This window comes from Salvelinus sp. IW2-2015, unplaced genomic scaffold (assembly GCF_002910315.2).
Source record: "Salvelinus sp. IW2-2015 unplaced genomic scaffold, ASM291031v2 Un_scaffold1069, whole genome shotgun sequence".
Taxonomy (NCBI): Eukaryota; Metazoa; Chordata; class Actinopteri; order Salmoniformes; family Salmonidae; genus Salvelinus; species Salvelinus sp. IW2-2015.
The window spans coordinates 12,075-84,163 of NW_019942715.1; the positions used below are offsets into that span (position 1 = coordinate 12,075).

A 72,089-nucleotide genomic window follows, 5' to 3' on the forward strand; every position below is an offset into this window, starting at 1 on the left:
ACCTGCCAATTATAGTGGCCTACTCTAAGAATAATGTAGCAAATTCACACAACATAGCTGGTTCGGCACATCTTCACGTCCAACTCTGTAAACCCTGGTTCAACCCTACAACAGAAGACGAGACAAGACAAAACTAGAAAGTTGTATAACATAAGGTGAATGCACCAACTTGTAAGTCGCTCTGGATAAGAGCGTCTGCTAAATGACTTAAATGTAAATGTAAATTCTATATCTACTATCTTTATTGGCATGTATTATTTTAGCCTTTGGATTTCCTTGGTTTGCTGTGCCTTTCATTTGTGTGTCTCCTAATTATAGTCTCCTCCCCTTTGGCTGGTCTCCATGGGGATCAGCACACCCCTAATTGACACACCTGAGCCTAATGTCCTTAATGAGCCATGTGCCCTGTTCAAAAAGGAGCTCCCAGCTCACTTCAGCACTCTGCTGATGTTGAGAACAACCTCTACTACTGAGGCTGCCGCTGCCACCTGACCGCCATGCTACCACTAGAAGACCGCAACAGAGCCATGCTGTCACCTAGAGGGGCGATGTAGGACATAGCTGAAATGAATGAGTGCTACAGTGCACAAAGCCCAGACGGTCATTCTTGAACTGAGTGAGTGGAGATTAAGTACTACAGAGAGAATGCTAGCCCCTCCCTCCTGCTCTGGTCTTTGTCCCAGTGGCAAGGCAACATGTACTAACGATGGACTGATGCAATGAGCTATTGGACCGGCAATCTACCCTCTAAAAAATATATATAGATGGACATCCAATGGATGGACAACGCACAGCGGCAGCGCCCATTTTGTTATACCTTGGCAGCAGCCAGGATTTAATCATAGGCCTGAGTATCTTTGTTTGTGTGGGCCGTTTGAAAATTTGTAGACCTCAAGTAAAGATAATCTAAACTCTTATCAAACAATGTGTGTTGACCTGGGATCGTACTTATCTTATTCTGTCATAGCTTCAAGAGCTTTGTCCAAGTATTAGCGGACTCCACTAATAAAATAATGGGTGATCTGACCAGAGGTCCAAGATCTTAAGAACAGTTTAGAGTTTTCCCAGGAAGAGGTGCATGTGCTGAAAGAGACTTGAGGCAAGATAAAGTCCACCTGAGATGACATCAGCACTGTCTGTGACTCATTATTACAGATGACTGGGAAAACTGACTTGTCTAGTGGGACAATCCAGGAAGAGTAACATTGTTACCAGAGTCTCCACAGGTCTGGAAAATCTGTAACCAGCCCAGGTGAAAAGACCCAGGTCGATAGTTGTCAGGTTCAAGGACAAGATGACTGTTTTGGAGAGGGGCAAGAACTTGAGAGGAACCAACATCTTCCTCAACGAAGACCTTATCCCAGCTATGAAAGCTGCCAGAGAGTGTGAGAACATTGCTTACATCTGCAATGACAAGTTCATCGCCCACCTTCCATCTCAAAAGACTGGGAGGAGTGAGAGCGCCAAACTTCTGGGTGGGTAGCTTTAGCACATCACACACACCAACTGACACTCACAAGTCCCTGATTGTTTAGCTTATAGTCAGTCAGTGTTGTTTTTTTCACTTTTTTTTGTGAGCTACCTAGGAAAGGGCTAAGAATAGCGTATATTAATATATGTAGCCTTAGAAATAAGGTTCACGAAATCAATAACTTGCTAACATCGGATAACATTCATGCAATGGCCATCTCTGAAACTCACTTAAATAATTCCTTTGATATAGCAGTAGCAATACAAGGACATAACATCTACAGAAAAGACAGGAATGCTTATGGGGGAGGTCTTGCTGTATATGGAGACATATTCCTTTCAAGCTTAGAGGACCTTATGTCATGTTGAAGTGTTCTGGTTGCAAGTTCACCTGCCTCATTTAACGCCTTTTGTTTTGGGGTGCTGCTATAGGCCGCCAAGTGCTAAGTCAGTATTTGGATCAGTTCCTATAACATTGTGGCAATAACAAGAAAAGCCAAAGTGCCAAAGGGTGGGCCTGAAGTAATTTTATAAGAGATCATACAAAATGCTTTATCAGGACTCCTTTGTTGAAGATGTAAAACATTAATGTCGGTCTAATGTGTATGAGGAAGTGAATCCAGATGCAGCACTGGAGGTATTTGTAAGCCAAGATAAATAAATGGAAAAGTACCTTAAATGATATCAAGGGCAGAAACCCCAATTAATCTCCGATGTTCATTGAAGTTGACTGTTCATTTTATAACAAAACCTTTCGATATTGCCAATTATTTCAATGACTACTTCACTAGTAAAGTAGAAAAACTCGAGTGAAATGACATTTGAAAAGTGAACCCTCATAACGAAAGAGAAGGATTGCTGTTTTGAATTTGGTCAAGTCCATGTGGGAGAGGTGGTAAGCTATTGTTATCCATCAATAATAAGCCGCCAGGAAGAGACAACCTTGATGGGAAACTATTGAGAATGGTAGCAGACTGTATCGGCCCCCCCCCCCCCCCCCCCGCCCCCCCCCCCCCCCATATGCTATATCTCCAAAATGAGTGTATATCCACAAATGTGGATGGAAGCTAAACTAATTCCACTACCTAAAGACTTCCCAATCAGTTTTCTGCCTGTTCTTCGTAAACTGATGCAGAGAATGTGTATTATCAACTGGAGCATAACATGGAAAAGCCCCAAGAGTTTGCTTTTTCCCTTTATAAAACAAACAAGTGAACGTGTGGCTGCAGCCTGATGTCCCAGTCACCATCCCTCTGGAGAGAGAGCGAGAGGAGATCCCTCATGAATCCAGTACATCAAGGGATGTTTAATTCTACTATTAATGAATCACTCACTAGTCTTATAATTTGATAGTAATGGAGTTAATCGGTTCCTCTCTGTCCTCACCTCTTCGCACCGCCCTCCTTTGACCTAAACTTTCTGGCCAATGTTAGCATGGCTCAAGACTAACCTTTTTCATCACCATCCCGATATATGTATATCTATATTTTGATATGCCAGGTTGGGTCTACTCTAGGACCTATAGGTCATTCATAGGGATTTAAAAGCGTAGTAAGAGAGGCCTAAATGGGCTGTCAACTGAGCCAGAAATTCTAATGAAAATGAATGCCTCTACAAAGAACATTGGAATCATATTTAAGTCTGTTTAGCATAAATGTAGCATACATCATTTATCCTAAATGTAGAAGTGCAGCCTAGGTTGTGTATTGGCTACAGCCTCATGTCCACACTGATGCTGACATGAGGGAGGCAACAAAATGTAGCCAAATATTGAGACTTTTAATTACAAAAATATAGGCTAAATGCCAGTTATGTTTGACAACTGTAATGTAGGATAATTAACATCTAAAGTCTTGATTCTGCTGACATAGGCCTACTTGAGGCACAATTCATTCCAATCAAATGGTCATGAGCGGAGAGAAAGGATGGTGCGTGTTTTGCCCTGCACACATCACCCACCTTCCAATCTGAGCGGTGGCAGTCCGCATTCACAATCCTGGTCATATTAGCAACCCATGTTGCTTGTTACATCTGTAGATCTCTCCTCTTCATAACTGACATTTTAATCTGTGTCACATGAAACCGCTCGCATGTGCAGTGCGCTTTTTCACAGTATGTTTCGACCGGAAGCTGTGCCTCCTCTTGACAACTCTTCGCTCCAAAGATTTGCGCTGTTTGGGCGTAGGTATTCAAATGAGTAAATACATTTTAGAAAATGTAAAAAAAACTTTATTAGCTAGCTACATCAGGCCACTGTATGCAGTGGTGTGTATTCATGGATGCCAAGGAAAGCCATGCTTCCCCCTAAAATTGACCAAGAAAAATTGTTTATCTTTTGTCTCTCTGTTTCTCATCATTTTCCTTCAATTCGCAAGAGGCTGATTTATCTCACTGGAGAAAGTATCCGAGCGAGCGAAACAGCACCCCTCTGTTTCTGTGTAGGCCATCTATCTGATGCATCTGGTCAAAAAGAGTATTTGGCCTCTTTTTGAAAACTTATTAAATAATATCCAATCAGTGTTGAGCTAAACAGAGTAAGCTCAACTGTGAATGGTCCTGGAGCACCAAAAAAAAAAAAGTGTCAAGGAAAGCCAGTTTGGATTTGGCTTCACTCCAATCACATCACACTGGGAGCAACACGTCATTGACAGAAACAACTTGAATTGTTGCATCTCGTTATGTTGTCCTCCGGGTGGCTAGCTAGCTAGCTAAAATTGTCCCTTTCCTAAATTAGCCATGGATGGAGATAAAGATTTGGACTTCTGGTTTTACTCAATTCTCCGTACAGGCCAATGATTATAAAGGCGATTCTGAAAAATGCATACATTGTGCCCCTGACCTAAGAGGATGGAAGTTCAATACGTAGCTCGATGTAGAAGGCTAATGTTAACTAGCTAATGTTGCCCATGAAAGGAAGTTAGGCTAGCAACCAAGCATTTTAGCCACGTAGCCTAGGACAACAAAAAATGTAATTCTGTACTGTATGACAGTCATAGACATTTCGTCGACATGAAAGATAGGAGGATGGCATTGTAGTAGGGTGAGTCAACATGTGTTTTCTACTCCTACAAACGCACAAACAAACAAATCAGAACCATGGACAGCCATATCATATTCAGTTTACATTGATTGGACTAAATCGTTTTTAGTATATTTTAGTTGTCACTGTAAGCATAGGTGATTTGCTCAAGTTGAAATTGTGCTGGAATAGTGGAGGAAGCTCCTGTTTTCTTTGCAACTAGTGGTAACTCTCCGTGGTTCTAAATCAAAAGTTGTTTAGAGTCCGAAAATGTCAAACATTAGCTTGCTTGACCATGATGTAGATCATGTAACTGTTTGTTACATGCCAAATGCTTTATGGACTTCACTGTACAGATGTTGCTCTCTGGTTTTGTGATGGAACAAAGGTGTGGTTGAATCTATTCTGCCACTGTCTTATTGTCTTGGCCTTATGCCTATATATCACGGTCGCAAGGAATCTGAACTAACAGGTTATAAAGCAAACAATGCAATTATCACAACACATACAGTTGGGTTGGAGTCATTAAAACTGGTTTTTCAACCACTCAACAAATTTATTGGTAACAAACTATAGTTTTGGCAAGTCAGTTAGGACATCTACTTTGTGCATGACAGTATGCTACACCAATGTTAGTTTCCATTCATACAAACTGGCAGAACAATTTCTCAGCACTGGGTGCGATCTCCTGATGCTCAGACCACTATTCACAATGCTCGAGCAAGCCGTGAGAATACTTGATGATGGAATGAGGTCGGTTGGTTTACACTGCAGCCTTCCCCAAACCATAACCCTTTAGGTGCGGTACTGCTTCCAGCTGCCCCTTGGGGCAATTATACATTTGAGATATTTATTAACATCCTCCTGCTGCAGGATTATTTTCCTCCTGCGATTAAATTTGTCATATTAAGATTCAACAACTGTACCCTGCTTAACATGTTCCTTATGGAAATGCTCCCACTATTTGGAGTTAATCGAGGTGAAAGAGAACAACATTTTAGTCAAATGCAAACTCTGCAGAGGCAGCATTGATGTCTTCGTCCAGAAACACGAAATCAAACCTGAAAAGCATCTGGTAGCCATAAAAATCCTGAAATCCGTGAAAGAGGATAAATCTATACAGATTATGATAATTAACAAAGGTGCATAAATACTATTTATACATAAATATATGTGTTCTAACGAAATGTCCATACAAACAATCGAAATGTCTGACAAATGCAATTCAAAGCGGCAATGACTTTAACATACTGTGGCATACAGCAGGTCGGCCACCAGGGGGTGACTTGTCGAGGCCTGGTGAGACGGCGTCTACATCACAAGGCGATGGCTCCCTCTGCTGGACGTGCCAGGTCTCGACGGGCTCTCCGGCCAGGACTAATTGGGGCTGATTGTGTTTGGTGAGTAATCAAGGGGCTGATTGCTCACCAGCTGGACGAGTCCCATAAAGCTGCCAGAAGGGCAGCACATGGGAGAGGGGGACTGGGGGGGAAAGAGGTTACTCCCGTAAAGTCGTGTTCAATCACAGAGATAACGGAGGGAGCTCAGTTTTGTTCTCCCCAGGATACAGCAAGACCCGGAGCCCAGAAGACAGTGTCCCAGAGGATGATTTTGTTTTCGTTTGTTATTGACATAAACACCCTTGAAAACGAGCTAATCCAACTCTGTGTCTGATCTGTAAAAACGTTTTGACCAAACCCCCTGGTCTGCCACAATACATTGCTAAAGAATGTGAGAGTAGGGTAACTCCCCTAGCAGGTCTTGAACACAGGCCACAGGCCACCAGCACCAATGACGAAGAACCTAAACACTGTTCCAATAAAGGATATCTCTAGGAATAGGGGATGTGCTTATTGAGCCACTATGGTTAGACCCTGATCAGAAGAAACCCTAACATGCTGACCAGACCGGACACGTCGCGTGTGAGAGCGTCGCAAAATAAATTTAGAAATCCATGTTATTCAATTATTGCCCCCACACTGCTTGCGCGTGCCAACGAGCGTCTGCGATGCCAAGGGCTAAAATAGAAGTCGTTCCTATTTCTGACGCAGATCGCGCTGAAAGTCATCTCCTCATTGGTTTATAGAAGCAGGTACCCACGTGCCATCTCCTCATTGGTTATACCCACGTGGGTGATTGAACGACGAACTGTTTTGCCGGTAGTCGTGGTAATGCAATGAAAGTTTAGATGCGATCACCATATAAGTTAAACGATGAAAAAGCCTGGAAGAAGGAGAGATGACTAGAAACGATTCGGTTAGCTGTTTTATGTGTAGATTAATTGTCGGAGTAGAGGTCCTTGTGCATTTCAGGTAAAATAACAACTCAATGTTTATATCCCAGGACAAATTAGCTAGCAACAGCAAGCTAGCTAAATAGGACAAATTAACGTTAGCTAGCAAGTGCAAGCTAACTAGCTAAATTGCCATACATGTTTAATGCTTTTCGACCTGTCCCCAAATGAATGTCATTGGTTCAGAGTTTGTTTTGATATTTTAACCTGCGTGTCGTGATCGCGTTTGGTGTGGGGGGGCAAAATAAATGTATGCACGATAGCGCACGATGGCGCACGCGCGCAGCCGGTTTGGGTTCNAACCTGCGTGTCGTGATCGCGTTTGGTGTGGGGGGGCAAAATAAATGTATGCACGATAGCGCACGATGGCGCACGCGCGCAGCCGGTTTGGGTTCAGTGTAAACCCTCCTCCCTATAGGCACTTGTGTCGATCTGAAACAACTTAATAGGTGTAAGCAATAGGGTGAAATTAACTTCAAGAAAATCTAAGCTCTAAAGCTAGCTAGCACGACAGTGCATACAATGTGGTGTGTAATTGACTCAAAGGGAGAGAAAGACAATAGTTGAACACGTTTGAACAAATTCATTCATTCCAAAATTAAGGAAAAGCTAGAGAGAAATGTATAGAGAGATTTCTTCCGTTTTTTTCAGTTTCACTTACTTAGCTAGCAAATGCAGCTAGCTAGTTTAGCCTACTGAAACACCCTGCTCAAACAGAGGGATGCTATCTTAGCTAGCTGGCTATGACTATCCAACACAACACTGGAACTCTTCCAAGTTAAGGTAAGCATTTGGTTTTACTAATCGCTGTTACATTGAACTGGGTGAATGGAATATGAATGACAGTCATCCAATATGCTGTATAGAAATAAGGCCATACTCATGAAAAGAAAATCATCCTCTCTCATCTAAAACAGCACTGACCGCCACTGGTTAAAAGTATACTCAAGAAAATATTTTATTGATCATAGTGATTCAGAAGTATTATTAAAACCGGTTAATATGCCCCACCAACATTAGACAACTATACAGAAAGCCCTTCAATTACTGAAATAAGTAAATCAAATCATTGATTAGAGAATAGTCAGATTAACTGATACCTTGACACGGACCTGGTGGCATAGCAGGAAGATCGAAGTACCGTGAACCAAGAGTTCAAATCCCGGATGAGGACATATTGAATAATAATTACTGTATAAATGAACATGCACAATGTAGACATGTATGTCAAAGTGTGTAAAATATGCAAGTTGAAAACAATGTATGTTAAAAGTGCTGTGTGAGTATCCCAAACATTACCAACAGACTTGGAGCTATGACTGGATCAGTGGCCCACCAATCAGGGCCATGATTGGCTCGGTAACAAGATGTGATGTGTAATACATTTTTCTTGGACACAAACATTCTTGCAATGTTCCCATGAAACATGTCTAAAACAAAAAATCTCACATTTATTTAACCAGCTAGGCCAGTTGAGAACAAGTTCTCATCTACAACTGCGACCTGGCCAAGATAAAGCATAGCAGCGCGACAAAAACAACAACACAGAGTTATATATAAACAAAAGTACAGTCAATAAAAGAAAAGAAATAGGAAGATCTATGTACAGTGTGTGCAAATGTAGAAGAGTAGGGAGGTAGGCAATAAATAGGCCATAGAGGCAAAAATAATTACAATTTAGCATTAATACTGGAGTGATATATGTGCAGATGATGATGTGCAAGTAGAGATACTGGGGTGCAAAAGAGCAAGAGAGTAAGTAATAATATGGGGATGAGGTGGTCGGGTGTGTGCTATTTACAGATGGGCTGTGTACAGGTACAGTGATCGGTAAGATGCTGTGACAGCTGATGCTTAAAGTTAGAGAGGAAGATATAAGACTCCAGCTTCAGAGATTTTTGCAATTTGTTCCAGCCATTGGCAGCAGAGAACTGGAAGGAAAGGCGGCCAAAGCAGGTGTTGGCTTTGGGGATGACCAGTGAAATATACCTGCTGGAGCACGTGCTACGGGTGGGTGTTGCTATGGTGACCAGTGAGCTAAGACGGGTCTTTACCTAGCAAAGACTTATAGATGGCACTGTGATAGACTACATCCAGTTTGCTGAGTAGAGTATTTGGGGTTATTTGTAAATTACAAGTCAAGGATCGGTAGGGTAGTCAGTTTTACGAAGGTAAGTTTGGCAGCATTAGTGAAGGAGGTTTTGTTGCGAAATAGGAAGCCGTTTCTAGATTTAATTTTGGATTGGAGATGCTTAATGTGAGTCTGGAAGCAGAGTTTACAGTCTAACCAGAAACCTAGGTATTTGTAGTTGTCCACATATTCTAGGTTAGAACTGTCCAGAGTAGTGATGCTAGTCGGGTGGGAGGGTGCGTGCGGGCAGCAATCGGTTGAAGAGCACGCACATAGTTTTACTAGCATTTAAAAGCAGTTGGAGGCCACGGAAGGAGAGTTGTATGGCGTTGAAGCTCATTTGTAGGTTTGTTAGCACAGTGTCCAAAGAAGGGCCAGATGTATACAGAATGGTGTTGTCTGCGTAGAGGTGGATCAAAGAATCACCATCAGCAAGAGCGACATCATTGATATATATAGAGAAAAGAGTCGGCCTGAGAATTGAACCCTGCGGCACCCCCATAGAGACTGCCAGAGGTCTGGACAACAGGCCCTCCGATTTGCCACACTGAACTATATCTGAGAAGTAGTTGGTGAACTAGTCGAGGCAGTCATTTGAGAAGCCGAGGCGATTGAGTCTGCCGATTAATAATGCGGTGATTGACGGAGTCGAAAGCCTTGGCTAGGTCGATGAAGACGGCTGCACAGTACTGTCTTTTATCGATGGCGGTTATGATATCGTTTAGGACCTTGAGCGTGGTTGAGGTGCACCCATGACCAGCTCAGAAACCAGATTGCATAGTGGAGAAGGTACAGTGGGATTCGAAATGGTCAGTGATCTGTTTATTAACTTGGCATTCGAAGATCTTAGAAAGGCATGGCAGGATGGACATACAGTTGAAGTCGGAAGTTTACATAAACTTAGGTTGGCGTCATTAAAACTTGTTTTTCAACCACTCCACAAATTTCTTGTTAATAACTTCTTATGGCTGCAGGGGCAGTATTGAGTAGCTTGGATGAAAATGTGCCCAGAGGTGCCCAGAGGTGCCCAGAGTAAACTGCCTCCTCCTCAGTTCCAGTTGCTAATATAGGCATATTATTATTACTATTGGATATAAAACACTCTGAAGTTTCTAAAACTGTTTGAATGATGTCTGTGAGTATAACAGAACTCATATGGCAGGCAAAAACCTGAGAAAGAAATCCAACCACGAAGTGGGAAATCTGAGGTTTGTAGGTTTTCAACTCATCGCCTATCGAATACATAGTGGGTTATGGGTCAGTTTGCACTTCCTACGGCTTCCACTAGATGTCAACAGTCTKTAGAACCTTGTCTGATGCTTCTACTGTAAAGTGGGGCCGAAGGAGACGGGTATGAGTAAGGTCTGCCATGAGCTGACCATGCTCTGACCATGCGCGTTCACATGAGAGGGAGCTCTGTTCCATCGCACTTCTGAAGACAATGGAAATCTCCGGTTGGAACATTATTGAAGATTTATGTTAAAAACATCCTAACGATTGATTCAATACATCGTTTGACATGTTTCTACTAACTGTTATGGAACTTTTTTACATTTCGTCTGCTTTTAGTGAACTTCTGCGAAATCCAAAGTCACGTCTGCGCTTCGTGACTTTGGATTTGTTTACCAAACACGCTAACAAAAGTAGCTATTTGGACATAAATGATGGACATTACCGAACAAAACAAACATTTCTTGTGGGAGTCCAGGGAGTGCATTCCGATGAAGATCAGCAAAGGTAAGTGAAGATGTATAATGCTATTTAAGACTTTTGTTAACTCCACAATTTGTCGGGTAACTGTATGGCTTCCTTTTGTGCCTGAACGCTGTTCTCAGATTATTGAATATTGTGCTTTTGCCGTAAAGCTTTTTTAAAAATCTGACACAGCGGTTGCGTTAAGAACAAGTGCATCTTTAATTCTATGTAAAACATGTATCTTTCATCAAAGTTTATGATGAGTATTTCTGTTATTTGATGTGGCTCTCTGCAATTTCTCYSGATATTTTGGAGGCATTTCTGAACATGGCGCCAATGTAAACTGAGGTTTTTGGATATAAATATGAACTTTATCGAACAAAACATATATGTATTGTGTAACATGAAGTCCTATGAGTGTCATCTGATGAAGATCATCAAAGGTTAGTGATTAATTTTATCTCTATTTCTGCTTTTTGTGACTCCTATCTTTGGCTAATAAGTAATAATATGCATATATTAGCATCTGGGACAGAGTAGGAGGCAGTTCACTCTGGGCACGCTATTCATCCAAAGTGAAATTGCTGCCCCCTATCCCTAAAAAGTTAAAGGTGAAATAAAAAATAAAAAAATAAAAAAATATTTGGTGGGATTTTGTAAGAAGCTCTCAGTCTCATGTCAAAAATAGACATTCATCCATGTTTCTCAAACGTAAAATATATAAGTTGTTCCAAACGTCAAATTTCGAAGTGTTTAGGGTACATTTATGCATCAACTCCAAATGTTTAAGGTAAGGGTTAATGTTTGGGATAGGCTTAAAAAAATAAAAAATAAAAAATGATATCGCTGGATTCAAATATCCAACCTTTGGCACCAGAGGCAGATGTTTACAACTGTCCTCTATCCCCAACCACAACGCCCTAGCAAAACCAAAACCTACTTGAAGATAACAGTGCTCACTGTTGCCCCTAATGGCTGGTTTCCACATCATCTCCCGACGTCCTCAGACCATCCATATGGATGGACGTTGAATACTGGCTAGTATCACGGGTGACCTGGCTGGACGTTGATGGAATATTCTCCTAACCCACAGAACTGGACACATTAATGTTCTTGCAATGTTCCCATGAAACGTGTCTAGAACATTAATATGTTGTATTCTGAGAACATGTCAAACATGTTCTGTGTATGTTTGCTGGGACGTTGATGGAGTATTCTCCTAACCCACAGAAAACTGGAGGGTTTTTTCCCAGAGTTCCCAGTTGTCTTGAAGGCAGCAATAATAAGAGCTAGAGACAACCTCCAAGGTGCCCGACCGTTGTTTACAACGTAATCTACTCACGGTCGCATATACTAATTCGTGGCTGCTGCCATCTTTGCTACTTCCGATTTTACTGGGACTACTTTGTCTGTGCACTAGTACAGGAACAGCACTAGCATTAGCCCGAGCAGCAACTTCATCACAAGCATGAGCACATGAAGCTTTTAGGCATTCTGCCAGTGTTGCCAGGGATGTGGATGCACCTCAGGAGACCTAGCAGTTGTATGATATTTTCTATTCAACACAATGCAATCACAACAATACATATGACTTGTTACAAAATGAAAAGTATTCAAGCTGTGTCACAATTAATCGGTCAAACAATCAGTAAAGTTTACAAAATTTACACAAATTCAAAATGGTACAGTGCCTTCAGAAAGTATTCATACCCCTTGACTTATTCCACATTTTGTTGTGTTACAGCCTGAATTCAAAATTGATTCAATGTATTTATTTTGTTCACCCATCTACACACAATACCCCATCATGACAAAGTGAAAGCATATTTGTTTAATTTTTAAAAAATGTATTAAATTAAATACATAAAGATCTAATTAACATAAGTATTCAATCCCCCTGAGTCAATACATGTTAGAATCACCTTTGGCAGCTATTACAGCTGTTAGTCTTTCTGGGTATGTCTCTAAGAGCTTTGCACACCTAGATTGTACAATATTTTCCCATTTATTCTTTTAAAATGTCTTCAATCTCTGTCAAATTGGTTGTTGATCGTTTGCCAGACAACCATTTTCAAGTCTTGCAATAGATTTTCAAACAAACTTAATTCAAAAATGTATCTCGGCCACTCAGGAACATTCACTGTCTTCTTGGTAAGCAACTCCAGTGTAGATTTGGCCTTGTGTTTTAGGTTACTGTCCTGCTGAAAGGCACATTAATCTCCCAGTGTCTGGTGGAAAGCAGACTGAACCAGGTTTTCCTCTAGGATTTTGCCTGTGCTTAGCTCCATTCCGTAAATGTTTTATCCTGAAAAACTCCCCTGTCCTTAACAATTACAAGCATACCCATAACATGATGCAGCCACCACTATGCTTGAAAATATGGAGAGTGGTACTCAGTAATGAGTTATATTGGATTTTCCCCAAATATAACACTTTGTATTCAGGACAAAAAGTGAATTGCTTTGACACATTTTTTGCAGTATTACTTTAGTGCCTTATTGCAAAGAGGATGCATGTTATAAAATATTAGAATTGTGTACAGGCTTTCCTCTCTTCACTCTGTCAATTAGGTTACTATTGTGGAGAAATTACAATGTTACAATGTAATCCTTAGTTTTCTCCTATCACAGATATTAAACAATGTAAGTGTCATGAAGTCACCATTGGCCTCATGGTGAAATCGCTGAGCGGTTTCCTTCCTCTCCATCAACTGAGTTAGAAAGGTCACCTGTATCTTTGCAGTGACTGGGTGTATTGATACACCCTCTAATGTGTAATTAAACACTTCTGCGAGCAGGCCTTTCTAATCGACCTGGCCCGGGTACCCTGGAAGGATATTGACCTCATCCCGTCAGTTGAGGATGCCTGGTCATTCTTTAAATGTTACTTCCTCACCATATTAGACAAGCATGCTCCGTTCAAAAAATGCAGAACCAAGAACAGATATAGCCCTTGGTTCACTCCAGACCTGACTGCCCTCGACCAGCACAAAAACATCCTGTGGCGAACTGCAATAGCATCGAAGAGCCCCCGCGATATGCAACTGCTCAGGGAAGTCAGGAACCAATACACGCAGTCAGTCAGGAAAGCAAAGGCCAGCTTTTTCAAGCAGAAATTTGCATCCTGTAGCTCTAACTCCAAAAAGTTCTGGGATACTGTAAAGTCCATGGAGAACAAGAGCACCTCCTCCCAGCTGCCCACTGCACTGAGGCTAGGTAACACGGTCACCACCGATAAATCCGTGATAATCGAAGACTTCAACAAGCATTTCTCAATGGCTGGCCATGCCTTCCTCCTGGCGACTCCAACCTTGGCCAACAGCCCAGCGCTCGCGTATCGCCCAGCCTCCCCAGCTTCTCCTTTACCCAATCCAGATAGCAGATGTTCTGAAAGAGTGGAAAACCTGGACCCATACAAATCAGCTGGGCTTGTGACAATCTGGACCCTATTTCTGAAACTGTCCGCCGCCATTGTCGCCCCCTATCACCAGCCTGTTCAACCTCTCCTTCGTATCATCTGAGATCCCCAAGGTTGGAAAGCTGCGCGGTCCCCCCTCTTCAAAGGGGAGAGCACCCTGGACCCAAACTGTTACAGACCTATCATCATCCTGCCCTGCTATCAAGGTCTTCGACGCAAGTCAACAAACAGATCACTGACCATCTCGAATCCCACCGTACCTTCTCCGCTGTGAATCCGGTTTCCGAGCCGGTCATGGGTGCACCTCAGCCACGCTCAAGGTACTAAACGATATCATAACCGCCATGCATAAAAGACATTACTGTGCAGCCGTCTTCATCGACCTGGCCAAGGCTTTCGACTCTGTCAATCACCAATTCTTATCGGCAGACTCAGTAGCCTCGGTTTTCTAATGACTGCCTTGCCTGGTTCACCAACTCTTTGCAGACAGAGTTCAGTGTGTCAAATCGGAGGCATGTTGTCCGGTCCTCTGGCAGTCTCTATGGGGTACGCGTTCAATTCTCGGCCGACTCTTTTCTCTGTATACATCAATGATGTTGCTCTTGCTGCGGGCGTTCCCTGATCCACCTCTACGCGAGACACCATTCTATATACTTCCGGCCCTTCCTTGGACACTGTCTATCTAACTCCAAACGAGCTTCATTGCCATCAACATCCTTCGTGGTCCCAATGCTCTTAAACGCTAGTAAAACCAATGCATGCTTTTCAACCGTTCGCTGCCTGCACCGCACCGCACCGCGTAGCATCACCATGGACGTTCAGACTAATATGTGGACATCTATAAGTACCTAGGTGTTGCTTAGACTGCAACTCTCCCCCGACTCTCCAATCTCCAATCCAAATCAAAGCAAGAATCGGCTTTCTATTCCGCAACGTTTTCACGCCGAAGACTACACCTAGTAAAACTGACTATCCTACGATCCTCACTTCGGCGATGTCATCTACAAAATAGTTCTTCCTACTCAGCAAACTGGATGCGTTTATCACAGTGCCATTCGTTTTGTTACTAAAAGCCTTATGACCCCACTGCGACGTATGCGCCTAGTCGGCTGGCCCTCGCTACAGTGTCGTCGTCGACACCACTGGCTCCAGGTCATCTACCAGGCTATGCTAGGGTGCCGCCTATATCTAGTTCACTGGTACGATGGCTACACCCACCCGCAACACGCGCTCCAGCAGGTGTATCTCACTGTCATCCCTAAAGCCAAAACCTCTTGCTTGCCTTTCCTTCCCAGTTTCTCTGCTGCCTGCGACTGGAACGAATTGCCAAATCTCTGAGTTGGGAGACTTTTATCTCCCTCACAACTTTAAAATCTGCTATCCGAGCACGACCGATGCTGCAGCTGTACATGTCCATCTGTAAACTACCCACCCATTTACTACCTCACCCCATACTGCTTTTATTTATTTACTTTTCTGCTCTTTTGCCACCAGTATCTCTTCTTGCACATGCATCTTGATGATTTTTCACTCCAGTGTTAATCTGCTAATTGTAATTATTCGATTTATTGCCTACCTCTGCCTTTTGCACACTTATATAGATTCTCTTTTTTTTTTCTACCATGTTATTGACTTGTTTATTGTTTACTCATGTGTAACTCTGTGTTGTCTGTTCCTGGCTATGCTTTATGTTGCCAGGTCGCAGTTGCAAATGAGAACTTGTTCTCAACTAGCCTACCTGGTTAAATAAAGGTGAAATAAAAAATAAAAAATAATAATAACTTCACCATGCTCAAAGGGATATTCAATGTTTTTTTATTTTATGTATCTACCAATAGGTGCCCTTCTTTGCGAGGTCTTTGGTCTGTGTGAGTAAATCTGTGTTTGAAATTCACTGCTCGACTGAGGGACCTTACAAATCATTTTATGTGTGGGGTAATGAGGTAATCATTAAAAAATCATGTTAAACACTATTGTTGCACATAGAGTGAGACCATGCAACTTATTATGCGACTTGTTAAGCAAATGTTTACTCCTGAACTTTAGGCTTGCTATAACAAAGGATTTTAATACTTATTGACTCAAGACATTTCAGTTTTTGTTTATAATTGATTTGTAAAAATGCCTAAATACATAATTCCACTTTGACATTATGGGGTATTGTGCATAGGCCAGTGACAAAAAAAATCGTACTTTAATCCATTGTAAACTAACAAAATGTGGAAAAAGACAAGGGGTGTGAAATACTTTCTGAAGGCATTGTATTTGCTAATCTAATCCTATTTATTTGTATTCTTTTGTATATGTTATCTGTAAATAGTTCAATAAAGTTTTCAATTTGTACTATCAACTTATTTTTTGTTCTAGACAAATGCCATCAAGCCTTCCAGTGGTGTCAGGTTACATACTGACAGCTGCTGGTCTTATCAGTTCACCTCCGCTTTATAAGAGGATTTATTTCGACATTTAACATTGCAACCCTGAGAGATTGGTGGAGGAGGAACTCCGCTTTACACGACTACAGGATATGATTAGAGATTGGTCGCAGAGTTACAAAGCAATCATAGAGACTGAAACACACAGGAGGACCTCAGGTAAGTGGCATGAGAACACAAACGGTAAATGACACTCACGCCAACAGTCACACCTAGATCCAATTTACTGACTGTAAATCGCTCTGGATAAAAACATCTGCTAAATTACTCAAATGTAAAAATGAACACAAAGCAGTGGGTATTTTTTTCGAATGAGCTCCTGCACTAAACAAGATCTAATTTTGTCGGTCCGTACTGGACCAAATACGCAACATCTGGGTCGAGCATTCCTAGGCATTAGCCAAGCATGATGGTGGAAAATGAAGTTTCATAAAGAAAGTACATATATTTTCCCTTTTTTTCTGCTTTCTCACCATTAAATCAGTTAAGGAGGAAATCCACACCTTTTGTAGCCTGAATGGAGAATGTTTTACGTATGAACCGGTCCACAGGGGATACAAGTGTATAGCTGGCTGCATGCAGTCCATTTGGATGGTAAGATGAAACGGCTCAATATCGCCATCTGCCGGACTTTGGACTACAGTCAAGTCAAGTGGGAACTTTTTATACGGAACTAAACATCACGGAACGGAACGTTGTTCACGGAATGGTTTCAGTGCGGCACAATAATGGCATCTGTGGAAAAGGCACATGTGGAGATCTCAGCTGGGATATTAGGTAAGCTTTAATAGTTTTTCTTAGAATTGTTCAAAAGAAGTATAGCCAGCTAGCTAGATGATTAACCTTGTATCGTTGGTCTCTCCCAGACTCAACAGACTGGACTCAAGCTGGTAGCTAGGCTAGCTAACATAGCATTGGCACTCTAGCATGATCAGATAATCTATGGCTGTACGTTAGGTATCTAAAAAGTTACATTAAACCCTATGGAGTCTTAAGTAGGCATATCAACGTACTAGCTAGCTATGGTACTTGCTTTTAGTTGTCTTCACTCTGCATTTGAAATATCAAATGGCATTAACGTTCGCTTTACACGCGAAAGGTCCACGTTTTTGGGGGGCTCCCGAGTGGCGCAGCGGTCTAAGGCATTGCATCTCATTGCTTGAGTCGTCACTACAGACACCCTGTTTCGAATCCAGGCTGTATCACAACCGGCCGTGATTGGGAGTCCCATAGGGTGGCCCAGCGTCTTCCTGGTTTGGCCGGTGTAGGCCGCCATTGTAAATAAGAATGTGTTTTTAACAGACTTGCTTAGTTAATAAAGTGAAATAATAAACAAAAATCTAAAAAGTAGCTAGCCTATGTGACGTAACTAACTTAGATAATTGGTTAGCAAGCTGTCTGTGTAAGTTAAACATTTCATCGAATCAATAGTTCATGCCCAGCCTTAGATTGTAGCTAGTGTTTATAGAGAAGCATGAACAATGATAGCATCAGGTGTTAACTGTCCGTTAGGTTAAGCTAGATATGAAATGGCAGAGCTAAATTGTTTTGAATTTGCAACCGATTAAGCCTAGCCATTATTTGTGTAAGTCAATATGTTAAATGCCTAATTTTCGCACGTCAGAAGAGGATTCTGAGCCCCAGGAGGACCACAGTGCTGAGAGTGATGATTCTGACAGAGGGAGCGATGGAGGGGGGTCAGAGGATGGAGGGAGCGATGGAGAGGGGTCAGAGGACGGAGGGAGCGATGCCGGAGAAGACGATGGAGAGAGTGATGGGGAACAGGCTAAGGATGGAGGGAGCGAAGGAGAGAAAGACGAGGGCGAAGGCAACAGGGAAGCAGGTGATGTCGACGCCAACCCCAATGCTGGATGGGCGGAGGCCATGGCCAAGATTCTGCAGAAGAAAACGCCAGCGCGCAAACCCAGCATCCTGCTGAAGAACAAAGAGCTGGACAAGATAAGGGAGAAGGCGAAGAAGGAGAGTCTGGAGAAGAAGAAACAGGTACTGTTTATTTTCATGTCTGTGTGGATGTACCTGTATGTCAATCTCTCACTAATGTAAACGGTATTAAACTGGTTATTGAAGTCAGATGATAGCCTGATAACAGAAATGGCCTTAGACCAGTTCACCTGGTGTTAAATTCCACCCATGGCATTTATTCAGTACAGCTTGCATGTATGTATGTGCTTAAAAACTTTTTCCTTGGCCACCAGACTGATAAAAGGCAAGCTTGGGAGATGATGTGTCGAGAGAAACCAGATGTTGTAAAAGGCCGAGAGAATGAGAGGAACATGCAGAGAGTTGCTACCAGGTACAAACACACTTGTGCCGCTTACAGGCCTACAGTGCCTTCGGAAAGTATTCACACCGTGTGACTTTTTCCAAATTTTGCCGTGTTAAAGCCTGAATTTAGATGGATTCAATTTCGATTTTTGGTCACTGGCCTACACACAATACCCCATTATGTCAAAGTGGAATTATGTATTTTTATTTTATTTTATTTTTTACAAATTAATGAAAAGCTGAAATGTCTTGAATCAATAAGTACAGTGCATTCAGAAAGTATTCAGACACCTTGACCTTTCCCACATTTTGTTACTTTCCAGTCTTATTCTAAAAATGAGTACATTGGGGGTTTTTTTGTGTGATTTTTTTTGCAAAAGTATTAAAAGGAAAACACAGAAATACCAGATATACTTTGTTGATTCACCTTTGGCAGCGATTACAGCCTTGAGTCTTCTTGGGTATGATGCTACAAGCTTAGCCATGCCTATATTTGGGGAGTTTCTCCAATTCTTCTATGCAGATCCTCTCAAGCTCTGTCAGGTTAGATGAGGAACGTCGCTGCACAGCTATTTTGAAGTCACTCTAGAGATGTTCAATCGGGTTCAAGTGCGGGCTCTGGCTGGGCCACCCATGGACATTCAGAGACTTGTCCCGAAGCCACTCCTGCATTGTCTTGGCTGTGTGCTTAGGGTCGTTGTCCTGTTGGAAGATGAACCTTCGCCTCAGTCTGAGGTCCTGAGCACTCTGGTGCAGGTTTTCATCAAGGATCTCTCTGTACATTTCTCTGTTAATCTTTCCCTCAATCCTGACTAGTCTCCCAGTCCCTGCTGCTGAAAAATATTAGTGAATATTTCTAAACCCGTTTCCACTTTATTATGGGGGTTTGTGTGTAGATGGGTGAGGGTGGAAAAAAACACTTTAAACCATTTTGAATTCAAACTGTAACACAACAAAAGGTGGAATTCAACAGCATATCTCTTAATGATGATACAATGCCTGCCAGGTGAGGATGGGGATAACAAAATTATTAGATCAGGGAAAAATCCCATGCATTTATGATTTAGTGCTAAATATAAGCGTCGCAAAAAATATTACAATTAATCTTACAGTGAATTGGCCTTAAATTCTACCAGAATGACAGTGTGCTGTGTGTACCCCTCTCCACAGGGGGGTGGTACAGCTGTTTAACGCCGTGAGGATGCACCAGAAAACGGTGGATGAGAAGGTGAAGGAGGCGGGCGGCTCGGAGAGGAAGAAGGCCAAGCTCCTCTCCTCTGTCTCCAAGAAAGACTTCATCAATGTGCTGCGTGGCACAGAGGGAGGCAGCGGGGTTGTCAAGACCGAGAGACAGATGGTGAGTTTCATCCCCGATACCTCTCTCTCCCACTGTGTTGTTTTCCCAGAGTTGGTCTTAAGGCAGGTGCTAAATCAGCCCCCCGCCTTAAAGATTTATTGCAGCTAAAGTGTCAATTGCAGCCAGTTGTAGTTGTGCTGAATATAATAATTATAATTTCATTCTCCCGGATGCCAGTTGCTGTGCACCAAAGCACCTCACTCGCACGGCTCTCTCAGCTATATCAATTCTTATTAGCCAGTACCCGTCAAGTGATCGGGTCCTTGTCACAGGCCTAGCAGCTTCGAAGTAGCCTACAAGTGAAGACCGACACATCAGGGATGCATCAGCGTGCATCCTTCTTATCGAATTCTGATGCGCACTGTGATGATGTTAGAAGAACTGTCCACATTTTGCTTTTCCTCAGCCAACAAGACAAGTAAACAAACCGCAAAATCACTAGCCTGTGTCAATTTTCTATACCCCATAGTAATAAAGTTAACCGAGCTTGGTCGTTCTGTGCGAGAAATAATCATTTGATACAGTCTGGGGCAGTTGTGGGACGATAGATCCCAAATTCATACATCCGCTACACATAATTGTTTTTTAAAAAGCAATAGATCAACAAGTTTAGCTTAATGTCGATAAACTATTTTTTAAATAAATTACATTATAAGCATTGCGCACACGGCAGTAGGCTACGCGCAAATGTTCCAATATGCAATGGTGGAATAAGTACCTAATTGTCATACTGAGTAAAAGTAAAGATGCCTTCATAAAAAAGTGAAAGTCACCCAGTAAAATACTACGTGAGTAAAAGTCTTAGTGTTTGGTTTTAAATCTAAGTGAAACTATGAATAATTTCAAATTCCTTATATTAAACAAACCAGACAACACAATTTTCTTGTTTTTTAAATTTACGGATAGCCAGGGGCACACTCCAACCCTCACACATAATTTACAAACTAAGCATTTGTGTTTAGTGAGTCTGCCAGATCTGAGGCAGTTGGGATGACCAGGCATGTTTTCTTGATAAGTGAGTGAATTGGACCATTTTTCTGTCCTGCTAAGCATTCAAAATATAACAAGTACTTTTGGGTGTCAGGGAAAATGTATGGAGTAAAAAGTACATTTATTTTCTTTAGGTATGTAGTGAAGTAAAAGTTGTCAAGTACAGATACCCATGAAAACTACTTAAGTAGTACTTTAAAGTATTTTTACTTAAGTACTTTACACCACTTCCAATATGCAATTAGCAGGAAAACACTGTTCACAATGCACATGAGAGAGCGGTTTCGTGTGACGGAGATGAAAATATCCGTTAGAAATGTAGAAAGCTGGGAGATCTAAACATGCAGCAACTAGCATGGGTTGCTAATATGACTAGAATTGGGCCTTTGGCTAATTGACAGTGAAATAAAGTTGATTTGAAAACCAGTAGAACATGAGAGAGTTGCTGTTTTCAGTGGCATGTGAGGAAGTGTTTATATAATTCCCTCATTTTCTTTAGGGTTGGATTTTGGCTAGGCTTCTTTGAAACAAGTAAAGACATGCCTCGTAAAATGACAAACATCCAGGTTTTAAACAATTACTTTGATAGTTAAATAGTTCTAAAATTCTAATTGACAAAGTCAATGCACAACAGTTGTAGGAAAAACACTTTTCAAAGCCAAAAACATCTTTCAAGTGAATTATGAATTATACTTTGTTAATTTTATTAGGTATAATTATTTTAATCAGGATGTTTTGTCTAACGGGGTAAATGCAGATGGACAAACCCGCATGCTTCAGCCTTTGTATTTATAGCCACTATGTTGCATCATTTGGGCTACAGACGATAATGCTTATTGCTTCTCGCACATCTGATAATATTGACCTCATACTCAACTCGGGACCTCGATGACAGTTCCACAGCTTTTTTTCATTGTCCCCCTCTAGTCAAGGACTGATTTAGACCTGGGACACCAGGTGTGTGCAATTAATTATCAGGTAGAACAGAAAAACAGCAGTCTCCGGACCTCTTAGGGTAACAGTTGAATATCCCTGATATAGACCATGCATAGGTTATATGTTAAAATATTTTTTACGAGTATGTTGTTGGGCTCATTTATTGAGGTGGAAATTATATTTTAGATGTGGTCAGCATCATTTTATTTTCATTCGTTTTGGGTAGCATGTCCCGTTCTCCTCACTTTGACAATTAAGGTAAGGGCATTTTTCGTGTCTCTTAAGTACGCTGCTGCCTACGCCACATTGTTCTCAACACCAATATGCTGGTTAATTTAGCTGTTATTCACTTAGCAACATGGTCTAGGAAAAGGTGCCAATTCAACAGCGCACTGATATTTCAGAACTGTGGACAGCGACCGCTATCCAACGCATTTGTTACAAAATAATGATTTTTATTTGTGTTGCACTGTGGACTGTGCCATCCCCACGGCCTCCACAATGGATCAGTACACAAGGTGTCTTGTACACCATGATTTTTTTTGTTTTTTTTGCTACTTCTCAACTAAAGAAATCTCGGTTGACCAAACAATCGACCAGTTGACTAAATGGGGTCAGCCCTCTTTGCAACTCACCTGGTAAAATAAGGAATAAATCAAATAAAAACTGTTAGCTTGGATATAGCATGTGATAGGTGGTGTGTTTTTTTTTTTTTTATCTAATAATCTGATATGGTGGTAGTTATGGTGCAGAGGCACTGTGTTGATTAGGAATGTGAAGATGGCGCCGCTTTGACCTATGTCCCACTTTTCGGCCTTCTCACGTCTGTATAAATATTAGAGGTCGACCGATTTTATGATTTTTCAACGCCGATACGATACCGATTGGAGGACCAAAAAAAGCCGGTGACGATTTTTATTTATATACATTTGAAATGATGACAATTACAACATTCCAAAAATGCCGATTACCGATTGTTATGAAAACTTGAAATCGGCCCTAATTAATCGGTCATACTAACAGCAGCATCATATGTTGATATACTAACAGGGCCTCTGAGCTTCAGGGTTAGATGGTCAGTGATAGCTGGGCTGGCACGGGATTAAAGGGTTTAGGTAGATGCCAATCCCCAAACTACCATCTATTGCATCTAGGGAATTTTTCCGAAGCCCAAACCAAGGATATTTTTCCGGTGACTGACATGGGATTTTAACATTAATAAAATGCGTATTCTGTAGGGCAGGTCTGTAATAATTGCTCTCATAACCGCTTATTTAATTGTAATAATTTTATAAATATTCTCTGGAGTGGCCTGTTGTCATAAGTGTAGTTTCCCTTGATGTCCACATGGTGGCACTGTTGGCTTTGGGATGTTGTGAAACTTTCTTGGAGACTATTGTTATGAGACTGAGGAGTTGGGCGTTGTAGTGGTGGTCTATTCCTGCGTTTGATCATACACCTGAAGTGGAAATAGATTTTATATAAGAAACTGATCATGTATGGGTAGTAAGTACCATCTTTGTAAAAAGCTGATATGTTTTGTTTGTGTATAGACTGGCAGGGAGGCAGAAGAGAAGCCAGCCTGGAGCGTGCTGAGAGACGACTTTATGATGGGAGCCTCCATGAAGGACTGGGACAAGGAGAGCGACGAGGAGGGGGGCGAGCAGGAGGCACCAGGGGATGTGGAGGACGACAACAGCGAGTCGGACTGAGCAGACGGGCCCATCTAAGTGTGTGTATGACTGAGCACGCCCAGGAGTGTGTGTGTGTACACAAGACTGTGCCTTTTGAGTCCACTGTGAGGAATGGAGCTGAAAGGGTCCTGCATCGCTGAGATCGGCTCAACCCAGCCTCCCTCTCCTCTTCCCCCAGAGGCAGCTCTACCAGGCCCAAAGACCCCTCTTTGAATTTTCTATATGGAACCAGGAGCTGAAGAAAGACTGCGGTCAATGTCCTGTTCTGGCTCACAATGCATTGGGTCAGGATACCTAGTTTGTGTAATGCTGGTGCTCTGGTTTGTCAAGGTCCCACTGAACATTTTTCCATCTGAACTCTGTTGTGTGTGTATATAGACCTTTTTTCCCCCCCTAACAGTTGCATGTCCCTCAATAAAAAGCCCGTTGATAAACGTTTCCCTTTTCAGTTTTGTGTTTAATTGTTTTTTGGTGAACTGAGTTATAGCACTAGTTTAACGAAAGCCTTATCAACGTGTTTATACACTGTGTACAACACATTATGCACACCTGATATTTCCATGAGACTGACCAGGTGAAAGCTATGATCCTTATTGATGTCACTTGTTAATTCCCCTTCAATGTGTAGATGAAGGGGAGGAGACCGGTTAAAGAAAGATTTTTAAGACTTGAGACAATTGAGAGACATGGATTGTGTATGTGTGCCATTCGGGGGGTGAATGGGCAAGACACGTAAGATTTAAGAACTGCAACGCTGCTGGGTTTTTCACGCTCAACAGTTTCCTGTGTGTATCAAGAATGGTCCACCACCCAAAGGACATCGGCAAATTTGACAACTGCGGGAAGCATTGGAGTCAACATGGGCCAGCATCCCTGTGGAACTCTTTCAGCACCTTGTGGAGGCTGTTCTGGGGTCAAAGGGGGGGGTGCAACTCAATATTAGGAAGTTGTTCTTAATGTTTTGTACACTGTTTATCTAGTTTATTTCATACATTTTATATATTTATTTTATGCAGTGGTGGAAAAAGTACCCAATTGTCATACTTCAGTAAAAGTAAAGCTACCTTAATAGAAAATGACTCAAGTGAAAGTCACCCAGTAAAATACTACTTGAGTAAAAGTATTTGGTTTTAAATATACTAAAGTATTAAAAGTAAAAAATAATTTCAAATTCCTTATGTTTAGCAAAGCAGACAGCACCATTTTCTTGTTTTTAAAATGTATGTGTAGCAAGGGTCACACTCCAACACTCAGACATTATTTACAAAAGGTGCATTTGTGTTTAGTGAGTCCTCCAAGCATGTTCTCTTGATAAGTGCATGAATTTGACACTTTTCTTGTCCTAAGCATTCAAAATGTAACTAGTACTTTTGGTTGTCAGGGAAAATGTGTGGAGTAAAAAGTCTAACATTTTTGGGGGATTGTAGTAAAGTAACAGTCAAAAATATAAATAGTAAAGTACAGATACTCCAAAACACTACTTTAGTACTTTAAAGTATTTTTATTTAAGCGCTTGACACCACTGGTTTTATGTGGAATGGTTGTAGTGATCATATGACACACAAAAGACGTAGTAGACGTGCTGTCAGTGAATGTGAGATGCCCTACTGATGACCCCTCGGAGAGGAAATGTGTGTGTGCCAGAGAGCACAGAACAGCTGGTGACATTGAGACGACGTCCCACTACATAAACCTCTCGTTTTGTGACGCCCACCCCGTTTTACACACTGCTCTCCTGCGTGTGTCTACTGGACGGTTGCCAAGGTGACAGCCCTCACATCGGAGTGACCCTGAGCGCCAAGTTGATGCGGCGACTGCCCAGTGGCAGTTCTGCTGACTCTTCTCCCTTTCTCTTTTTTTTTTACTCCCTCTCTTCCTGTCTGACTTGCCACACTCACACAAGTCGTGGAAATATTTGCAGAGCGCCCTTTTCGCCGCAAAGGAGAATGCCCGCCACGTCTCAGCCGACCTGTCTCCACCGCTTAGAACGCTCATTCGTCATGGCAACACTGCGACCTGCCACTGTAGAATGTCAGGGCTCTCCTGGCTCTGTTGACACACTGCTAGAGAACCAGCCTGCTATGTCATCTCATCCTCTTCAGTCTATATGGTATTGTCCTCTGTCCCTCTCTATTAGGTCCAGCTTTCCCTTTGCTGCTCTAACCTGGGCCATGTTCGTTAGGCCCAGAGTGGGAGAAAATGTAGGTAATTAGCGAGGTACTACCCGAATTTGCCCAATAAGACACACTTGTTTTTGTTTTCTGTCATTTTGTCAGTGTGCCCAAATGAACACGACCCAAGGGTTTTCCTGAGCCAGTGTACAGGGATTGTAGAGACGGAGTTCCTAATACAGGTTCACTGGGTGTAAAAGGAATGATATAGGGATATCTGCAGGTGCAGAAGGGGATTAAACATGACAGGGTCACTCACTACATATGTTTAGAGGACTTAAAGTAATAATGGTGTTCTGTCTGTGTTACTGTACCGTATACACTGACAGGTCATGGTGTGTTCAACACAGTGAGCAGGTGTTGGAAAGGACATGCAGGAACTGCCTTCCCTGTGTGAGATATTTACCTCTACTCCAAATGCACCTCACACACACACACCCACTCACACCTCTTGTTGGCCTAAGATGTCTGTGTGGGTATTGATTTAGTGACAACATCTGGTTTACACCAGTAAGGCCGGGCTCTGAGAGAGTTTCTGAGAGCCTGTCATAGCTGATGAATTGCAGGCTTTGGTTTGGGTGGAGTGGGGTTGGAGGTGTGGGGGGCAGGGTGAGAGAGGGAGGGAGGTTTTAGCAGAGACAGGAAAAAAGACTTGGCAAAGGATGAAAAACAGTGGGATTTTCTTGGGAGCGTAAATGTAAATCAACCTGGCGCATTATGACTGTGGGAGTGAGAATCCAAGAAAATAGAAAGATCGAGTGGATGCGGGAACGTCCATGAACTTTCATGGCTGACATGGTGCAGTCCCCCTAAGACAGGTGCAGGGATGACAAGAGAGCTGTAGTGTACCACTCCCTGACGAAGACCCAGGGGAGAACCATTCTAAACATCCCCCATTTTAAGAGCTGGATAAAGGGTTTTAAAAAGAATGAGCATAACAAATTACTTGTAGTAGTAATGTTGTTTTGATTTAAGTTATTCAAACCAGGCGAAGCAGTATTCTTGCCAACTTCTGTCATGTTATTGAGGAGGATTGAGAAAAGAAAAGGCTTTCCCAGAACCCACAAATCAAATCAGCCTATATAACATATTTATCCAGTTCATATAATTTCTCAGGAAGCTCAATTTTATGTTCTTGTAACTTCGGAGTTTTCATCAGCAAGATTTTTCTTCAGAACCATCCCAACTCGAATCTTAAATATTTATGGTCTACTTTATCCATTGCAAAATGCGGTACCAAAATAAGTGTATGTTTTACACCGGACTTGTGGATATGGTTATTGAGCTAGTGGACGCCAAATTATACATCTGGCGTTAGGACCCCGTGGTTGCGCGCAGGGACATTACCCGCTGCACTGTCCGGATGGGCACACTAAACGCTCATTACAATAAATCGTCTCGTAACCTGAAGTTGAAGGAGTCCCCCGGCCTGAAAGTGACGACCACAACATCCATTTGAAGAAGAAGGAGCACGTGGTTAAGTAAGTCTTATAAATCTCCCTCTACAACCGGCCGCATGCTGTTGTGCCACTGGCAACATCAGCTCTGTGGACCGATTTTCAGAGCAAGAAGAGATGGAGGAACGCGTCAACGGTCTACCATTGTATTAAAAGGAAATACCGATTATCTTTATACTTCAACCTACTTGCCATACTTTTGATACATTTTTTCCCTCGCATTTTCTCCCATTTATTTTGACCCAACACATGCGTTATAACAACTTTAATAGATTATATCTCCTCGAGAGAACACTTTGCGAGAACCAGGACGGGTTGATTTTTGCACTGTTGTATGCTCTTCTGTCAAGAACCGCGATGCAACTGCTCAGCGAAGCCCACCTTGATCTCGAGATAGAGAAATCAAAGACGGACTTGTGCTGAGCGCGGTACTGGCCACCGTTGGAAAGCTCGCAGCGCTCTGATGCGGTAGAAGGTGTGCGCTAACCCACAGGCTACACGTCTGTTCTGTACAACTGGAGATAGCGAGCTGGCTGGTTGTAGTTTGTTTTTGCTTCAAGGTTTTTCGTGTTAAACTTTGATTGGCATTTAATGGCCACAATTCGGTCTTTTTCGTTTGGACAATTGTAACTTTACGCGCGTTTAGTATGCGTTTGTTGTGAAGGGATTGGTAATAATCATACATAGCCTACTGCTGCTGTCTGCTCCCCGCTGCCCGTATAACGGATTTTACAGATTAGTTCACTTCCATGGTTGAATGGATTTCCAGGTACAATTTGAAATATCGTGCTGAAACTGGGACCACAAAACTACCACGTTTCCCAATATTTCGGCCACAAGTAGTTAAGTGTGTGAGCCTATATATCCAATATTTAGGCTTTTTTTCTCATGTTTATATTGCCTTTCCGTTATATTTAAATCTCCTTTCCAAGGCTCCTTTATCTTTTTTTTGTCAAGATTTCAAGACGCTGCTGTAGTCTATTTTTAGAGTTCACAATGAACTACTGCGTTTTAAGTCTTCTCCTGACCATGGATTTAGCCACTGTGGCCGTCAGTTTGTCTACATGCAGTACGCTGGACATGGATCAGTTTATGAAAAAGCGCATAGAAGCCATCCGTGGGCAGATACTGAGCAAGCTGAAGCTCACCAGCCCCCCGGAGACGTACCCCAAGCCCGAGGAGGTGTCGCGGGATATCGTCGCCATCTATAACAGCACGAGGGACCTGTTGCAGGAGAAAGCCAACGATCGGGCGGCGACGTGTGAGCGCCAACGAAGCGAGGAGGAGTACTACGCAAAAGAGGTTCACAAAATCGACATGCAACCCCCCTACCCCTCTGAGAGTAAGTGTTTGTGTGTGTGTGTGTGTGTGTGCGCGCGCCTGAATACGTGCCAGAGCGCACGCGCACCTGTGTAACGGTTTAATGCATAATTGAAAAGCTCCAATAACCAGTAATTACCCACTGGGCACAGAAGTCAGTTCAACGTACATTTGGTTGAGTTGACAACTAAAGTGAATTCAACAAAACATGTCACCATGTCATTGAAGTTAGGTTAAAAGTTGGGTGACTGCAAATCCAATCCGTTTTCCCCTGTGAGTTTTTGGGTTGAAATGACATGGAAACAACGTTGATTCAGCCAGTTGTTGCTCAGTGGGTAGTATTATCTGCAACGTTTTCAAAGATCGCCATTCCCTTTATGTATGTCATCATGTGTGTTTGGGATTATTTGGGGGGGAAAACTATACGAACTATTCCTGGCACTGCTGCATCCAGGCAGGCAAAACAACGATACTGCGAACCCTGCAGTTCGGCCTGTGCTGCTAGAGCGGTCATCGAGAAAAAACTAGCCTGACTTGAACCTCTCGTGAGATAGGGGGATCGATTTCATCCTAGGCTGACTCCCGGCGCCGCCTTGACAATGTGTTATTGCATAGTTATGAGGTAGTAGAAGCAGACTACAATGAAACACTGATGCAATATTTACCCCCCCCCCCCCCCACACCCCCCATCTCACTCTACAGAAAGAGTTCGTGGGTAAATTTGTAACATAACACGAGTGTTTTTCCCTCATGTTATGTTAATTCAGCGTGTCCTTGCCGGAGTCTCTCCAGCCTGGAGCTGCTGTGTAGATAGGGGACAGGGGTGAGCTCCAAGGACTCGTTAACCTCACAGAGAGGCCTATGAGTATTTCTAACACATTGAAGGAGTGGATTATATCTGTGATAACCTCTTATTCTCAGTGGGCCGCCTCTGAATTCCTGTTTTCCCCGACTGCTATAAACCCTGTCAAAATTGATAATACACTCACACGTCAAGTTTCTTCACGGTTTGCATGTCAAAAGCATGAAGAGCAGGGCAATCTAAAATATTGTCAGAACAGTTTTGAGACATCAAGTTTTATTCCTTTCATCTCAGGAGGCAGGGGTGATATTGAGATGGTGGTGTGTGTGTGTGTTTTGTGTGTAGACCTACACTCCCAAATTGGATTGGATTAACAGGGGTCTGAGACGGCTAACCCTGGGCTCCCAGAGTCACCACAATTACCTAATTTGAAGTTTTCTTTACCCCCTCACTGCTTTCAAGTAATAAACCACTGTGTTTTCTAACTCCATTTTTACATACACATTCATATTTTCAAAGTCATGGTTGCCTAAACATAATAATAATAATATTAAACGCTGCTATCGTGCCATTTATTCTGTAATCATTTTTTCTCCTCCAGATCAAATGTGAGTACACGGCATGGAGGAAAAATTCATTAGGAGATATTTTATATGCCCCAAGGTATATTTTGCATTAAATATTATCCTTGGCCCTGCCCGTTGTATAAATACCCTACATTTGAATAGATCAGGCAATGTGCCAAGCGCAGTCAGGAAGTCATTTACAGGGTATAAATAATCCTGAGTCAACATCCAGAGAAAAAGTCTGATTTTTTTATTTTATTTATCCTTTTTAATCTTCACTTCTGACGCTGCTCCACTCTTTAGCTCCTGGGAGGAAAGATGACAAAGAGAGAGAGACAGGAGAGAGAAAGTGAGAGAGGGAGTCAAACCACCAGTTGTTAGTCCCATAGTGCACAGCCAAAGATGATACGGATGGCTATTTTTTTAACAGTCGACTGTGTGTGTGTGTGTGTGTGTGTGTATGTGATCCAGTGTCAAAGTGTGAATGTCTTTGCCAGCTAATGATGCACACAGACACACAAACACACAAGGGTATCAACCTTATTTGGTAGGGCGCCAGGAAGTCCTCAGAGGCAGCACAGTGGGGCACCATGGCACTGGAACTCACACTAAAATGTGCAAGGGGGAGAGGATGGGCTGGGGAGTGGAGTGGACCGGAGCAAGGGGGAGATGGGTGGGGTTGAGGGACGGTGTAGTGGGGGCAGAGACAGGCCCACAGTGCACTATTTAAACCAGCAAGCAGGCATTGTACATATAATACTGAATGCTGCCATGGGCTCTGCTCTGCCACTTGCTCCATGGACAATTTCAGCAGGGATGGGCTGTGGAGTGGTTGGTAGAAAGGTAACCTATCCTTCCCCCATCCCAATCTCTTCCTCATCTCCCCACTCATTTTTGCCCCTCATTGATACTCATTGGCCCCCATTTAAACTCTTCCCAATGTTTGCCTTCTCTCACGCCTCCCTCACCCCTTTCCCAATCTCAGATGTATGTGTGTGTGCGTGCTGCATCTTTTTCAGCCTTGTCACCTAGGCTATGTCATGGGGCAGTCTCTCATGATGCTGCATTGTGGACTGTACAGTGGCAAGACAAAGTATGTGAACTCTTTGGAAATACCTGGATTTCTGCATAAATTGGTCATAAAATGTGATCTTCGTCTAGGTCACAACAATAGACAAACACAGTCTGCTTAAACTAATAACACACAAACAATTATATGTTTTCATGTCTTTATTGAACACACTGTGCAAATGTAACAGTATAACTTTAGACCGTCCCCTCGCCCCGACACGGGCGCGAACCAGGGACCCTCTGCACGCATCAACAACAGTCACCCACGAAGCATCGTTACCCATCGAACCACTACTTCAAGGTCTAAAAGCGAGTGACGTCACCAATTGAAACGCTATTAGCGCACACCACCACTAACTAGCTAGCCATTTCACATCGGTTACACAAACATTCACAGTGCAGGGTGGAAAATAAGTATGTGAACCCTTGGATTTAGTAACTGGTTGACACTCCTTTGGCAGCAATAACCTCAACCAAACGTGTTCTGTAGTTGCGGATCAGACCTGCACAACGGTCAGGAGGAATTTTGGACCATTCCTCTTTACAAAACTGTTTCAGTTCAGCAATATTCTTGGGATGTCTGTTGTGAACCGCTCTCTTGAGGTCATGCCACAGCATCTCAATCGGGTTGAGGTCAGGACTCTGACTGGGCCACTCCAGAAGGCATATTTTCTTCTGTTGAAGCCATTCTATTGTTGATTTGCTTCTGTGTTTTGGGTCGTTGTCCTGTTGCATCACCCGACTTCTGTTGAGCTTCAATTGGCAGACAGATAGCCTAACATTCTCCTGCAAAATGTCTTGATAAATTTGGGAATTCATTTTTCTGTCGATGATAGCAAGCTGTCCAGGCCCAGAGGTAGCAAAGCAGCCCCAAACCATGATGCTCCTTCCACCATACTTTACAGTTGGAATTCGTTTTTGATGTAGGTGTGCTGTGCCTTTTTTCTCTCCACACATAGTGTTGTGTGTTCCTTCCAAACAACAACTGTAGTTTAATCTGTCCACAAAATATTTTGCCAGTAGCGCTGTGGAACTTCCAGGTGCACTTTTGCAAACTTCAGACGTGTAGCAATGTTTTTTTTGGACAGCAGTGGCTTCTTCCGTGGTGCCCTCCCATCAACACCATTCTTGTTTAGTGTTTTACGTATCGTAGACTCATCAACAGAGATGTTAGCATGTTCCAGAGATTTCTGTAAGTCTTTAGCTGACACTAGGATTCTTCCTAACCTCATTGAGTATTCTGCGCTATGCTCTTGCAGTCACCTTTGCAGGATGGTCACTCCTAGGGAGAGCAGCAACAGTGCTGAACTTTCTCCATTTATAGACAATTTGTCTTACCGTGGACTGATGAACATCAAGGCTTTTGTAACCCTTTCCAGCTTTATGCAAGTCAACAATTTTAGGTCTTTATGCAAGTCAACAATCTTAGGTCTTCTGAGATCTCTTTTGTTCGAGGCATGGTTCACATCAGGCAATGCTTCTTGTGAATAGCAAACTCACATTTTGTGAGTGTTTTTTATAGGGCAAGCCAGCTCTAACCAACATCTCCAATCTCGTCTCATTGATTGGACTCCAGGTTAGCTGACTCCTGACCCCAATTAGCTTTTGGAGAATCATTAGCATAGGGGATCACATACTTTCCCCAACCTACACTGTGACTGTTTAAACGATGTATTGAATATAGACAACAAAAATACCATCGTTTGTGTGTTATTAATTTAAGCACACTATGTTTTTCTATTGTTGTGACTTAGAGGAAGATCAGATCAAATTTGATGACCAATTTATGCAGAAATACAGGTAATTCCAAAGGGTTCAGATACTTTTTTCTTGCCACTGTACAAGCTGATACTACATTGGCCTGTTAGCATGCCCTCATTGCCCTATACAGGAAAATGTTGTTTAGCATAGCCCCGCCCACTCTCTAAATTATTGTATGTCTCCAGTGTGCTATAGCTCTCCTGTGGACTAGAGCTTTCCAGGAACACAGTGACCCTATTGTGTTTGTGTGTGTGTGTGTCTGTTGGGGATAGTTTTGCCATTCCCTTTACCGTGGTGTATGTATGTTTAAACTATATGTGTTGCTTGCTTTTATAAAATGGGATTTAGATGATGTCGTGTACACAGCATCGTTCAAAGGCAGGGGTTAAACTAATAGCCTCATAATTTAGCAGCACATTCATTCTGACTTGTTCTTCAAACCTTTATTGACTATGATAAATGGTCGGAGAGGAGAAATCATTATAGCCTAGACGTAGAAGGATGGCATCGTGAGAGTAGCATCAGCTATGCTGTCTTGTCCTTGTGATAAGACAGGAATGCTGGTTGGTTCATATTTTGCAGTGGAGGAAAAAGTACAAATTGTCATACTTGAATAAAAGTAAAGATACCTTAATAGAAAATGACTAAAGTAAAAGTGAAAGTCACCCAGTAAAATACTACTTGAGTAAAAGGGGTTGGGAAAACACATTTCAGTTGAATGCATTCAGTTGTACAACTGACTAAGTGTCCCCCTTTCCCTTTCCCTAAAAGTATTTGGTTTAAATATACTTAAGTATCAAAAGTAAATGTAATTGCAAAAATATACTTAAATATCAAAATTAAAGTAAAACTATAAATCATTTCAAATCCCTTATTTTATTAAGCAAACCAGTCGGCACCATTTGTATTTTTTAAATGTAAGGATAGCCGGGGGCACATTCAACAGTCAGGCATAATTTACAAACAAAGTATTTGTGCTGAGTGAGTCCACCAGATCAGAGGCAGTAGTGATGATAAATGCGTGCATTGGACCATTTTCCAGTCCTGATAAGCATTCAAAATGTTAACAAGTACTTTTGGGTTTCAGGGAAAATGTATGGAGTAAAAAGTACATTATTTTCTTTAGGAATGTATTAAAGTAAAAGTAAAAGTAGTTAAGTCAAGTACAGATACCCAAAAAAGACTTTAAGAGCTTTACACTTTACAATGCAAACTTTACAATGAAAACTGTTACAGCTGTACTTGAATATAGAACATTCTGCTCATTATATACTGAACAAAAATATAAACGCAACACGCAACAATTTCAAAGATGTTGCTGAGTTACAGTTCATATGAGGAAATCAGTCAATTGAAATAAATAAATTAGGCCCTAATCTATGGATTTCACATGACTTGGGCAAGGGCGCAGCCACCCACCCACTTGGGAGCCAGGCCCAGCTTTTCAGAATGAGTTTTTCCCCACAAAAGGGCTTTATTACAGACATAAATATTCCTCAGCACCCCCTCAGACGATCCCGCAGGTGAAGAAGCCGGATGTAGAGGTCCAGGGCTGGCGTGGTTACAAATGGTCTGCGGTTGTGAGGCCGGTTGGACGTACTGCCAAATTCTCTAAATGGCTTATGGTAGAGAAATTAACATTAAATGATCTGGAAACAGCTCATGTGTGCATTCCTGCAGTCATGATGCCAATTGCACACTCCCTCAAAACATGAGACATCTGTGGTATTGTGTTGTGTGACAAAACGGCACATTTGAGTGGCCTTTTATTGTCCCCAGCACAAGGTGCACCTGTGTAATGATCATGCTGTTTAATCAGCTTCTTGATATGCCACACCTGTCAGGCGCAGGGATTATCTTGGCAAAAGAGAAATGCTCACTAACAGGGATGTAAACAAATTTCTGCCCAAAATTTGAGAGAAATACGCTTTCTGTGCGTATGGAACATTTCTAGAATATTTTATTTCATCTCGTGAAACATGGGACCAACACTTTACATGTTGCGTTTATATTTTTGTACAATATAGAAGTGCAATCCTCGTTCAGAGCAGCCTACTCCTCCCATGAGTTTAGTCATATCACTGAGGAGTGTTTTGTATTAAACTATATGTGGCATTTGATTTACATTAACGTCGACGTTGGAAATGTACATTGTAGAACAGAAGATTACATTGTACATAGTGTAGTACAATTTACTACACTATCTAAACTACACTCAATGCTTTAGACACTGATATGTTGTACGCACAGAAAATCACCGGACATATTTACAACTTATGAGACGTTGCTGGGCAAACATTTCAAAGTGGTTTTTAAGAGAGGTCAGCCGCTAACGAGCTAACACAGTGAGCGTAAATAGAGACCACATGTTGATTCTGCCTTTTATTTAGTCATGTGGATTCAAAGGAGCACTAATTACCTAGCCTTTCAATAACACGTCAGTACATTACACTTCGAACATCAAACATGACATGGTTCAAATAAAAATGCATTATGGCAAGTTTGAATCACTTCAGATTTGGAGTGCTTCGGTGTGATTTATAAAACAGAAACACCTTATTTACATACGTATTCAGACCCTTTGCTATGAGACTCAACATTGAGTTCAAGTGCATCCTTGAGATGTTTCTACAACTTGATTGGAGTCCACACTGTGCTAAGTTCAATTGAATGGACATGATTTGGAACCCGATGGTCACTCTGACAGAGCTATAGAGTTCCTCTGCTCTGTGGAGATGGATGAACCCGATCGAACATCTCTAGAGAGACTTGAAAATAGCTGTGCAGCGACACTCCCCATCCAACCTGACAGAGCTTGAGAGGATTTGCAGAATGGGAGAAACTCCCCAAATACAGGTGTGCCAAGCTTGTAGCACCATACTCAAGAAGACTCGAGGCTGTAATCGCTGCCAAAGGTGCTTCAACAAGGTACTGAGTAAAGGGTTTGAATACTTCTGTAAATGTGATATTTCAGTTTTTAACTGTTTTTGCTCTGTCATTATGGGATATTGTGTGTCGATTGATGAGTGGGGAAAAAAAACAATTTGATCCATTTTAGAATAAGGCTGTAACATAATCAAATGTGGGAAGGGCCCGTAAGTAAGCATTTCACTTAGTCTATACCTGTTGTTCACGAAGCATGTGACAAATACAATTTGATTTGATTTTGATTTGTTATTTTGCTTTTGTCCAGTTTTTTGTTCTTCATAATATAACTCTCCTAAGGTGAGCTAGCTAGCCTAGCGCTGTGTAGAGACATTCTTCTGGTGAGAGTTTGCAAAGGGGCCAGATAATAAGAAAGGCCCAGTGTGTGTGTGCCAAGTGTTTGAGTTACATAATGACATCTAATCAGCTTTTTAAACTTTCTGCAGGAAGGATGTGTCACTTTTGTTATGGCAAGCAGAAAGTGTCAGACTTACATAGGTCTTAAAGACAAATGCACATTTATGAATAGCACTGCTTGTATTAAGATGTAATGGTGTGTATTGTGTGCATGCATGTGTGTGTGTCCATGTTTGTTTACATGTGTGCTTATGTGCATTCAAGCATGTACAATACCAGTCAAAAGTTTGGACACACCTACTCATTCAAGGGTTTTTTCTTTATTTTGACTATTTTCTTCATTTTAGAATAATAGTGAAGACATCAAAACTATGAAATAACACTTGAAATCATGTAGTAACCAAAAAAGTGTTTAAATACATCAAAATATATTTTATCTTTGAGGTTCTTCAAAGTAGCCACCCTTTGCCTTGATGACAGCTTTGTACACTCTTGGCATTCTCTCAACCAGATTCATGAGATAGTCACCTGGAATGCATTTCAATTAACAGGTGTGCCTTGTTAAAAGTTAATTTGTGAAATTTCTTTCCTTCTTAGCGTGTTTGACCCAATCAGTTGTGTTGTGACAAGGTAGTGGTGGTATACAGATATGGATCAAGTCCATATTATGGCAAGAACAGCTCAAATAAGCAAAGATAAATGACAGTCCATCATTACTTTAAGACATGAAGGTCAGTCAATCCAGAAAATTAGAATAACTTTTAAAGTTTCTTCAAGTACAGTTGCAAAAACCATCAAGCGCTATGATGAAACTGGCTCTCATGAGGACCGCCACAGGAAAGACCCAAAGTTACCTCTGCAGAGGATAAGTTCATTAGAGTTAACTGCACCTCAGATTGCAGCCCAAATAAATGCTTTACAGAGTTCAAGTAACAGACACATCTCAACATCAACTGTTCAGAGGAGACTGTGTGATTCAGGCCTTCATGGTCGAATTGCTTCAAATAAACCACAACTAAAGGACACCAATAATAAGAAGAGACTTGCTTGGGCCAAGAAACATGAGCAATGGACTTAGTGGGACTATCATTTGTTTTCAACAGGACAATGACCCAACACACCTCCAAGCTGTGTAAGGGCTATTTGACTAAGAAGGAGAGTGATGGAGTGCTGCATCAGATGACCTGGCCTCCACAATCACCCAACCGCAACCCATATGAGATGGTTTGGGATGAGTTGCACCGCAGAGTGAAGGAAAATCAGACAACAAGTGCTCAGCATATGTGGGAACTTCTTCAAGACTGTTGGAAAAGCATTCCAGGTGAAGCTGGTTGAGAGAATGCCAAGAGTGTGTTAAGCTATCATCAAGGCAAAGGGTGTCTGCTTTGAAGAATCTAAAATCTAAAATATATTTTGGTTTGTTTAACACTTTTTTTGGTTACTACATGATTCCATATGTGTTATTTCATAGTTTTGATTTATTCAATATTATTCTACAATGTAGAAAATAGTACAAATAAAGAATGTGAAGGTGTGTCCAAACTTTTGACTGGTCCTGTATGTGCTTGTGTTCTTGTCTGTGTGTGTACAGTATGTCTGTGTGCCTGTCTAGTATGTTAAAGGTCCATTGCAGACGTTTTTATCTCAATATCAAATCATTTTTGGGTAACAATTAAGTACCTTACTGAGATTGTTTTAAATTAAAATGGTCAAAAAGAAACAAAAATAGCTTCTTAGCAAAGAGCAATTTCTCAAGCGAGATTTTTGCCATGACTGTCTGGCAGTGGGCTGAGTGGGGAGAGGGAAAACAAGCTGTTATTGGCAGAGAGGTTTGGAACTATCTTTCTTATTGGTCTATTAACTAATTTACCGCCTGGTGATGCCACCAGGCAGGCCAAAACGTCATCCCACCAAAAGAGGCAGAAATTTCAGGTGGTCTTTTGAAACAGCTTTTACACTAAAAGTGCATTATCATAATTTGCCTTATTTTCGCAGTATTATTCCCTCAGTGCAGAAATATGAAGTACAGACAAATCTAGTTTTCGACCGCACTGGACCTCTTATATAATATCAGCATCGTTGTTCGTTTGTGTTTGACTGCTGCTGTTTGTGTGTTCGGATGTGTTAGCTCAGTACGTTGAAGGCCTCGTATGTGTTGATCCTGGTGTGGCTCGATGCGTGTGATGGATTGTGTTTAGTTTAAGTGAACACTCTTGCCTATCTCCCCTGCACTGCTGTAAATAAACACGGTCGTGTGGCGTGTGTGTGCGCGTGTGTCCGTATGTGCGTGTGCTGCTGCTTCGTGAGGAGAGGGCTGTACAAACAACAGCCAAACAGATGAACACAAACACACTGTGGAGAGCGGGCCCGTTTGAACTATTTTGCGAGTCAAAGCCTCACGCTCACGCTGTTTGCCACTATTATTAGCCGCATCTGACTTTCACCAAGCTGTTTCGAGGGAGAGGGACTTTCCTGGGTTTGGTGCCACGGTACCTCAAGCAATTGCACGTCAGTCTTGAAGGGATATTGTCCGAAAGCAACTCTTATAGTCAATGTGTTGCCCCTGTATCCCTGTTTCAGGTATATGGCTGTGATACGTAATCCTATGCCTTTCTTTATACCGGTGGCTTTATTGTTGCTGTGTCGTGGAGCTGAGTTCTATCATAATGCAACTGTGTTTGATATGTAATCATAATGCCATGTCGCCTTGGTGTTGTGCAGTTCTTTGAGGTCTACAGTAGGTCTTTGCCAGTGTTCAGTTTCTCTGCTGTCGTGCACCCGGTTGATGTCTCATTGGTGCTCTTAGAGAGGGAGAAGGAGAGAGAGAGACAGAGAGAGAGAGAGAGCCAGGAGGTATCAGCAGCAGCAGCACTGTGGGGTTGTTGTTGAGAACGGGGCTCGATCCTCCGCTAGACTTACGCAAGACCTTGGACGCTGCTGCCATTTGAATTGGAGGACAACCAGGGCCAAGCAGCATTGCGTAACCGAGGGAAAGATCGAAAAAGAAACGGGGAAAGAGAGAGAAAGAGTAAGCAAAAGAATAACAACTGTTCCTCCAACGACTTTTTGGTATTGTTTACAACAATGGGACAGGTTCCCGTGTAAGATGCTACTCTAACAGGACAGTAATAGAAGGGATTGAGCGCTAGTGGTGCTGTTAGTGGAGGGCAGTTTGGTGAATGTGCACTGCAGAGAGGCACGTTTTATGGGACTGKTGAATGTGTGATTGCGGTTTGTAATGTTAYGCAATCGCMGAGCAGAGGATAGTGTATTGCTGTGTGTGTCATAGTGTTCCGAAGGTTTATGTATTCAGCGATTAATGAGGTGAGGTATTCTCCCACTGAGTTTGGACCAGGCCACTGCTACCCAGCATGCATGCGCACCGCTTCTCTCTCTCTCGTTGCTCGCTCCGCTCTCGCTCGCTCTCTCTCATACACACACACACATTTAAACACAAACATACAACACCGCACGAAGGTCTCTCTTTTTCTCCTTCCCTCTTACCTATTTCCCTCGTCTTTCTCCCTCGCTGCTCTGTTTGCTGCTGCCTAGCTTTGCTTGTTTCTGGTTGCCATACAGCAACAGTGAGAGGGACCATGTGTCTGTCTGGTGGCTGAAGCCAAAAAGCCCTCTCATCTGAGTCTGAGTCTGAGTCTCTCTCTCTCTCTCTCTCTCTCTCTCTTCTCTTCTCCTCTCTTCTCTCTCTCTCTCTCTCTCTCTCTCGTCTCTCTCTCCTCTCTCTCTCTCTCTCTCTCTCTCTCTCTCTCTCTCTCTCTCCTCTCTCTCTCTCTCTCTCTCTCCTTCTTCTCTCTCTCTCTCCCCCTCTCCTCTCTCTCGTCTCTCTCTCTCTCTTCGTCTTCCTTCGTTCCTCTCCGACCGGTCTTTGGTATCTCGTTCTGTTTCTTGCTGCGTCTTCCCTCGGTTCTATGAGCGTTTCCTCTCTCTCTCTCTCTCTCTTCTCTCTCTTCTCTATCTTCTCTCGCTCTCATCTCCTCTTCCTCTCTCTCTCTTCTCTCTTCTCTCTCTCTCTTCTTCCTCGTCTCTACCTCTCTTCCTCTCTCTCTCTCTCTCTTCTCCTCTCTCTCTCTCTCTTGTCTCTGCTCTCTTCCCTTCTCTCTCTCATCTCTACTTGCTCTCCTCTTCCTCTTCTCTTCTCATCTCGCTCTCTCTCTCTCTCCTCTCTCTCGCTCTTCTCTCTTCTCTCTCTTCTCTTTCTTCTCTCTCTCTCTCTTCTCCTCTCTCTCCTCTCTCTCTCTCTCTCCTTCCTCATCTTCTCTCTCTCTCCTCTCTTCTCTCCTTCTCTCTCTCTCTCTCTCTCTTCTCTCTCTCCCTCTCCTCTTTCTCTCTTCTCTCTCTCTCTCACACACACACACACACACCCCACACTGTGTGTGTGTTTCTGTGTATGTGTGTATATACATTTCTGTGTGTGTGGCGTTGTTGGTCTGTTGCTGGGAAAGATGCCTGTGGAGACTGACAGGCCTTTCGTGGAAGGGGTTCAAAGCACCGGGTTTTTTAGTTCCCAGGGATTATGTGCAGAGTTGTTTTCAATTTGCTATTGGCAGGTGAGTGGTTGGGCGGAGGCGTCTGCAGGGAACGAGACAGGCGGGAGCTCTCTTCCGTCTCACATTCCCTCTCGCCCTTTCTGTCGTCTTTTTCCCTTTACTCTACCCCCCCCCCCCCACACACTTTGCCTCTGTGATCTCCTGTCTGTCTGTCCTGTTTCCTTCTCGACTTCTCTCTTTATCGCTGTCTCGTTGTTCTCCTATTCCATCTGACGAGTTTCACTTTCTCAGCCAGTCGCCTTTTCCTCTCCCTCTCCTTTCCTCGACCTCTTCGTTACATTTTTGACGAATATTTCTCTCCTTTCTTATTGCGCATGACTTTTTTTTTCATCCTCAGATGGTCGTCTTGATTCCACACAGGATCCGTCTCTCCCTCTCTCCCGCTCACCTTTGCATTCCTCCCTTCCATCTTTTCTCTCCTCTCCGCGTCTCCTCATCTCAAATAACATTTTATTTGTCACATGCTTCGTAAACAACAGGAGTAGACTAACAGTGAAATGCTTACTTATGGGCCCTTCCCAACAAATATAGAAGAAATAACAAGGAATAAATACACATTGTGTAACAACAACTTGGCTATATACACAGGGTACCAGTACCGAGTTGACGTGCAGGGGTACGAGGTAATTGCGGTAGATACAGTGCATTCTGAAAGTATTTAGACCGTTTCACTTTTTCCACATTTTGTTACGTTACAGCCTTATTCTAAAATGGATTAAATAAAACATTTTCCTCATCAATCTATACACCATAGCCCATAATGACAAAGAAAAAACTGTTTTTTTAGATCATTTTTTAACCAAGCCATGAGGTCGAATGAATTGTCCGTAGAGCTCCAAGACAGGATTGTGTCGGGGCACAGATCTGGGGAAGGGTACCAAAACATTTCTGCAGCATTGAATGTCCCCAAGAACAAAGTGGCCTCCATCATTCTTAAATTGAAGAAGTTTGGAACCACCAAACTTCTGGAACCACCGGCCAGCTCTTCCTAGAGCTGGCCGCCCAGCCAAACTGAGCAATCGAGGGAGAAGGGCCTTGGTCAGGGAGGTGACCAAGAACCCGATGGTCACTCTGACAGAACTCCAGAGTTCCTCTGTGGAGTTGGGAGAAACTTCCTGAAGGACAACCATCTCTGCAGCGCTCCACCAATCAGGCTTTTATGGCAGAGTGGCCAGACAGAAGCCACTCCTCAGTAAAAGGCACATGACAGCCCGCTTGGAGTTTGCCAAAAGGCACCTAAAGGACTCTCAGACCATGAGAAACAAGATTCTCTGGTCTGATGAAACCAAGATTGAATTCTTTGGCATCTGGCACTCACTAGGCCTCTCCTCACTAGCCCAATTATTCTTTGATGATACATTTGTCTCTTTTGCTCAGCTACAGGAAATGTTCAACCTCCCCCAATCCCACTTTTTCCACTATCTCCAGACTAGGAACTTTGTCGGAGCTAACACACCTGAATTTCCCCATAGGCCTGCGAATACAGCTGTAGAGAGCATCTTTGAGCTGAACAAACTTCCTAGGGGCGCAATTTCAGATGTATATGCAATCATTCATGACTTACAGAACCCTCCTTTGGTGCCTTTAAAGACTCGATGGGAAAAGGATTTGGGGGAAGGACTTGGGGAAGACACCTGGGAATCTGTGCTGCACAAAGTGAATTCGTCCTCTTTTAGCACTAGACACAGCCTCATTCAATTCATTGTGGTTCACCGTATCCACTGATCCGGGGCCAAACTAGGAAGAATATTCTCAGATTTTGATCGTACCTGTGTCCGATGTAAAATGGAACCAACCACACTGTATCATATGTTTTGGGGCTGTCACAAAAGGTCAGGTTTCTGGGAATTCATATTTAAATGTTTCTCTGATATATATGACACTGTTATAGAGCCGTCTCACCTTACATCACTTTTTGGAGTAATGCCCATAGGTGCCCCCCTGTCAAGAATTCAGTTGGACACTGTTGCTTATACAACTCTTTTAGCTAGATGACTAATACTCCAGAACTGGAAGATGGCAGTTCCCCCATCTTATAAATATTGGGTGAGAGATGTGTTGTGCTCTCTGAAACTAGATTTTTTTTTATTCAATACACGTGGGAACCCCAAACTGTTTCATGAGGCTTGGGCTCCATTCCGGTCTTACTTTAAAGAGTCCATCTCTAATGGCATTCATATTAAAGCAATAATATGTCTGTATTTGACTCCCCTGTGACTTAAGGGCTGGATGAGCATTTCTTTGTGTTTTTTTTTTTGGGGGGGGGGGCATTAAGGTTGATGATGTGCTTATTGATTGTGACCTGCGGATGCCCTGTTTATCTTGCCCGGTCAGAGACTAAAATGTGAGCTTGTTTTGCCCTGTTTTTATTTTTATTTTGTTCACGCTTACATAAAATAAAAAATTAAATATATATTTTTTAAAGCATTGTCAACTTTGTTTTTGGTCCAGTGGATGGTCGGTCTGTGGCCATAACTGTCTGTGAGTGGCTGCATTTCTCCACCCCTGTCCCTTGTCTGTTTACAGGAACAATGGTGAGGTGTCTGCTCTGTCCCTGTACTACAGATTGCCCTTTAACCTTTGTAGCCTTCTGCCCGGTGTGTTTAACTTGTCTAAAGTACGGTATCTTTAAAGCTATTATTTTTTATTTGTATTTTTTCTAGTTGAGTATATTATTTATATTGTTTTGTGTTGTCTTGTGTGTAAAACGGAATAAACAGAGTTTAAAAAAATAATAATAATCTGCTCCAGAGCGCTTAGGACCTCAGACTGAGGTGAAGGTTCACCTTCCAACTGGACAACGACAGAAGTGGCTTCGGAACAAGTCTCTGAATGTCCTTAAGTGGCCCAGCCAGAGCCCAGACTTGAACCCGATCTAACATCTCTGGAGAAACCTGAAAATAGCTGTTCAGCGACGCTGCGCATCCAACCTGACAAAGCTTGAGAGGATCTGCAGAGAAGAATGGGAGAAACTCCCCAATGACAGGAGTGCCACGCTTGTAGCGTCATACCCAAGAAGACTCGAGGCTGCAATTGCTGTCAAAGATTCTTCAACAAAGTACTGAGTAAAGGGTCTGAATACTTATGTAAATGTGATATTTCAGTTTTGTCTTTGTAATACATTTGGTGCATTGTGTGTAGATTGATGAGGGGGAAAAACTATTTAATACATTTTAGAATAAGGCTGTAACGTAACAAAATGTGGAAAAAGTCAAGTGGTCTGAATACTTTCTGAATGCACTTTTAAGTACATATAGGTAGTGACTAGGCAACAGGATTGATAATAAACAGTAACTGCAGCAGTGTATGTGATGAGTCTAAAGAGTTAGTGCAAAGAGAGTCAAATGCAGATACAGGGCTCTATGCTGACTTTTTCTTTACAAGGAACACGTGTGTGCCTAAGTGTAAAAATGTAGGCTGGCACAAATAAATGTTGGAGCACAATGATAAATATTTAAGGTAATAAAGCTAGAATCCTACATTTTTCTAGGCGCACTGGTGCTCCTAAATAATAAAAAAATCCAGGTTGCACAGAAAAATATTTAGGCACATATGTGAGTAAAATGATCGCACTGTAAAGTCCTGAGATAGTCCAGGTAGCTATTTAGTTACCTACATAGCAGTCTTATGGCTACTCCTGGTAGAAGCTGTTCAGGGTCCTGTTGGTTCCGGACTCGGTGCATCGGTACCACTTGCCGGTCCAGAGTGTGTGAGAGAGAACAGACTGTCCGTGCATAGAGGAAGCCTGGGGAATCTGAGAGCATGTCTTACAGAAGTGAGAAATGCTCCAAAGTAGGTCAAATCATTTTCCCTTCGGTCTGTCCTGGGATATCTCAGCCCTGCAAACCAATATTTGGTCTCAATTTCCATTTTCAAATGGTAAAAATTACTCTGAGGTAGCAAACAGTTGCATCCGGTAATTTTACAAAGTCATAAATCAGACGTTTTGGGGAATTTGAACAAACATTTTGATATTTTCCTCGTAATTCATGGCTTGTAGGACCATTCCAACAATGAAGAAAATGAATGTCTCCTCATAAAATATATACCACTTAATGTCATATTTGATTAAAGCCACATGTTATGCCCTAAAGGTCTCCAGGCAACTCAAATGTTTTAATATTACACAAAACACCCTGTAATATCCCCCAGTGAGTGTGTGTGACTGTGTTTGCATGCGCCGTGCCAATTTAGCTGCAAAAACACTTGCAGGTGTTGTTATGAAATCCTAATAGCCTGTGCTAATACCACCGTTTTTTATTGAAACCGCAGTTTTAAGCCTGGTCCCAGATCTGCTTGTGCTGCATAGCTAACTTCTGGTTGTTGTCATGCTAAATGTTTGGCATGACAATGATCATAGGAATTGGCAAGACAGCACACACAGATCTGGGACCAGGCAAGTTTTCTCCCGAGCAGAACCTTGTGAGTTAGGCGTTTTAACTTCAGCTGTTTTTCACTGATTTGCACTGTTTATCATCAGGGAGTGAGGGCAGGAAAATCTACTTGTCTTCAGTTAAGGAGACGAAAGAGCTTGTTGAATGAGATTTGAATATAGTGTGTAGATCCTAAGTAAAAACTGTGCAGACATTTTTATTGGCTAACCATTAGCGAAAGGAGTCAAAGTCGAGTACTGCTGGAGCAGTGGGCTCAGCCGAAACCAGCGCAGACCAACTCCAAATTAAACAGTTTGGCCTTAAATTGTTTTTTTCTTTCTCGAAGGTCAAATGTTTGCCCACTGCAGGTGTTTCACTGAGCTGTGCCAAGCACCATGAAGTCCCTTTCATGTAAAAAAATAAAATAAAATCTCCTTCATGTCGCTCTGTAAAGTAGAAGCCAGACACAGCTTGAAACATCGCTCTTTGTCAAACAGTCTGCAATTAAGGCCAGTTTTAGTGTCATTTCAGTATAAACTGAGAGAGTTTGGGCAGCTGGAGGCTAGTCTAACTTCTCACACACACACACGCACGCACGCACACACACACACACACACACACACACCACGGTGTACTGTATAAAACCTGCATGTCTGGAGTGCATTAAAGGACAAAGATGATGCTGGCTGCAGTTCTGGAACCGCTCCGGGGACAGGAAGCAAGTGGGTGGAGCCAGGGCGCAGGAAGTGTGTGTAGGGTCAGTGGAGGTCAGTGGTAGTGTGAGGAGTGAAGGACGCTGGGAGGGGTTGCATTGGTTGGCACAGGTCCCTGTGACTCTGCTGTTTAGATAACTGCACAGCAGACATTGAGCAGTTCACAGTCCTCCCGGCTCTGGAGCCGTGGGAAAGATGCATATTTAATGTAATTCCCCCAAGATGAACGCTACTGGAGGCTCTTCAGAGGAGGACAGGGGGCACCGTCATACTCAGTGAATTTCATAGAAATGTAAATAGTGAAACATTAAACAAGTTATCCTTATATGAGATAAAACTATACTAAATATAATCGCGTCACCAAATAACTGATAAAACTCACTGTTTTGCAATGAATGTCTACAGAAGCCTCAACAGCACCTTCTAGAGTAGCACCATGGTGTAGCTGGACACGCACTACCGAATTCCAAACTGCCTCTGGAAGCAACGTCAGCACAAGAACTGTTCGTTGGGAGCGTCATGTAATGGGTTTCCATTGCCGAGCAGCCACACACAAGCCTAAGATCACCATGCGCAATGCCATGCGTCAGCTGGAGTGGTGTAAAGCTCACCGCCATTGGACTCTGGAGCAGTGGAAACGCGAGTGATGAATCATGCTTCACCATCTGGCAGTCCGACGGACGAATATGGGTTTGGCGGATGCCAGGAGAACGCTACCTGTCCGAACGCATAGTGCCAACTGTAAAGTTTGGTGGAGGAAGAATAATAGTCTGGGGCTGTTTTTCATGGTTCGGGCCCCTTAGTTCCAGTGAAGGGAAACCTTAATGCTACAGCATACAATGACGTTCTAGTTGATTCTGTGCTTCCAACTTTGTGGCAGCAGTTTGGGGAAGGCCTTTTCCAGTTTCAGCATGACAATGCCCCTGTGCCGAAGGCGAGGTCCACACAGAAATGGTTTGTCAAGATCGGTGTGGAAGAACTTGACTGGCCTGCACAAAGCCCTGACCTCAACCCCATTGGGATGAATTGGAACACCTACTGCGAGCTAGGCCTAATCACCCAACATCAGTACCCAACCTCACTAATGCTCTTGTGGCTGAATGGAATCAAGTCCCCACAGCAATGTTCCAACATCTAGTGGAAACACTTCCCAGAAGAGTGGAGGCTGTTATAGCAGCAAAAAGGGGGACCAACTCCTTATTAGTGCCCATGATTTTGGAATTAGATGTTTGGTGAGCAAGTATATACAGTGCCTTCAGAAAGTATTCAGACCCCTTGACTTTTTATTAGGTTTTAGCCTTATTTTATTAAGTTACAGCCTTATTCTGAAATGTATTGAATTGTTTTTTTCCCCCTCATCAATCTGCACACAATATAACATAATGGCAAAGCAAAAACAGGTTTTTAGAAATTAAAAATAAACTGAAATATCACATTTACATAAGTATTCAGACCCTTTGCTCAGTGCGCAGCTATTTTCAGGTCTCTCCAGAGATGTTCTATCAGATTCAAGTCCAGGCTGGGCCACTCAAGGACATTCAGAGACTTGTCCCGAAGCCACTCCTGCTTTGTTTTGTCTGTGTGCTTAGTGTCGTTGTCCTGTTGGAAGGTGAACCTTCGCCCCAGTCTGAGGTCCTGAGTGCCCTGGAGCAAATTTTCATAAAGGATCTCTCTGTTCTTTGCTCCGTTCATCTTTGCCCCGATCCGGACTAGTCTCCCAGTCGTTGACGCTGAAAAACACCAACACAACATGATGCTGCCACCATCATGCTTCACCGTAGGGCTGGTGCCAAGTTTCCTCCAGACATGCGCAGCTTCATCTTCAAATAATATTTTTGCAGGAATCTCCTTGCGAATGATTTTGCCGAAGATTGTATCTCCGCCGGGCTGGGCAACCTGAGCATTTGCTATCTCATGGAATTCAGGACCAAGAGTTGAATCTTGGTTTCATCAGACCAGAGATGAATCTCATCTTGTTTCTCATGGTCTGAGAGTCTTTAGGTGCCTTTTGGCAAACTCCAAGCGGGCTGTCATGTGCCTTTTACTGAGGAGTAGCTTCCGTCTGGGCACTCTAACATAAAGGCCTGATTGGTGGAGTGCTGCAGAGATGGTTGTCCTTCTGGAAGGTTCTCCCATCTCCACAGAGGAACTCTAGAGCTCTGTCAGAGTGACCATCAGGTTCTTGGTCATATACCTGACCAAGGCCCTTCTACCCACGATTGCTCAGTTTGGCCAGCTCTAGGAAGAGTCTTGGTGGTTCCAAACTTCTTCCATTTAAGAATGATTGAGGAAACAGGATGCACCTGAGCTCAATTTCGAGTCTCATGGTAAAGGGTCTGAATACTTATGTAAGTAAGGTATTTCTGTTTGTCATTGTAAGAAATGTACAAACATTTCTAAAAACCTGTTTTCGCTTTGTCATAATGGGGTATTGTGTGTAGATTGCTCAGTATTTGTATTTATTTAATCAATTTTAGAATAAGGAAAAACATGACAAAATGTGGAAAAAGTCAAGGGGTCTGAATACTTTCCGAAGTCATTGTATATAGTTTGTAATTAATAAATGTTATAATAGTGCACATTAGATTGTCTAAGTCTTGGATGTGGCCTAATATACAAGAACCAACCCCACAACCCTGGTGTCACAGGCACCCTCTTCCAGCTAACTCAGCCATTGTAACCACACCAACCCACTGGTGTTGCTTTAACCTGCCATGGCAATACACTGTGTCAGCAGCACAAGGTGGAGAGAGAGTCCAGCCAAGCCCAGCACACTGCCCTCTCTTTCCTCTCAGGAAGGAAGCTGATGTTTGAAGTATCCTAGGACAAATTTATTCCTCCCAGCGCAGGAAGAAATTCCTGGTTTATTATTATGAAACAGTGTGATCCCTGAAAGATGGGCCTAGTTTTTTTCCTCCCTCAGTTGCTTGTGTGACTTGCCAGGCCATCACAACTGACTTGCCTGGTTGAAAAATGTGATAATAAATAAATATATAAAGAGTATGTGCTTGTTGTTTATTTTTGAAAAGTCCATGACAATCATTGCTTGGCTTCTGAATATACATGGGGGCAGTATAGTCTTTTTCTCCCAGCAGCACATGCCTGACTATTTTGCCATTGGCCTGTGATGTCATGGAAGTGATGAGTAATGAAGGGAATGATTAGAGGGATCAGGGGGCTGTCTATTCGCTGTGTGTGACAGCTCTCATGTGACATCAGGCTCCCCTCTGGGAGGAAAGAGGGAACGGAGGCCTCGGTCTGGTTAGTGAAAGTATAGTGCAACCCCTCTAACCAACCTCCTCACCCCCTCCCAATGAGCCTGCGCTTGGTGTGTTCCGTTCCGTGTGTGACATCACCACTGCCTCCCCGCTTCTCAATTCCCTGAATGAGCCCGGGTGCAGTGCACACAGACAGACCACAGCGGCGCCAGTTGTGGTGGATCATTTTGCTGTCACGTTCGTATAAATCGGTGTTACCGTGGTCTGACTGACTCTCTCTCACTCTCACACTGAACCTCATGTCAACCAATGGTTGGCTTATTGAGTCACCCAGAATTCCCCAGTTGACTTGAGGGAGGATGTATTACTGTATTGTGTGTGTGTGTGTGTCTGTGTCTGTGTCTGTGTGTCTGTCTGCTTGACTGTTTATGTTTTGTTGAGTAAAATGACCTATTGTGCAGTAGTTGTGTGTGAAAGAGCATTCCATATGTATATAACGGATATACAGTAGCTTTGTGTGTGTGCGTGCTTGCGTGTGTTTGTTTATTTTATTACGATCCCCATTAGTTACTGTACATGCAGCAGCTACTGTTCCTGGGGTCCATAAAACTTACAAATACACAACGAAGTACAGAACAGTTATAGACAAGAACAACACAAGATATCACATGAAATTATATATATAAAAAAGTATTAAATAAAGGTTATATAGGAAAGACACATGGAGACAACAAAAAATACTATTTACACACTATTCATATATTCATATTCTTRTATACAGTGCAGTTAAATTGCATCTTTAGAAAGAGGAGGTGCTGTGATACACCATGTATTTTTAATCAGTTTTTTAAGCTAAATTGGCGTTTTGTTTGAGTAACATCTGGTGGCAGAGCATTCCACGATGACATGGCTCTATACATAACTGAGCAATGCATTAAATCTGTTTTTGGTTTGGGTACCGTGAAGAAACTCGCTGTGGCGTGTCGGGTGAGGTATGTACTCTACCAGTCAAAAGTTTTAGACCACCTACTCATTCAAGGGTTTTTCTTTATTTTCACTATTTTCTACATTGTAGAATAATAGTGAAGACATCAACACTATGAAATAACACATATGGAATCATGTAGTAACCAAAAAAGTGTTAAACAAATCAAAATATATTTCATATTTGAGATTCTTCAAATAGTCACCCTTTTCTTTGATGACAGCTTTGCACACACTTGGCATTCTCTCAACCAGCTTCACCTGGAATGCTTTTCCAACAGTCTTGAAGGAGTTCCCACATATGCTGAGCACTTTTCCCTTACTCTGTGGTCCGACTCATCCCAAACCATCTCAATTGGGTTGAGGTCGGGTGATTGTGGGAGCCAGGTCATCTGATGCAGCACTCCATCACTCTCCTTCTTGGTCAAATAACCCTTACACAGCCTGGAGGTGTTTTGGGTCATTGTCCTATTGAAAAACAAATGATTGTCCCACTAAGCCCAAACCAGATGGTATGGCRTATCGCGGCAGAATGCTGTGGTAGCCATGCTGGTTAAGTGTGCCTTGAATTCTAAATAAATCACAGACAGTGTCACCAGCAAAGCACCCCCACATCATAACACCTCCTCCTCCATGCTTTACGGTGGGAAATACACATCATCCATTCACCCACATCGCGTCTCACAAAGACACGGCGGTTGGAACCAAAAATCACAAATTTGGACTCCAGACCAAAGAACACATTTCCACCGGTCTAATGTCCATTGCTCGTGTTTCTTGGCCCAAGCAAGTTTCTTCTTCTTATTGGTGTCTTTTAGTAGTGGTTTCTTTGCAACAATTCGACCATGAAGGTCTGATTCACACAGTCTCCTCTGAACAATTGATGTTGAGATGTGTCTGTTACTTGAACTCTGTGAAGCATTTATTTGGGCTGCAATTTATTAGGCTGTTACTCTAATGAACTTATCCTCTGCAGCGGAGGTAATTCTGGGTCATCCATTCCTGTGGTGGTCCTCATGAGAGACAGTTTCATCATAGCGCTTGATGGTTTTTGCAACTGCACTTGAAGAAACTTTCAAAGTTCTTGAAATTTTCCTTATTGACTGACCTTCATGTCTTAAAGTAATGATGGACTATCGTTTCTCTTTGCTTATTTGAGCTTTTCTTGCCATAATATGGACTTGGTCTTTTACCAAATAGGGTATCTTCTGTATGCCCCCATACCTTGTCACAACACAACTGATTGGCTCAAATGCATTAAGATGGAAAGAAATTCCACAAATACAATTTTAAGAAGGCACAACAGTTAATTTAAATGCATTCCAGGTGACTACCTCATGAAGCTGGTTGAGATAATGCCAAGAGTGTGCAAAGCTGTCATCAAGGCAAAAGGGGTGGCTATTTGAARAATCTCAAATATATAGTATATTTGTTTAACACTTTTTTAGTTACTACAGGACTCCATATGTGTTATTTCATCGTTTTGCTGTGTTCACTATTATTCTACAATGTAGAAAATAGTCAAAATAAAGAAAAACCCTTGAACGAGTAGGTGGCCTAAAACTTTTGACTGGTAGTATATGTCTGTTTGAAGTGTATGCAAATAGATTGTATGTGTGCGAATGGATATCCAGACCTGTACATTAGGTGAGTGTGTGTTCATTGTGGTTAGTCCAGCTGCACTATTTCCTGTGCCCTCAGTCAATGCGGCCAGTGTTGTGTTAAGCACAGCGKCMTCATTCATGAGGCAGCRCTGCTGTGWAGAAGTTACACACYGCCTTAARCTGGCCCATTGGGACTTGGARGTGTGACTTTCTCTGTTGACRGATGGGAAGGAAGCGAGCAAGAGCGTAGTTAGTCTTGGCTCATCTGACTCTCTGGTCACACAGAGAAGGGTTAGTGTTGGCGCGCCCAGACCATTGGTCACTGGCGCAACACAGAGAGAGACAAAATGAGAGAGAGACAAAAGATTGATAGGCTGATTAAAAAAAAGACAGGATCTGCTCTGAAACATGACCCTGGGACGGGTATTTGGTAGGTGCCTGTGAGAGACCTGAATGGGTATCTCACTAAGAAGGTCAAAGGTCACATTACACAAGAGCATTGTCACAGCTTTGTGTTTAACACTGACACAAACCGCACACACACAAGCTATTATAATTCAACTAATTTATCTCAGTGTTGAGTAAATGCTATTTTGGCTGTAGTTGTCCTTTAAGGTCTGGCTCCAACTACAACTGCTTAGCAGTTTCTCTCCCCCTTCTCTCCCTCCTGTCTTGATGGTCGTTGCGGTTGTATACTCTCTTTAAACAAACCATGGTGGCTGGCTAATCCTGGGCTTCTGCCTAACGTTGCAGCCATCAATTTAAGGCTCCGGGCCTCCTAATACACCGYGGTGTAGGGAACTGTCAAACACACACCACCGCACACATGGTTCCCARCATTACGTGTGTTGCRTTACTTTCTGCGCCCAAGCRCGGCTGTCAGGCGCACCACTACACACAGKGTTGTCARTGYTAAGTGTGTCACCCGGTTCYACTGTGTAAGCTTCTGTCAAACACACGCTTCCACCACACATGGTTTTGAGTTGTGTGTGAGYGTTACAGTACTACTGTGCAGRTCCCRTATCAGATASTTACACAGAGCTACACACATGTTCGGGAGTATTCAGTGAGYGTTAYSATAGTACCGGGTTCCTATAGGAACCATATGAACTGCAGCATTACCCCCAAGTGACCCTCGCGAGAGACAGGGAGATGTGTGTGTCTTAACATTGCAAGTGAGCGAATGGCATCAATTCTAATCTGGTGGGTGAGCCATTTTGATAACTGCTGTGGTTTCTCATAGAGAAACGATGAGGATTTGACCATTCTTTGTCTTTTTATGACCTCTCAACTGAACACAGTGAGTGGAGAAGAGTAAAAGTAGGGAAGAATTTCCACCCTGTCAGCCATCACATTTGGATTTTTGGTCTTGTCTTTACACACATAAACAAAATCGTCAGTCGTGTTGCTAAACTCCGTCCTCCGTCCTCCTTCCTGTGTTTCAGATGTTATCTCTCCCACGCACTACAACCCGTACTACAGACGGCTCACCTTCGACGTGACCTCCATGGAGAAGAATGCCTCGAACCTGGTCAAGGCTGAGCTACGCGTCTTCCGCCTCCAGAACCCCAAGGCCCGCGTGTCTGAACAGAGGATTGAACTGTACCAGGTAAACCTCCCTTCTGTCCTCATCTCTTACCACGTTTCCATCCAACCTTTTTTTACTTTCTTAGTAAAAACATTTTGAACCTCCTTTTTCTCCCCAATTTTGATCGGTTTCTCCCCAATTTTGACTTTCGTTCTTGATTAATGAAAACATTCTTGGCAAATGCTTTCGCTTTCGTCTGTCTTGCACCGGTCCAAGAATTTCACCTCTAGCGGCACAATACGTATGCCCCCGGCCGTCCCTCTTAMTCATGGCCCCAGTTCAGAAGAAAAACCCACAAAATAGAACCGGAGTCATTAGGTTACAGATTAAATAAATGATGATGAACTTCACAGGTTTGTGAAAGTGCAATGTGATGAGCTTGATGCTCCTTTCCAATAAACATTGAGGGTCTTATTCTGGTGACATGATCATCGATGCTTGGCTGCCATTTGACAAATATAAATAATTAGCACTATTAGCACACCTGACACAGCATGAATGATACTATGGTGGTATTCCACAAATATACTACGAATAAGTTATATAACTTATACTATAAGTTATACTAAATATACTACGAATACAAAAAAATAAGTTTTACCACTTCAGACCAGTATGAAATAGATGACTAAATGCTTACCACTAAATGACTATATGCCATACTTGAGTGTACATGCGTGCACACACACACACACACACACATTATGAAGTTCAGCGTGGGCCTGTTAGAAATGTGTGAGTCAGTAGTGTCGGGAGCCGGGCGGCAGATGGATCAGTCCAGCGTTATTTGTGAGTGGAGAGAGGAGTGTGGAATGCAAAGCGGTGATTTAGACCCGGTGCTGAGACTCCGGGGGCTGCGCTCCGGCCCAGCGTCTACTGCCTCCACACGGTGCAGGACCGCCGGCACCAGCCTATTCTCAGGGCGTGGTAGTGTTTATGTCCAGCCAGGGGAATGACAGGTGGCCTAAACACAGCTCAACATGGAGGATTTTCTCACACGAACACAGGCGATTGAAAGCATATGAGGGAGGACAGATAGAGCCGGTGCAACCAGGGAGTTTCTCCAAGGAGATCAACTGATAACCTTCAGTAATACATTCAAGTCGTGCTCTACATGAACTGGACACCCAAAACATTACACTGACGTGTGTAGTTCCACACACATTCAGATACAGAGTGGAATTGAGCCGATACATGATGATGTATGTCTCAGAGATACAGTGTTACTATACATTAACTACTAGGAAGGTTCTCCCTTTGCCATGACTGTTGAGGAGTGATCGGGCCCTGAGATGGTTCACTCACCAGGGCCTAGTGAAGACTAGCCAGGGCCTAGAGGAAAGATATCCAGGGCTATGTTGAAGTAAGTGACCATCCAGGTAGATGGGCCCCCATGTCTGTCTCTCATCTCAAGGGTTTGTAAGCAATTGGCCCCAGTCTCTGTAGGCTTACTTTTCAGAGATTGTGACTAGTCTCAACCTCTCTTTCCTTTTTTCTCTCACTCTCACTCTGCCTCTCTCTCGCCTTTCCCCTACCTCTTCTCCCTCCCTCTCTCGCTTCTCTCGTCAGGCTTGCCTGTAGCAGCAGTAGATCTCAGTGGTGTAGCAGACAGTGGTGGAGTAGAGGAGCAGTGTTTCTCACATTAAGGAGAGCATGGCCAACATAAATACATGGTTATGAAGGACAGCAGAATAACAACGCTCTGTCCGGCATCTGTTTCCGGCCCAGCTCGGCTCCTCCTAGACCTGCTCAACCGATCAGGGAGAGAGCAGTCTTGGAGACTGGGGGGGACCACTACTAGACCCGAGTAACTGAACCAGGAGCGACTTCTGGGACTCTTACCAGAATTTCCCTCCAGGTTGTTCTCATACGTAGGACATGTGTTGTTTCCACAGATTTTGAGTCACAAGGACCTGGCGTCCCCGACGCAGCGCTACATTGACAGCAAGGTGGTGCGCACGCGCACAGAGGGGGAGTGGTTGTCTTTTGACGTGACAGAGGCAGTCAGTGAATGGTTGCTTCACAGAGGTAGGATGCAGAGGTTTTGACTTCCTATACTGACACTGATCATACATGATGCTGAAATCTCATTGGTCTGCTGTATATGAACAATCCTGTCTATTTTTTCCCCCCCAGACAGAAACAGTGGATTCAAGATCAGCTTGCATTGTCCGTGCTGCACGTTTGTGCCCTCAAACAACTACATCATCCCCAATAAGAGTGAGGAGCTGGAAACCCGCTTTGCAGGTATGTATTGGACAGTATATGTGTGTTACTCTACAGGCATACAGATGCTATCTTAATTTGACTAGTTTCTCACAGCAGGAAAATAATCCTGCAGTAAAAGGAAATGTGAATTATTATGGACATTTTTTGAAGGGGATGATACATTTTTCAATCGGGAAAATCAAGTCTGACATTTTTGAGTGGAAATGAAAAACTTTAGAAGCCTTGAACACTACAGTTTGCATTTCCTGCAGAGATAAGTACATTGTATTTTACTTTCATTCACATGTAGCTAACTGACATGAATAGTTATGCAACAATGTTTTTGGCAAGGGTAAATAAGAAGTGCAGTAAGTAGCAGATATGCAGTTTGTGTGATTCACTGGTACAGATGAGTGTGTCCCAAATGGCACACTAGTCACTATATAGTGTACTACTTTTGACCAGAGCCCTATGGGTCCTACACAGATGTTCTATCTTAATTTGATCACTCCGTTGTCGCAGAGAATTTTCCTGCACAGCAGGAAATGCAAATTGTAGTATATTCCAAAGGGTTTTAAAAAGCTTTTAAAAAATGTGTCATTTCCACTTTAAAATGTCACACTTGATTTCCCCTGACTTGATTTGACATTGTATGAACATGATGGATTTTGATAATGTGTATGTGTGTGATTGACAGGTATAGATGACAGCCTCCACCACAGCGGAGACCTGAAGGTGTATAGGAAGCGGCGCCACAGCGCCCAGGCTCCACACCTGCTCATGATGCTGCTGCCCTCCTACCGCCTGGAGTCCCAGCACAAGAGCCACCGCTCCAAACGAGCCCTGGACGCTGCCTTCTGCTCCAGGTACTGACCCATAATGACCCCTACTGACCCCACTGATCCTCACATGACCCCGACACCACTCTGCTGGCGGGAACTCAACACACACACACACACACAGAAGCATGTGAGCATGCACACTCACAGCTAATAGATACTGTACACACCTAGTAAATAGTTAGCTTCTCTGTCAGCAGCTCACCCTCTCAGTGACACACACACACTTGGCAGTTGTTCTTATTGCAGAACTCTCTCTGCTCACAGCTCTGCATGTATTCACTCTCTCTTACACACACACGTGTGGCTCCCACAGAACCGTATCCATCCCTCACTCCTAACTCTCTCTGTCTTCCTACGCACAGAAATGTCCAGGATAACTGCTGCTTGCGGTCGCTCTACATCGACTTCAAGAAGGATCTGGGCTGGAGGTGGATCCACGAGCCCAAGGGCTACAATGCTAATTTCTGCGCCGGGGCCTGTCCCTATCTATGGAGCGCTGACACCCAGCATTCCAAGGTGAGAAGTCAAGGGTCAAAGGTTAAATAATCCAAAGGGATTGGTTTAGAGCCAGCAGAGGTCAGAGTGGTAGTAGAGAAGTGGTGAGAGTAGCAGTGTGGCGTAGCGATCATTGTGGCAGCGTTGTGGAGTGGAGTTCTTCTGTAGATCGTCTCATTCCTCTTTTTTAGTTTTTTCATAGTTTGCAAGCAGCACTGGTCAAAGACCATTGCCTTTGTCAACATCAAGCCTCATACYTGATCTCTGTGTGTGATTCTTCGCTTCAGGTGCTAGGYCTGTACAACACCATCAACCCRGAGGCRTCRGCWTCGCCCTGCTGTGTGTCTCAGGATCTKGAACCTCTCACCATCCTCTACTACATCGGCAAGACCCCCAAGATAGAGCAGCTCTCCAACATGATCGTCAAGTCCTGCAAGTGCAGCTAGGAACTGTTACAAGGCAACACACATGTGCATACACACACATTCAGTCATACACATTCATACACGTGTGCATATTCAGTCACACACACACACACACACACACTTGGGTACACACACATTCAGTCACACCCACATGTACACACACATGTACACACACACACAAATACACATACTGTACATATACACATACACACATTCATCAACAAACACATACTGTTCATTCACACAGTCAGTCACACTATTACTTTCCTGCACTATTGTACAGACATATTTGATCTCCTACAAGCACAAGTGGAAAAGGTGCTGAGCAGATCTAGGTACAGAAAACATGTCTCCCGAAACAACCATGCACACACACACACACACACACACACACACACACACGCATGTGCACACACACACACACACACACACAGCTGTGGCTTTTGTACAGGCGTGCCTGTGTTTTTGTGTTTAGAAAGGCCCTGTTAACATGCCTCACCTCACACACTTGTCACACAAAGACGCAAGAGTACGGCAAACACTGGAAAAAAAGTATACGTGTCTATATGTGAAATAATACGTCTGAGAAACAAAGGCGACCGCCCCCCGGTTTCAACATTCAAAGCAAGCCATCTCCTTGATTTTGTTTGTCTCGTTTTGCATCCCTTTGAAACTATTGTAATTTTATATTTTGTTTAGATTTTTGATAATTGTATTGCCTATTTAATATCCAGTGTTTTACGGTTAGCACCCAACGCGTGGTGGATGAATCCACTTCCCAATGTCAGTTTACTAATATGTTATAACATAGTAATGTTATAATCGCGTCCCATATGCTGTTTATATGTGCTGTAACAGCCACTTAAGGCAGAAAGAGGCGAGGAGACTGTAAGAGAGAGACAGAGAACAAAATAAAATAAACACACCTAGCATGCCTACCTTTTCAACAGACTCATCCTCACACAGGCATACTCATAAAGAACACACACACACACCCATCCCAAACCCTGCAGCAGGCAACATATTCAATCTCTGCTGGAATGAACAGTCCTGACATTTTGATAACAAAAAAAACGAAACAAGAAAAGTGTCCCAACGTAATGTTGAGCTCTGTTTCCCTTGTGCATTGAATCTTGAATGCTTTAGGGAGCCCAACAGTGATTCCATCAACCACACAAGGTATGTCATCATAAACACACGTTTAAGATTTCTGTGGGTATGTTGGATCGTTCTGAGTAGAACAGGGCTGTCGTTGTCTATATGATGCAGTGGTATGGGAATGTGGAAGTATGTTAGTTAGGGAGGTATAGTAGTGTTGTGGTGACAATTAGAGAGAAGGGATACGATAGGTGAGAATGGACAGTAGATGTGACCTGGTTCAGAGATTATCCATGAACCATTGTGACCATTCCATTAGGTCTGAGGTTACTTTAGGTCAGAGGTCAAAAGGTCATATTTACAGGTGTGCAGTTGTTATGGACACCGGCGTTGTATCTGCTCATTTGCATCCGAAAAGCTTTGTCTCGCCCGCCTCCCTCAAAGTGTAAAGCCATTATTCAGTCATAGGTTTTTGTCCTTTGTAGGAATAAAAATAGTTGGACACGAAGAATTGCACTGACGCTATTTTGATTCAGTTTTTTATTTTTGTATTTTTTAATAGTCGTTACTTCCCCCTTATTAAATGAGGAGTGTTGATGATGTGACTCAGAGCAGGAAGTGTAGGTGACACTACCCCGCTCCTAACCCCACCCACCTTTGGGCAACCGCGCCAGTGGACTTCCTGGAAAACCAGGAAGAGGAGCGAGGCACCAATATTGTCATGATAGAGCTATTATTTTTCGTTGTTGTTGTTTATGATGATTATGTTTTTGTTGTTGTTGACCCACTATGATGTATTGTAACACATTATTGTTGTTGTACTCTAGTGGTAAATAAATTATTTAAATTACAAGGGAATAACGCAATTCGCCTTTTCTTTTTGCTGTTAATCTGTGTTAATCGAAGCRTGATGTTACATAAATGTTATCAAACCTTGAGAGAGATGTTGAGAAAGAAGATTCAAAAACAGATTTAWTTKSCMMYTYCATTGAGCAAAACAATAACAGTATRATTTTCTTATGCTGTATGAGTGGGCTGTCATTTTCATCTCCAACACAAGCACTGAATGCATCTCCCTCTATTTCTTACTGTGAAAAGCTATGGAGGTAAGCTAGAATGGCACGTTGTTAGTACTCCATGAATATACATTTACAGTATGTGTCAGAATTGAATAACTCTCCAGAAGAGTAACTGCCAGAGATGGACTCAGAAGGGAACGAAAGGGAGTCTGCAGATGAGGAGGAAAAAAGAGGGAGTGTGCACAGTTAGGGTGCAGGAAAGGAAAGAGAGATGGACGGAGTATGAGCAGTATTAAAAGGACGTGGGAGGTTTGGGTCAGTTCGTTCTGGTATGACGCTTCTCACCTTGAGAGTGAGAGGGAGACAGGCAGGCTGCCCAGGTAGAAATATGACATGGCAGATATCCAAGTAACCGCTGAGATAAATAAAGACAGTGTGGTCCTAGGCAGAGCTGGACTTTCTGTGTGGTAACTAAGGAAGACACACACGCACACACCCTCTAGGCCAACCTAGTGCCCGGCTCCACTCTAAAGACATCTTGCCCCTCATAAAACATGTCTCAACATCTCTGCTGGACCCAACGAGACTCTGGTATCATCTGAGCCAATGGGGGGTCAGTTTTATTCTCAAATGATCAAGTTGGATACGACTGCAATGTTCAACACATCGTTCTCAATGCATTTTATTCACGCTTTGAAAACCACAACATCGAGCCGGGCGTGAGGGCCATCACCGACCCAGAGGACTGGGTGATCTCGCTCTCCAAGGACGACATGAGTAAGGTCTTTAATCAGCTCAACACCCGCAAGGCCGCGGACCCCGACAGTATTCCAGGGCGCGTTCTCAGAGCATGCGCAGAACAGCTGGGAGGCATATATATTCACGGTCATTTTAAATCTCTCCTTGTCTGTAATCCCCACACGTTTTAAGATGATCACAGTCATCCCTGTTCTTAAGAACTCTAAGGCTTCATGCCACAAAGACTCCCGCCCTGTAGCACTCATTTCTGTAATCATGAGGTGCTTTGAGAGGCTGGTTATGGCACACATTAACTCCACCATCCCAGACATCCTAGACCCACTCCAATTTGCATACACCCCAACAGATCCATAGATGACGCAATTGAAGTTGCTCTCCATGGTGCCCTMACCCACCTAGATAAGAGGAATACCCATGTGAGAATGACATTTTGGGCAAAAAGTGAAACTCCGCTCCATCATTCATTGAATCAGATGGTTCCTTTGTCACAAAACCCACTGATATTGCTTTAAAATTGCCAAGAAACGGAATATCTCGTACTTTATTTTTATTTTTTTATTTATCCGTTATTTTACCAGGTAAGTTGACTGAGAACACGTTCTCATTTGCAGCAACGACCTGGGGAATAGTTACAGGGGAGAGGAGGGGGATGAATGAGCCAATTGTAAACTGGGGATTATTAGGTGACCGTGATGGTTGAGGGCCAGATTGGGAATTTAGCCAGGACACCGGGGTTAACACCCCTACTCTTACGACAAGTGCCATGGGATCTTTAATGACCTCAGAGAGTCAGGACACCCGTTTAACGTCCCATCCGAAAGACGGCACCCTACACAGAGCAGTGTCCCCAATCACTGCCCTGGGGCATTGGGATCTTTGTTTAGACCAGAGGAAAGAGTGCCTCCTACTGGCCCTCCAACACCACTTCCAGCAGCATCTGGTCTCCCATCCAGGGATTGACCAGGACCAACCCTGCTTAGCTTCATAAGCAAGCCAACAGTGGTATGCAGGGTGGTATGCTGCTGTACAACGCTGTGTATTACTGCCTTCACAGAACAGCGCAAACTGTCTCTAACCCGAATAGAAAGAGGAGTGTGAGGCCCCGGTGCACAACTGAGCAAGACGACAAGTACATTAGAGTGTCTAGTTAGAGAAACAGACGCCTCACAAGTCCTCAACTGGCAGCTTCACTAAATAGTACCCGCAAAACACCAGTCTCAACGTCAACAGTGAAGAGGCGACTCCAGGATGCTGAACGTCTAGGCAGAGTTCCTCTGTCCAGTGTTCTTTTGCCACACCTTAATGTTTTATTTTCATTGTCCAGTCTGAGATTTGGCTTTTCTTTGCAACTCTGCCTAGAAGTCCAGCATCCCGGAGTCGCCTCTTCAGTTTCTTGGCAATTTCTCRCATGGAATACCCTTAATTTCTCAGAACAAGAATAGACTGACGAGTTTCAGAAGAAAGTTCTTTGTTTCTGGACATTTTGAGCCTGTAATCGAACCCACAAATGCTGATGCTCCAGATACTCAACTAGTCTAAAGAATGCCAGATTTAATCAGGACAACAGTTTTCAGCTGTGCTAACAAAATTGCAAAAGGGTTTTCTAATGATCAATTAGCCTTTTTAAATGATAAACTTGGATTAGCTAACATACAGTAACGTGCCATTGGAACACAGGAGTGATGGTTGCTGATAATGTCACGACTTCCGCCGAAGTCTCCGGACTGCTCCGGACTGAGGGGCAGCTGAGGGGCAGCTGCCCCGGACTGAGGGGCAGCTCCGGACTGTCTAACGACTCTGGCTGGTCATGGCTGGCTGACGGCTCTGGCTGGTCATGGCTGGCTGACGGCTCTGGCTGCTCCTGTCTGGCGGAAGGCTCTGGCTGCTCCTGTCTGGCGGAAGGCTCTAGCGGCTCCTGTCTGGCGGACGGCTCTAGCTGCTCCTTACTGACGGACGGCTCTAGGGCTCCTGACTGACGGCGGCTCTAGGCGGCTCAGGACAGACGGGCGCTTTGAGGCTCGGGACAGACGGGCAGCTTCTGACGGCATCGGGACAGACGGGCAGACGGGCAGCTCTGACGGCTCGGGACAGACGGGCAGTTCAGACGGCGCTGGGCAGACGGATAGCACAGGCGGCTCTTGGCAGACGGGCAGTGCAGGCGGCACTGGGCAGACGGATAGCGCAGGCGGCTCTGCACAGACGGGCAGTGCAGGCGGCATTGGGCAGACGGCAGACTCTGGCCGGCTGAGGCGCACAGTAGGCCTGGTGCGTGGTGCCGGAACTGGTGGTACCGGGCTAAGGACACGCACCTTAAGGCTAGTGCGGGGAGCAGCAACAGGACGCACAGGACTCTGGAGACGCACAGGAGGTTTGGTGCGTGGTGCCGGAACTGGTGGTACCGGGCTGGAGACACGCACCATAGGGCTAGTGCGTGGAGGAGGAAAAGGGCTCTGGAGACGCACAGGAAGCCTGGTGCGTGGTGTTGGCACTGGTGGTACTGGGCTGGGGCAGGGAGGTGGCGCCGGATATACCGGACCGTGCAGGCGTACTGGCTCCCTTGAGCACCGAGCCTGCCCCACCTTACCTGGTTGTATGCTCCCCGTAGCCCGACCAGTGCGGGGAGGTGGAATAACCCGCACTGGGCTGTGTTGGCGAACCGGGGACACCATGCGTAAGGCTGGTGAAAGGTATGCCGGCACGAGGAGACGCACTGGAGACCAGACGCGTTGAGCCGGCTTCATGGCACCTGGCTCAATGCCCAATCTAGCCCTACCAGTGCGGGGAGGTGGAATAACCCGCACCGGGCTATGCACACGTACAGGAGACACCGTGCGCTTTACCGCATAACACGGTGTCTGCCCGTACTCTCGCTCTCCACGATAAGATCGGGAAGTGGGCGCAGGTCTCCTACCTGACTTCGCCACACTACCCTTTAGCCCCCCCCCCCAATACATTTTTGGGCTTGACTCACAGGCTTCCGTGCTAGCCGCCGCGTACCTTCATAACGCCGGTTCCTCTTTCCGGTTGCCTCTGCTCTCCTAACTGCCTCCAGCTGTTCCCATGGGAGGCGATCTTTTCCAGCCAGGATCTCCTCCCATGTGTAGCAACCCTTGCCGTCCAAAACGTCCTCCCATGTCCATTCCTCCTTCGTGCGCTGCTGCTGCTTTCTCCACCGCTGCTTGGTCCTTGGTTGGTGGGTGATTCTATAACGATTGTTCTCCTCCTCGTCTGAGGAGGAGCAGGGATCGGACCAAAACGCAGCTTTTGTGGAGTACATAATGAATTTATTCAAACAAGACGAAACACGAAGCACACTTGATAAATACAAAATAACAAAACGACGTAGACCGACCTGAACATGAGAACTTAACAAACAACGAAGAACGCACGAACAGGAACAGACTACACGAACGAAACAGTCCCGTGTGGTACAAACACTGACACGGAAGACAATCACCCACAAACAAACGGTGTGAACAGCCTACCTTAATATGGTTCTCAATCAGAGGAAACGTAAAACACCTGCCCCTGATTGAGAACCATATCAGGCTAATTAACAATGAACCTAAACATAGAAACACATAACATAGAATGCCCACCCAGCTCACATCCTGACCATACTAAACAAAGACAAAATAAAGGAAATAAGGTCAGGAACGTGACAGCCCCTTACTTTTTTCAATCTTTACTAACGAGTAAAGCCAGTGTGTATGTGGATGACTCAACACTATACACGTCAGTTACCACAGTGACTGAAATGACAGCAACACTTAACAAAGAGCTGCAGTTAGTTGAATGGGTGGCAAGGAATAAGTTAGTCCTAAATATTTCAAAAATACTGTATTTAGGACAAATCATTCACTAAACCCTAAACTTCAACTAAATCTTGTAATTAATAATGTGGAAATTGAGCAAGTTGAGGAGACTAAACTGCTTGGATTAACCCTGGATTGTAAAACTGTCATGGTCAAAACATATTGATACAACAGTAAATAGGATGGGGAGAAGTATGTCTATAATAAAGCACTGCTCTGCATTCTTAACAGCACTATCAACAAAGCAGGTCCTACAGGCCCTAGTTTTATCGTACCTTGACTACTGCTCAGTCGTGTGGTCAGGTGCCACAAAGAGGGACTTAGGAAATTGCAATTGCTTCAGAACAGGGCAGCATAGCTGGCCCTTGGATGTACACAGAGAGCTAACATTAATAATATGCACGTCAATCTCTCTTGGCTCAAAGTTGAGGAGAGATTGACCTCATCACTACTTGAATTATTGACATGTTGAATGCACAAGACCACACAAAACATGCCACCAGAGGTCTCTTCACAGTCCCCAAGTCCAGAACAGACTATGGGAGGTGCATAGTACTACATAGAGCCATGAACTCTATTCCAAATCAAGTAACTCATGCCAGCAGTAACATTTTATTTAAAAAAACTGCAAAAAATACACCTTACGGAACAGAGGGGACTGGGAAGCAACACAAACATTAACACATGCATACAAACACACAATAACATATGCACTATACACACATGTACACATGGATTTTATGTTATAGATATGGGGTCTACACCTCCCTCTGCAACTGGATCCTGGACTTCCTGACAGGCCGACCCCAGGTGGTGACGGTAGGCAACATCACCTCCACCACGCTGACCCTTAATCCCCTCCTGTACTCCCTGTTCACACGACTGTGTGGCCACTCACGAATCCAACACCATTATCAAGTTCGGTGACGACACGACAGTGGTAGGCCTGATCACCGGCAACAATGAGTCAGCCTACAGGGAGGAGGTCAGTGACCTGGCAGTGTGGTGCCGGAGTAACAACCTCTCCCTCAACATCAGCAAGACCAAGGAGCGGATTGTGACAAACATGAAAGGGGGGGGGGGGGGGGGGGGGGGGGGGGGGGGGGGGGGGGGGGTGGGGGGGGGGGGGGGGGGGGGGAGCACGCCATCCACATCAAATCAACAACGTCGCCTATAGGCACAAGCCCACCGTCGCTGGACCAGACAAGACTGGCAAAAAGTGCTCTTCTCTGACGAGTCGCGGTTTTGTCTCACCAGGGGTGATGGTCGGATCGAGTTTATCGTCGAAGGAATGAGCATTACACCGAGGCCTGTACTCTGGAGTGGGATCGATTTGGAGGTGGAGGGTCCGTCATAGTCTGGGGCGGTGTGTTATAGCATCATCGGACTGAGCTTGTTGTCATTGCAGGCAATCTCAGCGCGTGCGTTACAGGGAAGACATCCTCCTCCCTCATGTGGTACACTTCCTGCAGGCTCATCCTGACATGACCTCCAGCATGACAATGCACCAGCCATACTGCTCGTTCTGTGCGTGATTTCCTGCAAGACAGGAATGTCAGTGTTCTGCCATGGCCAGCGAGAGCCCGGATCTCAATCCCATTGAGCACGTCTGGGACCTTTTGGATCGGAGTGTGAGGGCTAGGGCCATTCCCCCAGAAATGTCCGGTAACTTGCAGGTGCTTGGTGGAAAAGTGGGGTAACATCTCACAACAAGAACTGGCAAATCTGGTGCAGTCCATGAGGAGGAGATGCACTGCAGTACTTAATGCAGCTGTGGGCACACCAGATACTGACTGTTACTTTTGATTTTGACCCCCCTTTGTTCAGGGACACATTATTCCATTTCTGTTATTCACATGTCTGTGGAACTTGTTCAGTTTATGTCTCAGTCGTTGAATCTTGTAATGCTGCATACAAATATTTACACTTGTTAGTTTGCTGAAAATAAACGCAGAGGATGTTTCTTTTTTCGCTGAGTTTAGTACGCTTCCTTTATTTCATATTTCTTATTCTTATTTCTCGTGTTTTTTTCTAGTAATACATTGTTATTGAGTTTTTTGTTTGCAAGAAAGGCATTTCACTACACTTGTGCAAGTAACATTAAAACTTAAAACGAATATGTTGCAATATGGGTTATTCAATTAACTATTTACATGCAACAATATATCACCAACTACAGTACACAACAACCGTATCACTCATAGTCAAATATTTGCAAACCAGTTCTTTGGCACATGTATAGGATACCATCCATAGTAGTATTATGGTCTTTATGGAGAACATAGGCTGTTGAGAATAACATGTTTTGAAGCTAAACGGGAACTTCCTGTGATTGAGACAGAGTTGTGCTTGGAAAGATAAATGCTCCACTAACTGATGATGTCACAGTTCACAGCAGTGCAAAAATCACTGAACAGTATTGAGTTTATTCCAGCAGTCCCTCCCTGCCCACCCCAATCATTCCTAAGCATCAAGATGGCATCATAATTACTCATAGGAATTATTGTCAAACGGAGGACAACAGTGACTAACCGTTTAAACCATTAGAAATAATAATTTCTCTTATAAAGTATTAGATAGCATTTTGATCATTGCAAGACCTACAGTAGCTAAGAACTTCTAACCTGTTATGGTTGGGAACACTTTAATGCAACTTCCCATATGTATGCATTCATAGAGTCTTCATAACAGCCACATAAGACAYTATAACATCTGTCATAGGCAGTCATAAACATGATAAACAACGGCACAAGATTACCAATGGTTGATAGGTGCAGTGCTATGGGATTCAACTGAGAATCACGAACACACAGCTCAGGGAGTATAGTGCTCTTGGGCTTTAGACATCGACCAGCTGTGGCGGCAGGACGAGCAGAGTCAAACTGGGTTGTCGTTTTCTTCTTTGTTGTGATTCTTCACATCGCGTCTTACTGTGTCCAGGTGTGGCCTCTCTCTCTCTCTCTTTCTGTCTCTCTCAGGGTTTGTAACATAGGGGGAATGCTGGAGATTTCACATGCACTTCTGAGACACCGTTTAATGTCTTATCTGCTTCTCAGCTTCCTCCCCGCTGACACACACATACACAAACGTATACACACATGCACACTTGTCTGCTCTAAACACACACATGCATATGCACATACACATACGCATTCAATCTTTCTCACATGCATTATTTGTCTCTCTTACACAAACACACTCATACTGCACACACCCATACTGCAAACACCCATACTGCACACACCACACACTTTTTAGATGTCTACAATACCTCAGAAGTGTTCTCCCTCCTTGGCATTCGTGCACAAACACAGAGTGAAAGCCTGCGAGTATCCAGCAGATCAGAGCGAGGGGTTTGGGGTGAAAGGGCTCCTCGTCCCGAGGGAGTAAAGCGATTTGGTGATTCAGCCGCAGCTGGCGGCACACAATAATATGAAATCAGAGAGAGGCACTCTGAACGGTGACATCAGCATGAAGCAATGCACAGGCCCTGATTATCACAGAGAAAATCTCAGGCTACTTGTCAGAAAACGTATGTCTGATGACAGTTTGTGTGTGCGTGTGTGCGTCCTTGCCCGTGTTCGTGCGCGCACGCTAGTATTGCTACCCTAATGGGTACTGGAAATCCCCAAAAGTCCCCACAAGGATAGTAAAACAAGGAAAATTCTCCCTCATGGGCTAGGGGTTAAAGGGAAACTTCACTGCTAAACGCTACTATTTGGAATATTCTTTCAGTCTACCTACATAGTTATGAGTGATGAGAGGTGTTTCAGACATAACTATCCACCATAGCAGTATGATCTAAAATTGAATGGAGTCATGTTTTGTAGCAATTATGGTGGCCTTTGTGTGTCGCCGATTACACAAGTACACTAGCAGCGCGAAAATATGGTTGTCCTTGTTCAACAGAGCCATTGGACTTGTCTCAACGATGTTCCTATCTGCCACAACATGCAGCCTGACAGCTATAAAAAGGCAGGATTTTCAAAATGGGGCGGACGGTTCTTACTGGAGAGGGTCACAGCAGACCCCATGGATCGTATGTATGTGACAGATCATCGAAGTTTCGATGCAGATATGGATAGAGGTGTGTTGGAGACMGAACCTCCAAGATCAACTGGCGGCGGCAGCCTAGACCAGCTTGACCAGGAGATTAAATGACAAACGAGTAAGTTGTTTTGCTGTCAGTAGCTAGCTAGCAATATAAGCTCTCTTTTCACACGAGGCAGTGTTGTGCAGTGCAGTGTAATTTCGTGATTGAGTCGGCCGTGCCAAGCTAGCCAAGTTGAGCTAGGTAGCTTTGTTTGCTATACCCAAAATGTACTGTAGCCTAATGTTATAGCTAGATAGCTAGCTAACGTTATTAGCTAGCCTAGATACCCTCAGTGCATCTTATTAGGAGATTCCTATTTGCAAAACTGGAGAAATGTTTTGATGATGACGAAGAGTAATGGAATGACTATGGTTTTATGACACATCGTAGTCTTTGAGTAACTATACCTGTATGTTGTGGCTAGATTGCTAACGTGTGTCTGTGAGATGTGTAATATCATTCCTTGTGCTGCAACAGTGGTACTAGACATGAAAGTCTAATAGCGTTTAATTGTCTTTCTCGTTCAGGCAATACCGTTTGGTGGCCTACGGATTCTTTTTGGAGTTAGTTCTATGTGGGGAGAAGCTAGGCACAGGACACCGAATCCCCTTGCCTGTGTGTGTTGTTGGGGCCATTCATCCCTCACACGATGGACACAGTATGTTGGATACAAATAAGATGTGAAATCTCCCGTTGTATCAAAGTGACTCTGAACAACTCACTGCACCCACCAAACACATCATATGCAAGTATTCCCTTTGTAGAACTGTAGTATTTATTATAGGCGTTAGTAGAATATTTATGGTCATGCATTTATTTTTTTATTTCGCTTTTATTTAACCAGGTAGGCTTGTTGAGAACAAGTTCTCATTTGCAACTGCGACCTGGCCAAGATAAAGCAAAGCAGTTCAACACATACAACAGAGTTACACATGGAATAAACAAACATACGGTCAATAATACAGTAGAAAAAGTCTATATACAGTCTGTGCAAATGAGGTAGGATGGGAGGTAAGGCAATAAATAGGCCATGGTGGCGATGTAATTACAATATAGCAATTAAACACTGGAATGGTAGATGTGCAGAAGATGAATGTGCAAGTAGAGATACTGGGGTGCAAAGGAGCAAGATAAATAAATACAGTAGTTGGATGGGCTATTTACAGATAGGCTATGTACAGGTGCAGTGATCTGTGAGCTGCTCTGACAGCTGGTGCTTAAAGCTAGTGAGGGAGATATGAGTCTCCAGCTTCAGTGATTTTTGCAGTTCGTTCCAGTCATCGGCAGCAGAGAACTGGAAGGAAAGGCAGCCAAAGGAAGAATTGGCTTTGGGGGTGACCAGTGAGATAAACCTGCTGGAGTGCGTGCTACGGGTGAGCTGAGACAAGGCGGGGCTTTACCTAGCAGAGACTTGTAGATGACCTGGAGCCAGTGGGTTTGCCATAACTGTTCCTGCATACTGCTGTGTAAACTCACCTCKGTCTCCTGAGCAAATAAACATTATCTGAATACAATCTGTCTATTTATTTGCTACTGTTTTATTGAAATATGTTTACTTGCCAAGAAATAGAAGTTGAAATTATAAACCAACTGTTTACAGCGCCTTCAGAATGTATACTCACACCTTGACTTTTGTTGTTGTGTGTCACGTTCGTCTAAATGAGTAGACCAAGAGTTCCACATGTTTATTCCGATGAAACTCACAAACAAAAAACAACAAAGAGCAACGAAACGTGAAGCTATGTAGTGCTCACCAGCAACTAGACACAAACAAGGAAAAAGGGCTGCCTAAGTATGATCCCCAATCAGAGACAACGATAAACAGCTGCCTCTGATTGGGAACCATACCAGGCCAACAAAGAAATAGAAACATAGATTTTCCCACCCAAGTCACACCCTGACCTAACCAAATAGAGAATAAAAAAGGCTCTGTAAGGTCAGGGCGTGACATTGTGTCACGGCTCTCGTCGTAATGAGGATCAGACCAAAGCGCAGCGTGGTAAGTGTTCATGATTTTTTATTAACCAAAACACTTGAACAAAATAACAACGTGAAGAAACCGAAACAGTTCTGTAAGGTGCCATAACTAATACAAGAAAACAACTGCTGCCTAAGTATGATTCCCAATCAGAGACAACGATAGACAGCTGTCCCTGATTGAGAACCATACCCGGCCAAAACATAGAAACAGAAAACATAGAAATAAAGAAACTAGAATGCCCACCCTAGTCACACCCTGGCCTACCCAAAATAGAGGATAAAAGCCTCTCTCTGGCCAGGGCGTGACACATTGTGCTACAGCCTGAAATTAATGGAATAAATGTAGATGTTTTTTCACTGGCCTACACGGAATACTCCATAATGTCAGAGTGGAATTATGTTTTTCAAAATGTTTACAAATTAATAAAAATTGAAAATCTGAAATTGTATTGAGTCAATAAGTATTAAATCCCTTTTTTATGGCGAGCGTAAATAAATTCAGGAGTGCAAAATTGCTTAGTCACATAAGTTGTATGGACTAATAGTGTTAACATGATTTTTGAATAACTACCTCAACTCTGTACCCCACACATACAATTATCTGTAAGGTTCCTAAGTCAGACCAGGGAGGTTTTCCAATGCATCGCAAAGGGCACCTATTGGTAGATGGGTTAAGAAAAAGCAGACATTGAATATCCTTTTGAGCATTGTGAAGTTATTACTTTGGATTGTGTATGAATACACCGAAATACAGGAGTCCTTCCTAACTCAGTTTCCAAAGAGGATGGAAACCGCTCACGGATTTCACCATGAGGACAATGGCAACTTTAAAACTTTAAGACTTTACAGAGCTTAATTGCTGTGATAGGAGAAAACTGAGGATGGATCAACAACATTGCAGTCACTCCACATTATTAACCTAATTGACAGTTAAAAATCTAATCAAATGTATTTATATAGCCCTTCTTACATCAGCTGATATCTCAAAGTGCTGTACAGAAACCCAGCCTAAAACCCCAAACAGCAAGCAATGCAGGTGTAGAAGCACGGTGGCTAGGAAAACTCCCTAGAAAGGCCAAAACCTAGGAAGAAACCTAGAGAGGAACCAGGCTATGAGGGGTGGTCAGTCCTCTTCTGGCTGTGCGGGTGGGAGATTATAACAGAACATGGCCAAGATGTTCAAATGTTCATAAATTACCAGCATGGTCAAATAATAATAATCACAGTAGTTGTAGAGGGTGCAGCAAGTCAGCCCCTCAGGAGTAAATGTCAGTTGGCTTTTCATAGCCAATCATTAAGAGTATCTCTACCGCTCCTGCAGTCTCTAGAGAGTTGAAAACAGCAGGTCTGGGACAGGTAGCACGTCCGGTGAACTGGTCAGGGTTCATAGCCGCAGGCAGAACAGTTGAAACTGGAGCAGCCAGGTGGACTGGGGACAGCAAGGAGTCATCATGCCAGGTAGTCCTGAGGCATGGTCCTAGGGCTCAGGAGAAAGAAAGAGAGAAAGAGAGAATAGAGAGAGCATACTTAAATTCACACAGGACACCGGATAAGACAGGAGGAGTACTCCAGATATAACCAACTGACCCTAGCCCCCCGACACATAAAACTACTGCAGCATAAATACTGGAGGCTGAGACAGGAGGGGTCAGGAGACACTGTGGCCCCATCCGATGATACCCCGGACAGGGCCAAACAGGAAGAAATAACCCCACCCACTTTGCCAAAGCACAGCCCCATACCACTAGAGGGATACCTTCAACCACCAACTTACCATCCTGTGACAAGTCCGAGTATAGCCACAAAGATCTCCGCCACGGCACAACCCAAGGGGGGCGCCAACCAGACAGGAAGATCACGTCAGTGACTCAACCCACTCAAGTGATGCACCCTTCCTAGGGACGGCATGAAAGAGCACCAGTAAGCCAGTGACTCAGCCCCTGTAATAGGGTTAGAGGCAGAGAATCCCAGTGGAAAAGAGGGGAACCGGCCAGGCAGAGACAGCTGGGGCGGTTCGTTGCTCCAGAGCCTTTCCGTTTACCTTCACACTCCTGGGCCAGACTACACTCAATCATATGACCCACTGAAGAGATGAGTCTTCAGTAAAGACTTAAAAGTTGGACCGAGTCTGAGTCTCTCACATGGGTAGGCAGACCA

The 72,089-nt window shown here is 43.5% G+C and overlaps 2 protein-coding genes across 2 annotated transcripts; both read left to right on the forward strand.

Moving 5' to 3' along the window:
- Positions 1–17,129: 17,129 nt before the first annotated feature.
- On the forward strand, positions 17,130–24,161 carry rrp15 (ribosomal RNA processing 15 homolog). Its single transcript, XM_024137009.1, has 5 exons — positions 17,130–17,237; positions 18,085–18,464; positions 18,677–18,774; positions 19,917–20,103; positions 23,583–24,161. Exons 1-5 carry the CDS (start codon positions 17,189–17,191, stop codon positions 23,739–23,741), a joined length of 873 nt encoding a protein of 290 aa, XP_023992777.1. The 5' UTR covers positions 17,130–17,188; the 3' UTR covers positions 23,742–24,161.
- Positions 24,162–27,267: 3,106 nt separating this feature from the next.
- LOC111965309 (transforming growth factor beta-2 proprotein) lies at positions 27,268–59,119 on the forward strand. Its single transcript, XM_023989396.3, has 7 exons — positions 27,268–28,693; positions 53,056–53,219; positions 55,094–55,226; positions 55,335–55,445; positions 56,104–56,272; positions 56,611–56,764; positions 57,031–59,119. Exons 1-7 carry the CDS (start codon positions 28,348–28,350, stop codon positions 57,187–57,189), a joined length of 1,236 nt encoding a protein of 411 aa, XP_023845164.2. The 5' UTR covers positions 27,268–28,347; the 3' UTR covers positions 57,190–59,119.
- The last annotated feature ends 12,970 nt before the right edge of the window (positions 59,120–72,089 follow it).

Coding starts and splice junctions, on each gene's coding strand:
- rrp15 (XM_024137009.1), top strand. CDS start 17,189: ATGGCATCTGTGGAAAAGGCACATGTGGAGATCTCAGCTGGGATATTA. Junction 18,465..18,676: donor GTCTGGAGAAGAAGAAACAG/GTACTGTTTATT, acceptor CTTGGCCACCAG/ACTGATAAAAGGCAAGCTTG. Junction 18,775..19,916: donor ATGCAGAGAGTTGCTACCAG/GTACAAACACAC, acceptor CCCTCTCCACAG/GGGGGTGGTACAGCTGTTTA.